The 60948-nt window shown below is 44.6% G+C and overlaps 1 protein-coding gene across 1 annotated transcript; it reads left to right on the top strand.

The window, feature by feature from the left end:
- The first annotated feature begins 1039 nt into the window (after positions 1-1039).
- fam83c (family with sequence similarity 83 member C) lies at positions 1040-57710 on the top strand. Its single transcript, XM_063074035.1, has 4 exons — positions 1040-1659; positions 13181-13348; positions 33376-33500; positions 53736-57710. Exons 1-4 carry the CDS (start codon positions 1129-1131, stop codon positions 54517-54519), a joined length of 1608 nt encoding a protein of 535 aa, XP_062930105.1. The 5' UTR covers positions 1040-1128; the 3' UTR covers positions 54520-57710.
- Positions 57711-60948: the final 3238 nt, after the last annotated feature.

Genomic DNA, 60948 nt, shown 5'->3' with positions numbered 1-60948 from the left:
ACAGAAGAATGGACCATAGGAGAAAGGGGAGGAGAAGGACCCAGAGGGAGATGATAGGCAGTCTGATCTACCTCTTGTAGATGCTGTCCGTAGTGGAGAGGCCTGTGCCTGGGAAGTGTCTACTATTCTCTCCGACCTCTTGTGTCCCTGTGCATTGGAACTGCACCCTCTCCAACTTATTCTCATCTGGAGCTGGGCAAGCCACTGTCAAGACACAGGAGCCACCATCAAGGTCACCATCCAGAGGCTACCAAGAATGGTAGGTGCCGGAAGAAATAGATCACCACAGCTCAGTACAGGCCCCTTGGCCCACAATGTTGTGCCGACCTTTGAACTTATACTAAAATCGATCTAATCCTTCCCTCCCACGTACAATCCATGTGCTTATCTAGGTGCTTCTTAAATGCCTCTACCACCACCCCTGGCAAAGCATTCCACTCACCCTTCCCTGTGCAAGGACGCTGACATCCCCCTATACATTCCACCAATTACCTTAAAATTAGGCCATCCTGTAGTGGCCATTTTCACCCAGAGGACACTGCCTTCGGCTATTCAGTCTGTCTGTGCCTCTGATCATCATGTATGCCTCTTCCATGTCACATTTCATAACCCTTTGCTCTAAAGAGATAAGCCCTAGCTCACTCAACTTATCCTCATAAAACATGTTCTCTAATCCAGCCTCCTGGTCAAGCTCCTCTGCACCCTCTCTAAAGCTTCCACGTCCTTCCCATAATGAGGCGACCAGAGCTGAACACAATACTCCAAGTGTGATCTAAAGGAGTTTTATAGAGCTGCAACATTACCTCGTGGCTCTTGAATTCAATATCCCTAGTATTGAGGGCCTTCTTAACAACCCTGTCAACTTGTGCGGCAGCTTTGGGGTGTATCTCTGGACGTGGGCTTGCATTCACATAGCACCCGATACCTGCCCTGCGGTGGAGCTGTGATTGGCTGCTTGGGTAACAGGTGCAGGTGGGGCTCGGTGCCGCTCACAGCCATTGGTAGAGGAGCGAGTTGCTGGATTCTGGAGACGCTCAGACTGATCACCTGTCGAGGAAGTGACAGGTCTCCCCGGGTGGGAAGTCCTGGATCAGGAGCTGGAGGCATCAGGAGCCGCTGGTTTCCACGATGAACGTTAACGGTAGTTTTGATGCCACCTCGTTGCAGAAGCCCGCGTACCGCAAACCGCTGGGCAAACTGTGTCAGAGGCTAGAGGAAGTGAAATGTTCCTGGAGGCAGAGCTCCGCGCTGGAGCTCAGTCACAGCGAAGCGGCCAGACTGGCCACCGACGCGCTGCTGGAGTCCGGAGTCCCGGGTTACCAGCGAACGCTGGCCGACGAGAGGGAGCTGGGTTTCCTGTCCCAATTGGAGATCGACTACATCAGCCGGAGTGGAGCTGCCAGGCTGCCGAGCCCCTCGGCGGAGCTCCGCGAAAAGGGCAGCCGCCAAAGCTACAGCGAGGGGGACGAGGTGTCGGAGCTCACCTCGGCCACCTACTTCCCCGTGCAGACGGACTCGGAGGCGCCGCTCCTCGACCTGGGCTGGTCCAAACCCCCGAGAGCTGTCTGCCTGCCCTCCGAGTCCCAGATCATCTTCCAGAGGGACAAAAGCCACAGCATCAAGGACACCATCCGGAGCCTGCTGAACAAAGCCAGGACGGTAGGTGCACCATAGAGTGAGCATACTTGCATTCGTGTAGCACGCAGCCAGATCCCGCTGTGGCTTGGGTTCTTGTAGATCATAGGACACAGGAGCAGAATCCAGCCCATCGAGTCTGCTCCGTCATTCCATCAAGGCTAATTTATTATCTTCCTGAACCCCATTCTCCTGCTTCTCCCCGTAACCTTTGAGGCCCTGACTAATCAAGAACCTATCGACCTCCGGATTAAATACAGTATAATAAAACCACGAAGCTCTTTGGGCCATCGGGTGCATGTTGACTCTCACACCTGTCCCATTCCCGCCCTCCCGAATCAAAATCAGATATTTTATCACTGACTTCTAGAAGGCTTTACAGAAAATACGTTCATTACAAAATACATTCTATAACAATCACAGAGACACCCATCTCCCAGGACATGTCCTCTTCTCATTGCTGCCAGCAGGGAAGAGTTACAGGAGACTGAAGGCACACACTCAACGTTTTAGGTACAGCTTCATCCCCTCTGCCTTCAGATTTCTGAACGGACAATGAACCCACTGCTTCTTTAAATCTTTGCACTATTAATTTAATTTTATTTTATTTACATATGTTATTGTAATTTATAGTTTTTTATTATTATGTATTACATTGTACTGCTGCTGCAAAACAACAAATTTCACAACATATGCTGGTGATGTTAAACCTATTCTGAATAGCACAATCACTAATGCAAAACTAAATTAAATGTTCCCAACCCTGTTAAGGATGGCATTTATCCCCTGTGGGTGCCCAACAGTCCCAGAATACCTCCATGGTACCCATGGACACCATGTGTTCCCTCTTCCACGATTACCCGGCCACGTACATACCCCTAGAACATCGCCAGTCGGTCTGATAGGCAGAACTCTCTGCTGCCCGCTTCTAGGACCCACAGGTTTCTATCTTTGCCAGTTCTGGGAGCACCCCTCCTCGCTAGCTGAAAAAATAATTGCTGTTTTGATGCAGCAGTATTTGTTTGTCTATTTTAAGATAATAATTAAATAAATGGAACAAATGAAAAGAAATGGTGAGGTAGTGTTGATGGGTTCATGGACCATTCAGAAATCTGATGGCAGAGGGGAAGAAGCTGTTCCTGAATCACTGAGTGTGTGTCTTCGGGCTCCTGTACCCCCTCCCTGATGGTAGCAATGAGAAGCGGGACGACCCAGATGGTGAGGGCCCTTTGCGATGGATGGCGTTTTCTTCAGTCACCACACCTTGAATGTATCCTCAGTGGTGGGGAGGAGCTGGCTAAGTCTCCAATCCTCTGAACCTTCTGCAGTCTTGCTGTTGAAGAAGCTGTTACTGAAATGTTGAGTGCGTGTCTCCAAGCTCCTGTCCCTCTTCGTCGATGGTAACAATGCAAAGAGGGCATGTTCTGGTGATGGGGGTTCCTAATGATAGATACTGCCTTTCTGAGAATCACTTTTTGGAGGTATCCTCATTGCTGGGGAAGACTATTGCCCATGATTGACCTGGCAGAGTTTATAACTTTCTGTAGCTTTTTTCCAACACTGTGCATGGCCTGTCCATACCAGACGGTGATACAACTAGTTAGATTGCTCGCCACAGGACATCTGTAGAAATTTGCGAGAGTCTTCAGTGACATACCAAGTCTTCTCAAACTCCTAATGAGACATAGACACTGATATAGAGATATAGCCTTCTTTGTAAGTGCATCAATATATTAGCCCCAGGGTAGATCATCAGAGATGTTGACATCCAGGAATTTGAAACTGCTCACCTTTTCCATTTCTGATCCCTTGGTGTGTGTGTTCCCTCGACTTCTCCTTTCTGGTCCACGATCAATTCCTTGGTCTTACTGACACTGAGTGTGTCGTTGGCAAATTTATAGACGGTATTTGATCCGTGCCTGGCCACAGAGTCATGAGTGTATAGAGAGCTCTACAAAGCGGATAAAAGCTCTTCGCTCAGTTAGCATGACAATAATAAGCACTTGACAGTGACTAGTTAACCATTCACCTTTGGGATGTGTGAGGAAACGAGAGCACCCAGAGAAAAAACACAGGGTTGCAGGGAGAGCGTGCAACCTTCACACAGACTGCAGCCAAGATAGGGGTTGAACCCGGGAATGCTGGCGATGAGAGATCACAAATTTAACCGCATGTGTCACCATGTCACTCCGGTGCAGTTCTTCCCACAAATGAGCCCATTCTGGACACTTTTTGAAAGGGTTTTAAAGTTCAAGGTAAATTTTATTATCAAAGTACATGTATGTCACCCTGAGATTAATTTTCCTGTGGGCACATTCAATAAATCTATAGAATAGTAACTATAACCGATCAATGAAAGATCAACCAGAGTGCAGAAGACAGCAAACTGTGTAAATACAAATATAAACAGACAGTGATAAGTAACGAGAACATGAGATAATGAGATAAAGAGTCCTTAAAGTGAGATCATTGGTTGTGGGAACATTTCAATGAAGGGGTAAATGAGTGTAGTTATCCCCCTTTGTTTAAGAGACTGATGGTTGTGGGGTAGCAACTGTTCTTGAACCTGGTGGTGTGAGTCCTGAGGCTGTTGTACTTTCAACTTGATGGCAGCAGCGAGAAGAGAGCATGACTGGTGGGTGGGGACCTCTGATGATGGATGCTGCTTTCCTATGACAGCATTTTTAATGTAGATGTGCTCAATGGTCAGGAGAGCTTTACCCGTGACGTACTGGACTGAATCCACTATCTTTTGTACGATTTTCCATTCAAAGGCATTGGTGTTCCCATACCAGACCATGATACAGCCAGTGGGCATAATCACACTATAACATCAAGCCTCTTGCTCGGTAAGCTTTCCCAGTCTAAATCTGCAACTCCATAACAACAGATCTCTGGGAGCATCTTCTCTATGACTGTGGTGGATATTGTGAAATCTGTGTACTGTCAGGTCAGCATAAAAGGTCTTTGTCTGCAGTCTACAATCACTGCAGGACTTGTATGTGTCCAGGACAAAGAAGGGGGCAGGAAAAATCATTGCAGATATTACCCACCCTATGAAATGTCTTTTCCAAAAGCTCCCTCCTGAAAAGTGCTACAGGGCTCTTAAAACAAAAACTTTACACCATCTTAAAAGTTTTTTCTCCCAGGCAGTCAGTCTGATCAACCATTCTAGTTAACCCCCTCTATTACCCCAGTCACTGCACTGTAAACACTTCAAATCCCTTCTTATAATACTGTTTACACTGCAAATAGATGCGGGTATTTAGGCACATTTTATTCCATAGCTATACTTTAACTTCTAACTTTATCTTTCATGTGAAACTTTAATCTTTCGAATTGCTGAATGTTGCTTTTTGCTGTATATCGCAGCAACACACCACAGCAAATTCCTGACATGTGTAAAATGTACACGATGAATAATGATGATCCTTCATCCTCGATTCGCTTTCATTGCTCAATCGGTGGACACATTCCACATCATCATTTCACACCTTTGATAAATCGAGTTGCAAATTCTGCGCCTGCATTGAACTGTAGACCAACTATTCCAGAAATTCAACATAATAGGAAACTCCACCATACGTTGACGTTGGCGAAAGTATGTGACATACTGTATTCAAAAATCTCCCCAATGCATACTTCTCTTTGATTGGATTTGACTGTGACATTAACAAATTCTATCAACTCGTGGGATGAAAGAAGTAAGGTAATCCACACCTCCACCCACCACCACTACTTTATCACTTCCTGTCAGACGATCTTTGTACAGTGCCTATGAGAAGTATTCACCCCCCTTCGAAGTTTTCATGTTTTATTGTTTTACAAAAGTGATTCACAGTGGATTTAATTTGGCTCTTTTGACATTGATCAACAGAAAAGACTCTTTCATGTCAAAGTGAAAACAAATTTCTGCAGATTTATATAAATTTATTATAATTATTAAGCACAAAATAATTGATTGCATAATTACTCAGCCCTGTCAAGTCAGTATTTAGTAGATGCACCTTTAGCAGCAATTACAGCCTTGAGTGTGTGTGGAGTCTTTGCACATCTGGACACTGCAGTTTTTCCTCCATTCTTCTTTAGAAAACTTCTCAAACTCTGTCAGAATGCATGGGGTTCGTGAGTGAACAGCCCTTTTCAAGTCCAGCCACAAATTCTCAATTGGATTGAGGTCTGGCCACTATAGGATATTAATTTGGTTGTTTTTAAGCCATTCCTGTGTAACTTTGGCTTTATTCTTAAGGTCATTGTCTTGCTGGAAAACAAATCTTCTCCCAAGTTGCATTTCTCTTGCAGACTGCATCAGGTTTTCCTCCAGGATTTCCCTGTATTTTGCTGCGTTCATTTTACCCTCTACCTTCACAAGCCTTCCGGGGCCTGCTGTAGTGAAGCATCCTCACAGCATGATTCATGGTAGGGATGGTCTGTTTTTGATGATGTGCAGTGTTTGGCATACACCAAACATAGTGCTAGTTTGATGACCAAAAAGCTCAGTTCTGGTTTCATCCCTCTTCCAACTAATCTCAGAGTCTCCCACATGCCTTCTGGCCAAGATTTCATGTGAGTTTTTTTCAACAGTGGCTTCCTCTTTGCCACTCTCCCACAAAGCTGTGACTGCTGAAGCACCCGGGGGACAGTTGTTGTCTGTACAGTCTCTCCCATCTCAGCCACTGAAGCTTGTAACTCCTCCAGAGCTGTCATTGGTCTCTTGGTGGCCTCATTCACTTCTTGCACAGACACTCAGTTTTTGAGCACGGACTGCTCTAGGCAGATTTACAGCTGTGCCATATTCTTTCCATTTCTTGATGATTGACTTAACTGTACTCCAAGGGATATTCAGTGACTTGGAAGTTTTCTTGTATTCATCTCCTGACTTGTGCTTTTCAATAACCTGAGTTGTTTGGAATGTTCTTTTGTCTTTATGGTGTAGTTTTTGCCAGGATACTGACTCACAAGCAGTTGGACCTTCCAGATACAGTACAGGTGTATTTTTACTACAATCAATTGAAACACCTTGACTGCACATGGGTCTCCAAAACCAGATCTCCATTTAAATAATTACGTGACTTCTAACATCAATTGGCTGCACCAGTGATATTTGGTGTGTCATATTAAAGGGGGGGTGAATACATATGCAATCAATTATTTTGTGTTTTATATTTGTAATTAATTTATATCACCTTGTAGAGATCTGATTTCACTTTGGCACAAAAGAGTCTTTCCGTTGATCAGTGTCAAAAAAAGACAAATTAAATCCGTGGTGATTCAATGTTGTAGAACAATAAAAGATGAAAACTTCCAAGGTGAATACTTTTATGGCACTGTATATAAAGCTATCACATGTAATTATATTTTTTCATTATTGTGTTTTTTATCTTTTATTATGCTGCATTGGATCTTGAGTAACAATTATTTTGTTCTTTACACTTGTGTACAGGAAATAACCTAAAAAAATCTTGAATCTCGAACCTTGAATTTCTTAGCAACTTCCTCAAGCAATGGGGTTCCCAACCTTTTCTAAGCCTACCATTACTTATTGAATGTTGAAAGGCCTCCATAGAGTGGATGTGGAGGGGATGTTTCCTATGGTGGGGGAGTCTACGACTAGAGGACACAGCCTCAGAATCGAGGCGCATCCTTTTAGAATGGAGATGGGGAGGAATCTTGGTAGCCAGAGAGTGGCGGATTTGTAGAATATGTTGCCCAGGTGGGTGTGGAGGCCAAGTCATTGGGTATATTTAAGGCAGGAATTGATATATTCTTGATTAGTCAGGATGTGAACAGATACGGGGAGAAGGCAGGAGATTGGGGGCTGAGAGGGAAATTGGATCAGCCATGATGAAATGGCAGAGCAGACTCGATGGGGCAAATGGCCTAATTCTGCTCCTATATCTTATAGTTTTATTAACCATGCCGTGCATGGACCTCAGGTTGGGAAGGGAACCCCTGCTCTAACATTTCAAAGTCATATGTTAGTTTCAGACATCCCACCCTGCAAAAACTCATTTCAGGGAGGTAGTGCCATCAGTTTGCGGGAGACTCCCGGAACTTCCGGGAGAGGTGGGATGTCTGCAATAGAGTAGCTCCTTAGCAGCTAGCCAGCTAGTTTAAATAACGTTAGCTATGCTAATAAATGAATGACACCTGTTAAACTCACCTCAACATGTCTTTTACAGTCTTAACCCACCATGGGCAATAGAAAAGTCGCTGCTTCAAACAGTGCAGTGAGCAACACTGTCAATATTTTTGACCCCTATTAGGCAGAGGTACACTTTAATGTAGTCTGGGGTGACGTACATTTTATATTTTCTTTTTTTGGAACACTCTGCCATGGTGTGTGCTCTCTCTCTCTCTCTGTCTCTCTCTCTCTCTCAAAAAAATCAATTTACGGGATGTTGTATATAATTTGCGGGCATCAGGGAGCCACTATCAATATGCGGGAGACTCCCAGAACTTCTGGGAGAGGTGGGATATCTGTAGTTTGCTCACCATTAATCATGTTACATTAACCTAGGAGAGAGCCTGTGAAATTAAAGTACAATGGATGTTTATTTTGAAGGGCAGGTTGCTGGGTAGTGTACAGAAACATTCAGGAACAATGACTTCCCTTCAACCGTTCGGCTCTTGACTAACTGGCTAAACCCTAATCAACCATTTCTTTCCTCTCCATAGACACTGCCTACCTTTTAGAGTTCCTCCAGCGTTATGTATCTGTTAAACCCTAAACATTACGGTTCAGCAACACCGTGATCACTTTGGACAAAATGGGCTTTTTATGTACTCATTGTGTGTTCCGTAAAAATTGTGTATAATTTATGATCTTCTTGTGAATGCGGTTTAAATAATGTTGTGTGCCTGTGATGCTGTGGCAAGTAAGTGTTTCATTGCACCTGTAATTGTACATACAGTAAAACGGTCATAGAGTCATCGATCACTACAGCACAGAAACAGGCTCTTCAGCCCATCTAGTCCGTGCCAAACTATTCACCTTCCTAGTTCCATCGATCTGCATCCGGACCAAAGCCTTCCCTACCCCTCCTATCCATGTACCTATTCAACTTTCTCCTGAGAGTTGAAATCGAGCCCCCATCCACCACTTCTGTTGGCAGTTTGTTCCACACTCTCACCACTCCCTGAGGGAAGAAGTTCCCCCTCATCTTTCCCTTAAACATTTCACCTTTCTCCCCTAACCCATGACCTCTATTTCTAGTCTCACCCAACCTCAGTGGAAAAGGCCTGCTTGCAGTTATCCTATTTATGTCCCTCATGATTGTATATATCTTATCAGATCTCCCCTCATTCTCCTACGCTCTGTGGAATGAAACCCTAACCTATTCAGTCTTTCCCTCTAACTCAGGTCCTCAAGTCCTGGCACGATCCTTGTGAATTTTCTCTGCACTCTTTCAATCTTTTTTACATCTTCCTTGTAGGTAGGTGACCATTGCACTGGGCACTGTACAAAAACACACAAAGTGCTGGAGGAACTCAGCAGATTAGGCAGCATCTATGGAGGGAGATGGGCCATCGACGTTGCAGGTCGAGACCCTTCCTCTGGAACCCTTCATCCGTTCAGGTGAAGAGTCTTGACCGGTACATTGTCTGTCTGCTTCTTTCCACAGATGCTGCCTGACCTGCCGTGGTTTGTGTGTTATACCGAAGAGTGACAGAGCAGTACAGCATGGATACAGGCCCTACAGCCTAACACAGTGCCCTCCCACTCCTGTACTCGGCCCATAACCCTCTGAGCCCTGTGCCTCCATGAGTCTGTCCAGGTGCTCCTTAACTCTTACTGTTGTATCTGCTTGAACCACTTCCTCTTTAAGCTCAACCCATATGTTAACCAAAGTTCAAAATATATTTATTGTCAAAGTATATATAAATTATACAACCTTGAGATTCTTCTCCTTGCAGGCAGCCACAAGACAAAGAAACCAAAAAGAACCCTTTAAAAAAGACTAACAAACACCCGATGAGAAATAAACACAAAACGCGCAGCCTATCAAAGCAGGCAACAGCATTCAGAGCGAAAGTGAGTCCATAGACACGAAGGCCAGAGCAGCTGGAGCAGGCCTCAACCTCCCCTCAGGCCTCATCCTCCCCTCAGCCTCACCCTCCCCTCAGCCTCACCGTCCCCTCAGCATCCTCTCAGCCTCAGCCTCCCCTCATCCTCCCTTCAGACTCAGCCTGCCCTCAACCTCTCCCTCCCCTCAGCCTCCCCTCAGCCTCAGCCTCATCCCTCAGACTCAGCCTCCCCTCAAACAGCCTCCCCTCAGCCTCACCCTCCCCTCATCCACCCCTCAGCCTCATCCTCATCCTCCCCTCAGCCTTAGCATCAGCCTCAGTGCTGTGAGAGTGCTCGCCTGACTCTCCATGGAAAATTTGCCTCTTGGTCCTTTTTAAATCATTGCCTTCTCACCCTAAATCTATGCTCCCCCCCAGTTTTGGTCTCCCCTACCCTTTGTTTACTCCCCTCGTGATTCTATAAGCCTCTGTAAGGTCACCCTTTGTTCTCCTGCTTCCCAGGGAATAAGACCTAGCCTCTCCCTTTAACTCAGGACTTCTAGTCTGGGTAGCATCCTCCTAAATCTTTTCTGCACTCTTTCCATTTTAACCACATCTTTCGTATAACAGGTGCATAGTGTGGCCCCACCAACAACTTAAATAACTGCAATGTAATGTCCCTACCCTGAACTCGATGCCCTGACTGATGAAGGTCAGCATGCTAACTGACTATTTCAAAGGTTTCAAAGGTACATTTAATGTCAGAGAAATGTACACAGTATACATCCTGAAATGCTTTTGCTTCACAACCATTCATGAAAACAGAGGAGTGCCCCAAAGAATGAACGACAATTAAATGTTAGAACCCCAAAGTCGCCCCCCCAGCTCTCCCCTCCCACGTGTAAGCAGCAGCAAGCAACGATCCCCCTCTCCCCACCAGCAAAAGAAAAGCATTGGCACCCCCCACCGAACACTCAAGCGTGCAGCAAAGCAACAGCAAAGACACAGACTTGCAGTACCCCAAAGACTACTTGTTCACCCAGTATTTGACATACCACAGGCTCTCTCTCTCCCTAATAAGGGAGAAAGAGGCGTCTCCATTTCACAGCGAGAGGGGAGACATAACAAACAATTCGCTGGTTTACGATGTTAAAAGTCCATTGCATCGCTTTTTCCAAGCTCTGTGCCCAAAGATCTTGAGTCTTTGGGCACACAGCCTTAGATCTTCCATCTCCCACAACACACCAGTCTCCTGCCCGGACACCGACCTTCGATCCGCCCGTCTCCAGAGGCATGAAATCTTGGCCCTCCGAAGGCGTGCTGAGCTCTCAGGCCGAGCCCTTGGCGTACCGAGTAACAGCCAGTCGTGAAACCCCGAGAGTGGGTCCCATTCTCGCAAAGAGCCGTAGTCAGCGTGTAACTCCAGGTCAGGGTCTTCAAAAGAACCCTGAAAGGGAAAAATAGAGATATTAAAGATGGAAATAGAGCTGTTTCTGAAGACGCAAGCAAAAGAGTCGCCGTTCACCACTCTGTTTAACTGTGGTGCCCGTTCAATGAACTATGCACTTGCACTCCTAGGTTCCTCTAACCTATAATACTCCCTATACCCTGCCATTTATGGTGCAAGTCCTGCATCGGTTTCACTTCCCAAAATCCAACACCTCACAGTTACCTGTATTGAAACCCATTAGCCTGTCCTCAGCCCATCTCCCTAACTGATCAGACCACAATCTCCTCGTCATCTATGATAACCCTGTTCACTATCAACGATACACAGAGAGTAATGAGTGGGAGAACTCCCTGCCAGGGGTGGTAGTAGAGGCAGATAAGTTAGGGACACTTAAGAAAATCTTAGATTGGCAGATGGATGGTAGAAAAATGGAGGGCTATGTAGGAAGGAAGGATTCGATTGATTTTAGCGTAGGTTAAAAGGTTGTCACAACATCGTGGTCTGAAGGACCTGTACTGTGTTGTACTGTTCTATGACCTATGGTCTAATGTGTCATGTCACAATTTATCAAGGCTTGTGCATTTGCATCTAAATCATTTGTATAAATAATGAATAACAAGGGTCCTTGCCAAACACTTACATTCCATTGCATTCTTATGAAAGGCCACAAGGAGAGGAAGAAGAGGACAAGGCAGGGGCGGGGACAAGGGGAGACGGTGGCAGAAACTTGGTGTGGTTCAAAGACCGTGTTCTGAGACCGTTCTCTGATTCAAAGAGAATAAAATCCATCAAGAGTTCTGAGGATGTTTTCTCTGTGTTGCTGCAATTGTCTTATCGTTGCTCCCTTGTATTGTTTTCAAACGGACAGAGCCCATTTTGTTCCAGATACATAGTTGGAAACTATTCAGAAACATAGAACGTAGGACATTGCAGCACAGTACAAGCCCTTCAGCCCACAATGTTGTGCTGACCCTTTTAACCTACTCTTTAAGATCAACCCAACCCTCCCCTCCGACATAGTCCTTCATTTTTCTATCATCTATGCGCCTTACTAAGAGTGTCTTAAATGTTACGAATGTATCTGCCTCCATCACCACCCCGGCAGAGAGTCCATGCACACACCACTCTCTGTGTAAAAAAACCTACATTTGACAACTACCCCCCCCCCCATACTTTCCTCCAATCACCTTAAAATTATAGCCCCTCATATTAGCCATTTCCACCCTGGGGAAAAGTCTCTGGGTGTGCACTCAATAAACGTTTATTTAAGGGCCCTTATGAAGGGTCTTGGCCCGAAACATCAGCTGTTTATTTCACTCCATTGATGCTGCCTGACCTGCTGAGTTCCTCCAGCATTTTGTGTGTCTTACTAAAAATTTCATTGCTGGATACACTGCAGAAGACGCCTCTACTTTCAGTAATAATATTTTTCTTTCACCAGAAGAACATGCAAATATTAAAAGGATGCAATACTGAGGCTTTGTAAAGCCTTGGTCAGGCCACAGATGGAGTATTGTGAGCAGTTTTGAGCCTGTTACCTGAGAAACAATGTGCTGGCATTGGAGAGGGTTCAGAGGAGGTTCGTAAGCATGATCCTGGGAATGGAAGGGTTAGCATTTGAGAAGCATTTGATGGCTCTGGGTCTGTACCTACTGGAATTCAGAAGAATGAGGGAGATCCCATTGAAATCTATCGGACATTGAATGGATGGAATGGATATGGAGAGGACGTTCCTACACTGGGAAAGTCTAGGACCACAGGGCAGAGCCTCGGAATGGAGGGACATCCCTTTAGAATAGAGATGAGGAGGCATTCCTTTGGCCAGAGGGTAGTGAATCTGTGGAATGCATTGCCACAGACAGCTGTGGATGCCAAGTCTTTGGGTATATTTAAAGCAGAGAGTGATAGGTTCTCGGTTAGTCAGGTTGTCAAAAGTTGGAGGGAGAAGGCAGGAAAATAGGGTTGAGAGGGAGAATAAATCAGCCTTGACCAAATAGTGGAGCAGAGTTGATGGGCCGAATGGCCTAATTCTGTTCCCATGTCTTATCACTTTAATATAACAACGACTTCCCTTTCTATCGTCCTCAGCTGATTGCGATTGTGATGGATCTATTCACTGACATAGACATACTCTGTGATTTGCTGGAAGCTTCCAACAAACGAACAATCCCTGTCTACCTACTGCTGGATGAAAGTAACCTGGAGCATTTTATATCAATGTGCGATCAGCTCGACATACGAAAGGAACACATTAAGGTAAGTCCTGCTGAGTTGGCTGCTGTATGCAAGTGAGCAATTCAAAGGTCAAAGGAAATTTACTATCAATGTACATATAGGTCACCATATACTACTTTGAGATTAGTCTTTTCCATGTATTCACAGTGGAACAAATAAATACAATAGAATCAATGAAAAAACTGACAAAGAACCAACAAACTGAGCAAATAAGATAATAATAATAATAAATATCACCGAAATGGCAGAAGAGATTAAAAAACAAAATTGGAACTTTAAAAATAGCTTGCCTAGGTGAGTATAAAAGTATAACCAGAGCAAGAAAGTTAAGAAAAAATCTAAGGAAATATAAGGTCCATGCAAGATATGATCAGCCTAACCAAAGCATGATCGAGTTTATAGATATCAGCGAAATAAAAGCTTGGTGCATACAAAGCCAGACTAAGTGGATACATGAAATGTACCAGACAGAAAAACAGAATTATCAGTTCAGAAAGAATGAAAATGGTTTATATAGGATATTGAAACTATGGCTATGTCCACACTACACCGGATAATTTTGAAAACACCGGTTTCGAGTAAAAACGACAGGCGTCCACACTAAGCATTTTTCAAAATATCTCCGTCCACATTAGGCGGATATTTGGGCGAATCTCCTCCTACTGGGCATGCGCAGGACACACAGAAAACAAGCGAAGAGGAAACGGTATACTTGGTGCGCGTTTGTCCAGTTACAGAGTAGAAAAACTTTAAAGGAATTGCTCTTGGCTCTCTCGCAGGAGGACTTAAAACTTAAAAAAAAACAAATACTGGAGCGTATGGAGGCAACCAACAGGGAGTTCACGGACAGTATGACCCAGCTGACGACGAACATTGAAAAACTGACTAACTCTGTTGCATTAATAAAGCACCTTGTTAAATGTATAAAATGTCTGCATCAGTGTTATCTTGTATTTCCATACAATGTTACATTAGGCTGTTACAGAACTATTGTCAGAGAAGTACTTGCATAAATAGGTAAACCACCATACAAGCAAGGACAGAAAACAGGACGAAGTGAGTATACTTATTTATTCAGTAAGCTATGGGTCAAAGTACTTGGTGAGTACATTTCTAACCCTTCTGGTTTCAGTCTCGTCCGTCTGTTCTGAAATTGTTAAGTGGTGGCGTTCAAGAAAACAACAAACATCTGTTCCAGCACGTCATGACAGCGTTTTTAAATAGTCAAAAAAACTCACTTTACAATTTAACTCTCACGCCGCTCACACCGACTGCGCGTTATAACAGCTTGCGCAGTACCGAGCAGAAGCAGAAAAAGCATTGTTGTTGTGGTGTTGTCATGACAGCGTTTTTAAATCTCTCCGGTTACCCCGTACACACTACGCCGGATATTAAGTGTTTTCAGATTTATTCACTCTGGAGAGCATTTTCGAAAATCTCCATTTTCGGGGGCTGAAAACGCCGGCTCAGTGTGGACGGGAGGGCAAAACGAAGAGAAAAAGCTTCGTTTTCAAAATTATCCGGCGTAGTGTGGACGTACCCTAAATTCAATGCACAAAAGCCTCACCAACCCGAGCACAGAATTACCAGCAAACACAGAGATAAGTGCTTTTGATCTAACATCCGGTCAAACAGGTTACACACAATCAACAAGCCAGTTGGATTGGGGAGGAAAAAGAACACACTCACACAATTGAAGAAATGCAAACACTTGAAATTACAATGGATACACTGAAAGACGTTACAAAAAATACCCACAACTGGAAAAGTACCAGTAGTGATAATATTGATAATCATTGGCATAAAAATTATTTGCCTTCATCTGTACCTATTAATATATATCAATAATTTTCTTGAAAAAGTGCCTGAACTTTGAGAGAAGGTAAAACATATCTCTTACCTAAAGGAGGAATCACAAAAGATCCATCAAAATGTCATCCTATCACTTATTTAAAAACTATATATAAAATTGTAACATCGTGTCCTAGTCATAGTCATAGTCATAGTCATAGTCATCATAATCATAGTCATAGTCGTAGTCGTAGTCATGGTCATGGTTGTAGTTGTAGTCGTAGTCGTAGTCATAGTCGTGGTGGTGGTGGTGGTGGTGGTCGTAGTCGTAGTCATAGTCATGGTCGTAGTCGTAGTCGTAGTCATAGTCGTGGTCGTGGTGGTGGTGGTGGTCGTAGTCATAGTCGTAGTCATAGTCATAGTCATAGTCATACTTTATTGATCCTGGGGAAAATTGGTTTTTGTTACAGTTGCACCATAAATAATTAAATAGTAATAAAACCATAAATAATTAAATAGTAATATGTAAATTATGCCAGGAAATAAGTCCAGGACCAACCTAGTGGCTCAGGGTGTCTGACCCTCCAAGGGAGGAGTTGTAAAGTTTGATGGCCACAGGCAGGAATGACTTCCTATGACGCTCTGTGCTGCATCTCGGTAGAATGAGTCTCTGGCTGAATGTACTCCTGTGCCCACCCAGTACATTATGTAGTGGATGGGAGACATTGACCAAGATGGCATGCAACTTGGACAGCATCTAATATCTTGTAATTAATCACAACTCACTTAGATAATCACAATATAGACCATAAGACCATAAGACAAAGGAGCAGAAGTAGGCCATTCGGCCCATCGAGACTGCTCCGCCATTTTATCATGAGCTGATCCATTCTCCTATTTAGTCCCACTCCCCCGTCTTCTCACCATAACCTTTGATGCCCTGGCTACTCAGATACCTATCAATCTCTGCCTTAAATACATCCAATGACTTGGCCTCCACTGCTGCCCGTGGCAACAAATTCCACAGATTCACCACCCTCTGACTAAAAAAATTTCTTCACATTCCTGTTCTGAAAGGGCGCCCTTCAATCCTTAAGTCATGCCCTCTCGTAATAGACTCCCCCATCAAGGGAAACAACTTTGCCACATCCACTCTGTCCATGCCTTTTAACATTCAAAATGTTTCTATGAGGTCTCCCCTCATTCTTCTAAACTCTAAGGAATACAGTCCAAGAGCGGACAAATGTTCCTCATATATTAACCCTCTCATTTCCGGAATCATTCTAGTGAATCTTCTCTGTACCCTCTCCAACGTCAGCACATCCTTTCTTAAATAAGGAGACCAAAACTGCCCACAGTACTCCAAGTGAGGTCTCACCAGCGCCTTATAGAGCCTCAACATCACATCCCTGCTCCTATACTCTATTCCTCTAAAAATGAATGCCAACATTGCATTCACCTTCTTCACTACTGACTCAACCTGGAGGTTAACTTTAAGGGTATCCTGTACGAGGACTCCCAAGTCCCATTGCATCTCAGAACTTTGAATTCTTTCCCCATTTAAATAATAGTCTGCCTATTTATTTTTTCTGCCAAAGTGCAAACCATACACTTTCCAACATTGTACTTCATTTGCCACTTCTCTGCCCATTCTTCCAATCTATCCAAGTCTCTCTGCAGACTCTCCGTTTCCTCAGCACTACCGGCCCCTCCACCTATCTTCGTATCGTCAGCAAACTTAGCCACAAAGCCATCTATTCCATAATCCAAATCGTTGACGTACAATGTAAAAAGAAGCGGCCCCAACACTGATCCCTGTGGAACACCACTGGTAACCGGTAGCCAACCAGAATAGGATCCCTTTATTCCCACTCTCATCTTGTTAAGTAGCCTCATTTGTGGCACCTTATCAAAGGCCTTCTGAAAATCCAAATATACAACATCCACTACATCTCCCTTGTCTAACCTACTGGTAATTTCCTCAAAAATTTGTAATAGGTTTGTTCGGCAGGATTTTCCTTTAAGGAATCCATGCTGAGTTCTGCCTATCTTGTCATATGCCTCCAGGTACTCTGTAACCTCATCCTTGACAATCAACTCCAACAACTTCCCAACCACTGATGTCAAGCTAACAGGTCTATAATTTCCTTTTTGCTTCCTTGCCCCCTTCTTAAATAGCCGAGTGACATTTGCAATCTTCCAGTCCTCCGGAACCATGCCAGAATCTATCAACTTTTGAAAGATCATCGCTAATGCCTCCGCAATCTCCACAGCTACTTCCTTCAGACCACGAGGGTGCATTCCATCTGGTCCAGGAGATTTATCGACCTTTAGCCTATTCAGCTTCCTGAGTACTTTCTCTGTCGTAATTGTGACTGCTCACACTTCTCTTCCCTGCCACCCTTGAGTGTCCGGTATACTGCTGATGTCTTCCTCAGTGAAGACTGATGCAAAATACTCGTTCAGTTCCTCTGCCATCTCCTTATCTCCCATTACAATTTCTCCAGCATCATTTTCTATCGGTCCTATATCTACTCTCACCTGTCTTTTACTCTTTATATACTTGAAAAAGCTTTTAGTATCCTCGTTGATATTATTTGCTAGCTTCCTTTCAAAGTTAATCTTTTCTCTCTTAATGACCTTCTTGGTTTCCTTTTGTAAGGTTTTAAAAACTTCCCAATCCTTTGTCTTCCCACTAATTTTTGCTTCCTTGTATGCCCTCTCCTTTGCTTTAACTTTGACTTTGACTTCTCGTCAACCATGGTTGCATCCTTTTTCCACTCAAAAATTTCTTCTTTTTTGGAATATACCTGTCTTGCACATTCCTCATTTCTCGCATAAACTCCAGCCACTGCTGCTCTGCTGTCTTTCCCGCCAGTGTCCCTTTCCAGTCAACTTTGGCCAGTTCCTCTCTCATGCCACTGTAATTTCCTCTACTCCACTGAAATACCGACACATCAGATTTCGGCTTCTCTTTTTCAAATTTCACAGTGAACTCAATCATGTTATGTTACATACCTGTTTTTCAAGAGTTAATTATAAAACCAGGACCTAGCCATTATCATTAATGCCCAATATGATGAGCCTATTTATTCCTTTCACCTTCCTCAGCAATGTCACGTTGCAGGTGCCACTTGTGGTTACCATTGCTTTGGCACACTCAGTTTGAGGTTTATAGTATGAGAAATCACAGACCCCTATGTTAGTCATGTGAGTTTCTTAACTCAACCCACAAGCATTCAATATCTTCCGATCCTATGTCACATCCTTCTACTGATTTGATACAGAAGAGCAGAAAGGATGCTGTAAGGGTATGAAAGGATGTAAAGAACAACTGTTAATAGATTCTGTAATTCTAAGTCAAGCCCAGCGGAAAAGTAAAAATCTTTCAAGTTGTTATATTGACTACTAAAAGACATTTGACTGTCCCAGTTTCATGGTTAGTAGAAGTGGTGGCATCCGTTAGTCTCGCAAGACCGTGAAGGCAGTCCGACGTTGCCTTCAACCTCGTTAATAGAAGTTGTTAAGATATATAAACTACACCCAATATTGTGAAATTTCTACAACATCTAATGAAGCATTGGTGTACTGTACTCATCCTATCTATTATCGACCAAAAAGAACTTTTATCAAAATAAGCCGAGCATTTTCCAGGGCCACACCCTACGCCATATATGGTTTGTCTCGCTTTAAACCTGCTCTCTAATTTACTGAATCGGGACAAAAATAGGATATCAATCACAGACAACCAAACAAATTATACCTTGGCACACCACCTGTACATGAACCATTTGAAATTATACGCTCCCTTCATCAGTAAAGCTAAAGCAATTAATTCAAGTAAAACTGGTTTCTAAAGATATAAACACGAACTTTGAACTAGATAAATGTGGAACATTAAACATAAAGGAAAGTGTAATTGTGCTAGTAGAGCATAAATCAGAGCAGCAAGATACAATACAACCCATGGATGAATATGAAACATATAAGTATCTGGGATATCAACAAGCAAAGAAAATAGATCATAGTGCAATAAAGGGAAAACTCAACAGAATTTACTTCAAAGCTCAAGAAAATCTGCCAAACAGAGCTCAATAGTAAAGATATAACAAAGGCAATAAACACTTTTGCTATACCTATATTAATGTAACATTTTGGCATAATATCTTGGTCCAAAACTGATCTGGAAAATTTACCATACTTTACTATAAATACAAGCCTGATCAAGTTTTTGGAGTCAGAGTACTACATATTACATTACAACAGATCCATTATTACAGATAGGACAATACATAATAACCACCAGGATGTAATATTACAGGATAAACAAGCAAGAACAACTTAGTTAATAGATCTAGCCATTCTGAACACATATAACTTGCAGAAATCAATAAGCAAAAACATTAGAAATATGCTGAATTAAAAGAGGAATTTGAAAGACTATGGAACATGAACAGGGTACAGGATACATTGTTCCGATAGTAATATCGGCCACTGGTATCATCCCAATACACAATAGCATTAAACAATTATGCCTGCACAGCAATATTTATGTGAATCTTCAGAAAGCTACTAGAATAGTCCAAACATTCCTAGCAATTGGCAAATGAGTGTGCTTGGCTATGACTGTACCTCAGGTTTTACCAGCTTCAGCTGAGAAAAAATAAATAATAATTAATTGTTACACAGGCCAGCCAATCACAGGCAAATCCCTCCCTACCAGTCAGAACATCTACAAGTAACGCAGCCATGAGAGAACAGCATCCATCATCCAGGACCCGCACTATCCAAGTCATGCTCTCGTATCGTTGCTGTCATTGGGAAGGAGGTACAGGAACCTCAGGTCCCACACCACCAGATTCAGGAACAGTATTACCCTTCAATCATCAGGGTCCGGAACCAGTGTGGATAAATTCTCTCACCTCAACTCTGAACTGATTCCAGAACCTATGGACTGTGGGGTGGGAACCGGAGTGAAGGGATGGGATGGATAGTAAAAAAAGTAAAGATAGCATGCAGTCAGATTGTCAGGAGGGGCAAGCAGGTGATGGGACACAGTCACAGCCAACAGGGTGAGTATCAACTCATTAGGGATGCAGAATCAAAGACGGTACTCAGGGTGTTGTATCTAAATGCACATAGTATAAGAAATAAGGTGATGATCTTGTTGCGATATTATAGATTGTCAGGTATGATATTGTAGCCATCACTGAATCATGGCTGAAGGATAGTTGTAGTTGGGAGTTGAATGTCCAAGGTTACACGTTATATCAGAGGGATAGGAAGGTAGGCAGGGGGGGTGGTGTGGCTCTACTGGTAAAAAATGGCATCAAATCAGTAGAAAGATGTGACATTGGATTGGAAGATATTGAATGCTTGTGGGTTGAGTTAAGAAACTGCAAAGGTAAAAAGACATTGATAGCAGTTATATTCAGACCTCCCAACGGTGGCTGGGAGGTGAACCACAGGTTACAACAGGATATAGAAAAGGCGAGTCAAAAGGGCAATGTTATGGTAGTCATGGGAGATTTTAACATGCAGGTCGATTGGGGAAATCAGGTTGGTAAAGGATCTCAAGAGAGTGAGTTTGTTGAACACCTAAGAGGTAGTTTTTTAGAGCAGTTTGTCATTGAGCCTACTAGTGGATCAACTATACTAAATTGGGTATTATATAATGAATCGGAGACGATTAGGGAGCTTAAGGTAAAAGAAACCTTAGGAACCAGTGATCACAATATGATTGTGTTCAACTTGAAATTTGATAGACAGAAAGTAAAGTCTGATGTAATTTCAGTGGAGTAAGGGAAATTACAGTGGTATGAGAGAGGAGTTGGCCAAAGTAAATTGGAAGGAACTGCTGGCAGGGATGTCAGCAGAGCAGCAATGGCGAGTATTTCTGGAAAAAATGAGGAAGGTGCAGGACATATGTATTCCAAAAATGAAGAAATACTCAAATGGTAAAATAGTACAACCACGGCTGACAAGGGAAGTCAAAGCTATTGTAAAAGCAAAAGAAAGGGCGTACAACAAAGCAAAGATTAGTGGGAAGATAGACAATCTGGAAGTTTTTAAAAACCTACGGAGAGCAACTAAAAATCATTAGATGGGAAAAGATAAAATATGAAAGCAAGCTAGTAAATAATATCAAATTGGATAGTGAAAGTTTTTTCAAGTATATTAAAAATAAAAGAGAAGCAAAAATGGATATAGGACCACTAGAAAATGTGGCAGGAGAAATAATAATGGGGGACAAGGAGATGACTGATGAACTAAATGAGTATTTTGCATCAGTCTTCAATGTGGAAGACATAGCAGTATACCTGATGTTGTGTGTAAAGGAAGAGAAGTGGGTGCAGTTACTGCTACAAGACAGAAGGTGCTCAAAAAGCTGAAAGACCTAAAGGTACAAAAGTCACCTGGACCAGAGGAACTGCACCCCAGGGTTCTGAAAGAGGTAGTGTTCGAGATTGTGCTGGCATTAGAAATGATCTAATTTGTGGTTGCATTAGACAAAGATTATACAAAGTCAGCATAGTTTCCTTCAGGGAAAATCCTGCCTGATGTACCTGTTGGAATTCTTTGAGATTACAGGTAGGATAGATAAAGGGGGAGCAGTGCATGTTGTATATTTGGACTTTCAGAAGGCCTTTGACAAGGTGCCACACATGAGGCTGCTTACCAAGTTAAGAGCCCATGGTATTACAGGAAAGTTACAAACATGGTTAGAGCATTGTCTGATTGGTAGGAGGCAGAGAGTGGGAATAAAAGGATCCTTTTCTGGTTGGCTGCCAGTGACTAGTGGTGTTCCGCAGGGGTTGGTGTTGGGACCACTTATTTTTATGCTGTATATAAATGATTTAGATGATGGAATAAACGGCTTTTTGCCAAGTTTGCAGATGATATGAAGATTGGTGGAGGGGCAGGTAGTGTTGAGGAAACAGGTAGGATGCAGAAGGACTTAGACAGATTAGGAGAATGGGCAAGAAAGTGGCAAATTAAATACAATGTTGGAAAATGCATGGTTATGCATTTTGGCAGTAGAAATAAATGTGTGGACTATTTTCTAAACAGAGAGAAAACCCAGGAATCTGAGATGCAAAGATATTTGGGAGCCCTGGTGCAGAACACCCTGAAGGTTAACTTGCAGGTTGAGTCAGAGGTGTGGAAGGCAAATGCCATGTTAACATTCATTTCAAGAGGTCTAGAATACAAGAGCAAGTATATGATGCTGAGTCATAGTCATAGTCATAGTCATACTTTATTGATCCCGGGGGAAACTGGTTTTCGTTACAGTTGCACCATAAATAATTAAATATTAATAGAACCATAAGTAGTTAAATAGTAATATGTAAATTATGCCAGGAAATAAGTCCAGGACCAGACTATTGGCTCAGGGTGTCTGATCCTCCAAGGGAGGAGTTATAAAGTTTGATGGCCACAGGCAGGAATTACTTCCTATGACGCTCTGTGTTGCATCTCAGTGGAATGAGTCTCTGGCTGAATGTACTCCTGTGCCCAACCAGTACATTATGTAGTGGATGGGAGACATTGTCCAAGATGGAATGCAAATTGGACAGCATCCTCTTTTCAGACACCACCGTCAGAGAGTTCAGTTCCATCCTCACAACATCACTGGCCTTACAAATGAGTTTGTTGATCCTGTTGGTGTCTGCTACCCTCAGTCTGCTACCCCAGCACAGAACAGCAAAGATGATAGCACTGGCCACCACAGACTCGTAGAACATCCTCAGCATTGTCCGGCAGACGATGGAGCTCAGTCTCCTCAGGAAATAGAGATGACGCTGACCCTTCTTGTAGACAGCCTCAGTGTTCTTTGACCAGTCCAGTTTATTGTCAATTTGTATTCCCAGGTATTTGTAATCCTCCACCATGTCCACACTGACCCCCTGGATGGAAACAGGGGTCACCGGTATCTTAGCTCTCCTCAGGTCTACCACCAGCTCCTTAGTCTTTTTCACATTAAGCTGCAGATAATTCTGCTCACACCATGTGACAAAGTTTCCTACCGTAGCCCTGTCCTCAGCCTCATCTCCCTTGCTGATGCATCCAACTATGGCAGAGTCATCCGAAAACTTCTGAAGATGACAAGACTGTGTGCAGTAGTTGAAGTCCGAGGTGTAAATGGTGAAGAGAAAGGGAGACAAGACAGTACCCCGTGGGGCCCCAGTGCTGCTGATCACTCTGTCCGACACACAATGTTGCAAGCACACATACTGTGGTCGGCCAGTCAGGCTTTATAATGCACTGGTGAGGCCTCACCTTGAGTATTGTGAACAGTTTTGAGCTTCTCATCTTAGAAAAGATGTGCTGGCATTGGAGAGGGTTCAGAGGAGGTTCACAAGGATGATTCCAGGAATGGAAGAGTTATCATACGAGGAATGTTTGATGGCTCTGGGGTCTGTACTTGCTGGAATTCAGAAGGTTGAGGGGGGATTTCATTGAAACCTTTCGAATGTTGAAAGGCCTAGACAGAGTAGATGTGGAAAGGATGTTTCCCATGGTGAGAGAGTCAAGACGAGAGGGCACAGGCTGAGGATAGAGGGGCGCCCTTTCTAAACAGTTGCGGAGAAACAAAGGGTGGTGAGTTTGTGGAATTTGTTGCTACATGCAGCTGTGGATGCCAGATTGTTGGGTGTATTTAAGGCAGAGATTGATAGGTTCTAGATTGGACATCAAAGATTATCAAAGGATGTCATCAAAGGTTACGGGGAGAAGGCCTGGAACTGGGGTTGAGAAGGAGATAGAAAAGGATCAGCCATGATTGAATGGCAGAGCAGACTCGATGGACCAGATGGCCTAATTCTGTTCCTATGTCTTATGGTCTTATGGTCTCATGGATTCACTTTCAAGTACTCTACAACTCATGGTCTCAGTATTATCTATCCATTTATCTATCTGTCTATCTATCCATCTATCAATCTATCTATCTATCCATTTATCTCTTTATATTAGTTGCATGATGTGTCTCCTTTTGCACATTGGCTATTTGACGGTTTCTTTATGGTTAGTTCTTTATAAATTTTATTGTATTTCTTTATTTCCTGTGTATGCTCAAAAGAAAATGAATCTTATGGCAGTATATGGTGGCATATTCTGTGATCTTCGATATAGGTCATGCAATTTGTTGTTTTGCAGCAGCGGTCCGGTACAATACATAAAAATTACTACAGATTACAATAAGAAATATTTTTTAAGTAGATAGTACAAAAAGAGGGCAAAGTGGTGGGGTAGTGTACATCAGCTAATGGCCCATTCAGAAATCTGATGGCAGAGGGGAAGAAGCTGTTCCTAAAATGCTGTGTATGGATCTTCAGGCCCCTGCACCTCCTCCTTGATGGTAGCAATGAGACGATGTCATGTCCTGGGTGTTGAGGTTCCTTGGTTATGGGTTCACTAGAGGATTCACAGCCAGGGATATCTGATGGCAGAGGGGAAGAAGCTGTTGCTAAAACATTGAATGTGTGTCTCTAAGCTGCTGTCCTTCCTCTCTGATGGGAGCAGTGAAGGTCTATGGACCTTGGCCATGGCCCACTGGCAAAAACTATATGCATGAGCGGCTTTTCACTGTATCTCAGTACGTGTGGCAATAGTAATCTATGCCTCTGTCAATTCCCGTTCCACTCTTACTCAAGATCCTCTGAACCTCAGTCATATCTTTTGCATGCCATCTTGGTCAATGTCTCCCATCCACTACATAATGTACTGGGTGGGCACAGGAGTACATTCAGCCAGAGACTCATTCCACCGAGATGCAACGCTGAGCGTCATAGGAAGTCATTCCTGCCTGTGGCCATCAAACTTTACAACTCCTCCCTTGGAGGGTCAGACACCCTGAGCCACTAGGCTGGCCCTGGACTTATTTCATAATTTATTGGCATAATTTACATATTACTATTTAACTATTTATGGTTCTAATTATTATTTATGGTGCAACTGTAACGAAAACCAATGTCCCCCGGGATCAATAAAGTATGACAATGACTATGACTATCTTGATTGCAAACACTTAAAGGCAAATCTATCCCCTTTACTGTGTGGTGCCCGGAACTAGGGCAGGGCTGAATTCTTTTCATAGCACCATGGCATTTGTACACCAGTGTGTTTTTAGATGAGCTGAACAAGAAAACCCTGTTATTGTTAACCAATTTGCATATGGTGATCAGTTTGCTACATGTTTAAATATGATGTCAAATAACATGACAGACACACCTTTTTTCCCAAATTCATTTGGATATACAGTATGTAGCCAGTGCCTGCCAAACATGCAGAAATACTCCTTTACAATATGAGGCTCATCAGTGTAGCCTGTGGGACGGGTGTCGAACAAGGCTCATTTTAGTGGAGCTCTCAAACCACAAACAGTTAGCACCAACTGCCATAAGCGTGACTTCCCAGTGGACAAACATTTAATTCCGATTCCCTTCCTTGTTCCAATGTGTCGATCCATGGCCTCTTCTAGTGCCAGGATGAGGCCACCCTCAGGGTGGAGGAGCAACACCTTATATTCTGTCTGAGTAGCCTCCAACCTGATGGCATGAATATCAATTTCTCTTCTGGTGAATTAATTTCACTACCACCTCCTCTGTTCCCCACTCTAACCTTTTACCTCTTCTCACCTACCTATTACTTCCCATTGGCTCCCCTCCTCCTTCCCTTTCTCTGATGGTCCACTCTCCAATCCTATCCGATTTTTTTCTTCTCCAGCTCTTGACCTTTCCCACCCACCTGGCTTCACCTATCACCATCCATATAACCATATAACAATTACAGCATGGAAACAGGCCATCTTGGCCCTTCTAGTCCAGCCAGCCTCTTTCCCAACTCACCACTTTTTTATTCTGGCATCTTCCCCCTTCCTTCTCGGTCCTGAAGAAGGATCGAAACATTGACTGTTTACTCTTTTCCATAAATGCTGCCTAACCTGCTGAGTTCCTCCAGCATCTTGTTTGTGCTACTTTGGATTTCCAGCATCTGCAGACTTTCTCATATTAACGGTTAGGACAGGTCCCATTACAACCATTGAGGAGGAGATACAGGAACCCGAAGGCATATACTCAATGTTTTAAGAGCAACCCCTTCACCCTGTCATCAGATTTTTGAATGCACCATGAACAAACCTCACTTTTTGCTCTTGTTTTGCACTACTATTTATATAATAGACACATATTTCTTATTGTAACTTATAATTGTTTTATGTATAGCACTGTACAGCTGCTGCCCAAGCCAACAAACTTCACGGCATGCATAACCGATAATAACCCTGACACTGGATCTGATTGTTTCTATTTCTGACCTCCTTCCTGAAGCAAGACTTGAAACTAATTAGGAGGTGGCGCTGTCATTTTTTTCCTCCCAGTCTCCTGTTAACTGCAACCAGGTCCTTCCCACATACTCCGCAAAGTTAGACTGATGGAGTGGATGGTGCAGGAGGCTGATACTGTCGCAGATATGCCTTGTATTTATTGAAGTTTTTCGGGTCGGAGGCAGGCATGCATGTGACACCATGCGTTTCTGGGTTAACTTGTCTTCCCGATGCTGCAATGCTCCAAACACTCTTTGATCAGAGTTGTGTTACCTGGGCTGAAACACATTCCCGATGTTTGAGCCCTCCAATCACATGGTGGCTGAAGGTTAGCATTACACTATCCATGGCCAATCTTTTTCTGTATCTCACAACAATGTTTTAGTAATTTTTGTCAATGGCTTTCCTATTCCTAGACTTTCAAGTACTGGTAATTCAAAAGATCTGCAGAAACTTGGCTTTTTTTTTGTTCTAAGTGTGTTCAAAGTTCAAAATTTGAAGTAAATTTATTTCCAAAGTACATAAATATCACCATATACTAACTCTGAGACTCACTTTCTTGCCGGCATTCACAGTAAGTACAAAGAAACACAATAGAATCAATGAAAAACTGCACAGAGCAAGATGGACAAACAGCTGATGTGCAAAAACAACAAACTATGCAAACACAAAAGGGAAAAATAATGAATAATTAAGCAATAAATATTGAGAACATGAGGTAAAGAGTACATACAGTTGAAGTCAGAAGCTTACATACACCTTAGCCAAATAAATTTAAACTCAGTTTTTCACAATTCCTGACATTTAATCCTAGAAAACATTCCCTGTCTTAGGTCAGTTAGGATCACTACTTTATTTTAAGAATGTGAAATGTCAGAGTAATAGTAGAGAGAATTATTTATTTCAGCTTTTATTTCTTTCACACTTTCCCAGTGGGTCAGAAGTTTACGTACACTTTGTTAGTATTTGGTAACATTGCCTTTAAATTGTTTAACTTGGGTCAAGCGCTTTGGATAGCCTACCACAAGCTTCTTACAGTAAGTTGCTGGAATTTTGTTCCTTTCCTCCAGACAGAACTGATGTAACTGAGTCAGGTTTGTAGGCCTCCTTGCTTGTGCATGCTCTTTTAGTTCTGCCCACAAATTTTCTATCAGATTGAGGTCACGGCTTTGTGATGGCCACTCCAATACCTTGACTTTGTTGTCCTTAAGCAATTTTGCCACAACTTTGGAGGTATGCTTGGGGTCATTGTCCATTTCGAAGACCCATATGCGACCAAGCTTTAACCTCCTGGCTGATGTCTTGAGATGTTGCTTCAATATATCCACATACAAGATATACATACATATATATATACATAGATATATATATATATAGATATATCCACATACATTCAATATATCCACACACCAGTCCCTCCTGCAGAAAAGCACCCCCACAACATGATGCTGCCACCCCCATGCTTCACGGTTGGGATGGTGTTCTTCGGCTTGCAAGCCTCACTCTTTTTCCTCCAAACATAACAATGGTCATTATGGCCAAACAGTTCAATTTTTGTTTCATCAGATCAGAGGAAATTTCTCCAAAAAGTAAGATCTTTGTCCCCATTAGCACTTGCAAACCATAGTCTGGCTTTTTTATGGCAGCTTTGGAGCAGTGGCTTCTTCCTTGCTGAGCAGCCTTTCAGGTTATGTCGATATAGGACTCGTTTTACTGTGGATATAGATACTGTCTACCTGTTTCCTCCAGCATCTTCACAAGGTCCTTTGCTGTTGTCCTGGGATTGATTTGCACTTTTCACGCCGAAGTACGTTCATCTCTAGGAGACAGAATGCATCTCCTTCCTGAGCGGTATGACGGCTGCGTGGTCCCATGGTGTTTATACTTGCGTACTATTGTTTGTACAGATGAACGTGTACCTTCAGGCATTTGAAAATTGCTCCCAAGGACAAACCAGACTTGACATCATTTTCTGACCTCAGTCCCATAGAAAATTTGTGGGCAGAACTGAAAAAGCGTGTGCAAGTAAGGAGGCCTACAAACCTAACTCAGTTACACCAGTTCTGTCTGGAGGAATGTAACAAAATTCCAGTTGTGTACATACATCTATCGATGCTTCTGGACACATCTTCAGTGATGTTCCTGGAATCATCGGGTGTTTCAGGTCTTTCAACATCATACAACCTCCTCCAGGTGACCCAGCCGGGGCTGATCAGACCCCAGCTTGTGTCCAGATGGTTAGCTACTTATGACTCCATAGCTCCCCTCTTTTGAGCCACAGCCATCTTGAGGCCCTCTCTGCCGCATCGGTGGTACTGCGGATGGCTCTCCACTTCCTCTCTCCCTCGATGTCCAAAATGCTGAAGGCTCTAACTAAAGAACGGGCTACAAATCCCCTACAACCAACCTCCACTGGGAGACACCTCGCTCTCCATCCAGCCTGCTGACAGTTGCTGATCAGTCCTGCGTACTTGGAGAGCTTCCTTTCAAAGGCCTCTTCCAAGCTATCTTCCCATGGGACTGTCAGCTCCAGCAGCACCACTTGCTTAGTAGACTCAGACACTAGGACAATGTCTGGTCGCAGGGTGGTGGCTGCGATATGGTTGGGGAACTTCAGCTGCCCTTCGAGGTCCACCAACAGCTGCCAGTCCCTTGCAGAGGTCAGAATGCCTGCAGATGTTCTTTTGGCAGGTATTGGCTGCTCCCCAGCTCTGACAAAGGCAATGGTCTGCTTGGAGGGTCGGGACCGCTTCGCCCACTCAACTCCTGCACTGACGACTTCAGCGATGGTCTTCAGGACCTGATCATGCCTCCACTTGTACCGTCCCTCACCAAGTGCCCTTGCACAGCCGCTGAGGATGTGCTCCAGAGTTCCTCGCTTGGAGCACAGTGGGCACGCAGATGACTCTGTCTTGCCCCATGTGTGTAGGTTTGATGGGCTTGGAAGCACATCATCCACTGCCTGGATGAGGAATTGGATGCGGTGTGGTTCGGCTTTCCAAAGATCAGCCCAGGTCACTTTCCTCTCAACCACATTCTCCCATCTTGTCCAAGCTCCCTGTTGCTTCATTCCCACCACCTTGCAGGCTGTTATCTCCTCCACTACTGCTCTCACCTCCTCCTGAACTAGACGACGCCTTTCCTTCCCTCTGGTGTCCATTTGGGGAGTTGGAAAGGATCCTAGCCTGGCTCGGCCTTGTGTGACCACTCCCACCAGCCTCCTGTGACGCAGCCTCGCCTCTGCCTCCTGAACAGCTTCCTCTGCCCTTCACTTCCTGCCAGTACTTACTTGGATCCCTGCTCTAGCCACCTTCAGGTCACTTGAGTCCCTATACTGTAGCACTTCTCTGGCTCTTGTTACCTTGAATTCTTCCTCCAAGGATTTGAAGGGCAGTTGCAGTTTGTTGTGGTGTCCATAGAGTGCGATGCTGCTCAGGCTCTTTGGCAGCCCCAGCCATCTCCTGAGGTGGCTGCTAACCCTCCTCTCTAAGGTTTCGACTGTCGAGATCGGAACTGCATAGACGAGGAGGGGCCACAGGATTCTGGGAAGAATGCCATGCTGATACACCCAGGCTTTAAACGTCCCAGGGAGGCCAGACTTGTCCACAGACTTCAGCCAGCCATCCAACTCGGTGCAGGTTGCCTGAATGGATGTTGTGTCCCTTAAAGAGCTGTCAAAAACTTTGCCTAAGCTCTTGACTGGCTTTTCTGTGATGGTTGGGATGGCTGTGCCTGCAATGCTGAACCGGAACTTGTCCTCCACCTTCCCTTTCCTCAGCACCATCGATCTTGATTTGGCAGGTTTGAAACGCATCCGGGCCCACTCCACCAGCTTTTCGAGCCCTTGCAGAATCCTCCGGCAGCCTGGGACTGATTCTGTGGTGACTGTGAGGTCATCCATGAATGCCCTGATAGGTGGTTGCCGTTGAGTGGAATTCATTCTGGGCCCTCTGCACTCTGGTTCAGCAGACTTAGTGAGCATGTTCATGGCTAGGGAGAACAGTGTCACTGAGATAGTGCACCCTGTGATGATGCCGATCTCCACCTTGTGCCAGGTTGGTGTAATTGCTCCTGAAGAGACCCTCATCCTGAAGTTGCTGTAATAATCAGCGAAAAGGTCTCGGATTCTGCTGGGGACGTGATATTTGGTCAGTGTGAGCTGCACCAGTTTGTGCGGAATGGAGCCATGTGCATTTGCCAGGTCGAGCCACCACACTGACAGGTTGCCCTTGTTCTCTCTGACCTCCCTGATGAGCTGTTTCACCACGCCGATGTGCTCCAGACAGCCCGGCATCCCTGAAATGCCACCCTTCTGGACTGATGTATCAATATAGGTGTTCTTTGCTAGGTAGGTGCACAACCGGTTGGAAACTGCACTGAAGAAGATCTTTGCCTCGACACACAGCAGGGAGATGATGCGAAACTGATCTATCTGGGTGGCATTTTCCTCCTTCGGGATCCACACCCCTTCAGCCACTCTCCACTGTTCTGGGATCTTCCCCTTTTCCAGAAGATTCTCAGGATCTTCCACAGACGCAGCAGGAGTTTGGGGCAGTTCTTGTACACTTTGTATGAGGTGTTGCTTGGTCCTGGAGCCGAGCTTGCCCTTGCTTTGCGGACGACCTCTCTGACTTCCTTTAGTTGCAGCTCTGACATGTCGAACTGCACATCCTGTTCAGGTGGGTCTATTAGGATGTCGCACTCTCTCAACTCCTGCTCTCTTTCAGGATCATTATATATCTTCTTCAGATGTTGGTCTATGTCTTCCTGCGAACAGGCCAGTTTCCCACTGCGCTTCTCCCCCAGCAACTCCTTGATGAACTTGAAGGGGTTGGCGATAAAGGCAGCACGTTTTCAGGCCCTTTCACGACGCCGCCTTCAATGCCACTCTGCCCGGCGGAGGACCCTGATCTTCTTTCGTAGTATGCACATCAGCTGGGCCAAACCAATGCGCTCCTCTTCTCCTGCCTCCTTGTATTGGGACTTCAGCGCTTTCATCTTCTGCCTGATATTGTGGATCCTCAATACTCTTTGGTTCTTCGAGTAAGATGTTTTGGAGTCTTCCTTCTCCTCTTCTCCAGACCGTTCAGCTGCGATACTGACAATAATTGTTGTCATGGCTTGCAGCTTCCTATCAACCCCTCCCTTCGCCGTTGCCTCCAGAATTTGGTTAACATCGTCATCAAGCTGCTTCCACAGTGAAGTCATGTTAGCTGCAGGCCATTTGATCCACCTCCTGTTAGACTTCATGTTCGAGGGATTAGTTTGCAACACTTGGAGGTTCTGGGCACTATGGGGTGACTCCGGGCCTGGCCCCTCCTTCGTCTCATCAGGTTGGACACCTGCGCGTTGTGCTGCTCCTGCTCCCGCCAAACACATCATCCTCGCTTGGTGGATCTTCAAGCCGTGATCGTTCTTGCAGATTTTGCCACGTGCACACTGCTTCCTCATCGTCGTTCGTTCATTGCCTGGGTCTGATGTCATTGTGTCCATCCGAATGGGGTGCTCTTCCTCCCCCGCCCCCCCCCGGGCACCCTTGGGGGTATCTTTTCCTTAGATTCTTTAACTTACTGTGAGAAGTTTGTGGAAGGCTACCCAAAGAGTTTGACCCAAGTTAAACAATTTAAAGGCAATGCTACCAAATACTAACAAAGTGTATGTAAACTTCTGACCCAATGGGAAAGTGACGAAAGAAATAAAAGCTGAAATAAATCATTCTCTCTACTATTCTGACATTTCACATTCTTAAAATAAACTAGTGATCCTAACTGACCTAAGACAGGAAATGTTTTCTAGGATTAAATGTCAGGAACTGTGAAAAACTGAGTTTAAATGTATTTGGCTAAGGTGTAAGTAAACTTCTGACTTCAGCTGTAGATTGTGGAACAGATGGGGCAATGAAGTTGAGTGAAGTTACCCCTCTGGTTCAAGAGCCTGATAGTTGAGGGGTAATAACTGTTCCTGATCCTGGTGGTGCGAGTACCGAGCCTCTTGTATCTTCTTCCTGATGGCAGCAGTGAGAAGAGAGCATCTCCTGGGGGGTGGGGGTCCCTGATGATCTGTTTTCTAATTGTGTAAAAGTTGTGTTGAATTTATGATTTCTTGTGAACACTGCTCACCTGACCCTTTGCACCTACTGCAAGCTCGTTGTTCATCACACCTGACCAGACATGTCAGATTCAGATCTATTGATCACATGTACATCCAACCATTGAGTGAGATGTGTAGTTTGCGTTAACAACCGATGATGCAGGTATTGCCATGCATTCCAGCGTCAACACGGCATGCCCACAACATTCAGCAGAACAACACAAGCAACCACAGCAAGGTAACACCCACCCACTCCCACACACATTCAGGCCTCAAACCTCAGGACTGGCCACCTTCGGCTCTCTGACTATCGGTTCTTGGCCCCAGACTCTCAGACGCGCTGACATGTAAAACATGTAACATGCTCTGTTGCCGCAGGCAGCCGCAGAGGCCAAGTCTTTGGGTGTATTTAAAGCAGAGGTTGATGATTCTTGATTGGACAGGGCATGAAGGGTTACAGGGAGAAGGCAGGAGATTGGGGCTGAGAACAAAATCGATCACCCATGACAAAATGGCGGAGCAGGCTGGATGGGTCAAATGGCGTAATGGTCTTATGGTAAAAAGGTCAAAGTCTTGGTACATTTTTACCACCCTTATGGTCATTGTTTTAATGCACGTTTTTATGATACTAGCTCATTCCTTATAAATGCTTAATTGGCATTGGTTAGTCTAATGGACAGAGCTAGCAAGTGTTTTCACTCGGAGACTGACTGGTTCTGAACCCATTCAACATTCACCACCCTAGATAATAGCAAATCTAACTGACAGTGTGTGGTACTGGCTCAGTCACCTCTCTGCTCTCAGCCCAGGTAAACGTACTGTTGTTTTCTTTCTCCCTCTCTAGAACATGCGGATCCGGAGTGTGGTGGGAGACACCTACTGTACAAAGTCCGGGAAGAAATTTAGTGGTCAGGTCCTGGAAAAGTTCCTGATAATTGACCTGGAGAAGGTGGTGGCTGGTTCATACAGGTAAATATTTAAAGTGATTTAAACTGAACCCTTGAGCAATGCAAACAAAATGCTGGGGGAGCTCATTGCCAGAGTTTCATGGCTGTCCTCCCCCAGTGACTCCCATTTTAATATACATTCAATGGCCCTTATTTGATACACCTAATTAATCCAAATATCTAATCAGCCAATCATGTGGCAGCAACTCAATGTATAAAAGCATGCAGACATGGTCAAAAGGTTCAGTTGTTGTTCAGAACAAACATCAGAATGGGGAAGAAATGTGATCGAAGTGACTCTGACCGTGGAATGATTGTTGGTAGGCAGGCAGTGTGGTTTGTGTATCTCTGCTGATCTCCTGGGATTTTCATGCACACCAGTCTCTAGAGTTTACAGAGAATGATGCGATAAACAAAAAGCATCCAGTGAGCGGCAGTTCTGTGGGCGAAAACATCTTGTAAATGAGAGAGGTCAGAGGAGAATGGCCAGACTGGTTCAAGCTGACAGGAAGGCAACAGTAACTCAAATAACCAACAGTGGTGTGCAGAAGAGCACCTCTGAATGCACAGCATGTTGAATCTTGAAATGGATAGGCTCGAGCCACAGGAAACCATGAACATACACTCACTTACTTACTAAAGCCTATCACCACTACAGGGGTACAGGCTGCTGACACCCTGCCTGAGTCCTGTACCCTGGGCCAGTCTTTCAGTTTGTCCCGGATGTAGCCAATCTTCAATGATCATTCCTCTCCATGGAGCTTCTGTTGGTGTTTCTGTAGCCCTGGGTTTTTACAGGGATCGCTCCCTACATGACTCCCTTGGGTCCATTCGTCCCCCCCATCCCTCCCCACTGATCTCCGTCCTGGCACTTATCCTTGCAAGTGGAACAACTGCTACACCTGCCCCTACACCTCCTCCCTCACCAGCATTCAGTGCCCCAAACTGTCCTTCCAGGTGAGGCGACACTTCACCAGTGAGTCTGTTGGGGTCATTTACTGTGTCTGGTGCTCCCGGTGTGGCCTCCTGAATATCAGTGAGACCCGACATAGAATGGGAGACCACTTTACTGAGCACCTATGCTCCATCCGCCAGAAAAAGCGAGATCTCTCAGTGACCATCCATTTTAATTCCACTTTCCATTCCTATTCCAATATATCAATCCATGGCCTCCTCTACTGTCGTGATGAGGTCACACTCGGGTTGGAGGAACAACACCTTATGTTCCGTTTGGGTAGCCTCCAACTTGATGGCATGAACATCGATTTCTTAAACTTCTGGCAATGCACCCCACCACTTCAGCTTTCCCCACCCCCTTTTTCCTCTCTCACCTTATCCCCTTGTATGCCCATTGCCTCCCTCTGGTCTTCCTCCCCCCTTTTCTTTCTTCCATGGCCTTCTGTCCTCTCCTATCGGATTCCCCCTTCTCCAGCCCTGTATCTCTTTAACCAATCAGCTTCCCAACTCTTTACTTCATCCCTCTCTTTCCCAGTTTCACCTTTCACCTTGTGTTCCTCCCTCCCCTCCCCCACTTTATAAATCTACTCCTCATCTTTTTATCTCCAGTCCTGCCAAAGGGTAATGGCCCGAATCGTTGACTGTACTTTTTTTCCATGCGGCTTGGCCTGTTGAGTTCCTCCAGCTTCTTGTGTGTGTTGCTTTTTATGGGATGGGGTTGCTAACCCCATGCCTAACCTTCCCCCTTTCGTGGCCGGGCTTGGGACGGTCCGTGATGGAGTTGAACATACGCGAGGTGCCAAATAAAGTGGCCACTGAGTGTATGCTTCCTCTGCGTCAACCTCACATTCCAAGCATCCAACATTCCCAGGACTTCCTTGTCCCTCCTACTCTTTCCCTGTCCTCCATGCTTCTGAGCATTGAGAATGACATTGGTCAGACCACATGGAGTATTATGAGCAGTTTTGGGCCACTTATCTAAGAAAAGAGATGCTGCTGTTGCAAAGAGTCCAGAGGAATTTGATGAGATTGATCCTGAGAAGGAGAGGGTTAATGTATGAGGAGTGTTGGATGGCTCTGAGCCGGTGCTTGCTGGAGTTTAGAAGAATGAGGGGGATCTAATTGAAACCTAGGGAGACGACAAGAGAATGGGGTTGAGAGGGTTAATAAATCAGCCATGATGGAATGGCAGAGCAAACTGGATGGACCGAATGGCCTAATTCTGTTCCTATGTGTTATAGTGGCTATCAGGAGATTCATACTTCATTGTGTCTTGTGTTTATTCAAGACATGAGAACAACACAAGAAATAGGAGCTGGAGTAGGCCATCCGGCCCATCTAACCTACCCCACCATTCATAAGATCATGGCTGATCTGTCCGTAAACTCAGCTCCATCTACCTGCCTTTTCCTCATAACCCTTAATTCTGTTACTATGTAAAAACCTATCTAACTGTTTCTTAAATATATTTAGTAAAGAAGCCTCAACTGCTTCCCTGGGCAGAGAATTCCACAGATTCACCACTCTCTGGGTAAAACAGTTTCTCCTCATCTTCATCCTAAATCTTCTCCCCTGAATCTTGAGGCAATGTCCCCTAGTTCTAATCTCACCTACCAATGGAAACAACTTTCCTACTTCTATCTTATCTATCCCTTTCAAAATTTTGTATGTTTCTATAAGATTCCCTCTCATTCTTCTGAATTCCAGAGAGTATAGTCCCAGGCGATTCAATCCCTCCTCATAGGTTAACCCTTTCATCCCTGGAATCAATCTGGTGAACCTCCTCTGCACGGCCTCCAAAGCCAGTATATCCTTCCTCAAGTATGGAGACCAGAAATGCACACAGTACTCCAGGTATGGCCTCACCAGTACCCTGTATAGTTGCAACATAACCTCCCTGCTCCTGAATTCAATCCCTCGACCAATGAAGGGCAACATTCTGTTTGCCTTCTTAATAACCTGTTGTACCTGTAAGCCAACTTTTTGCGATTCATGCACAAGCACTCCCAAGTCCCTCTGCACAACAGCATGCTGCAGTCTTTCACCATTTAAATAATAATCTGCTCTTCTATTATTCCTTCCAAAGTGGATGATCTCACATTTACCAACGTTGTACTCCATCTGCCAGACCTTGGCCCACTAACTTAACCTATCTATATCCCTCTGCAGACTCTCCACATTCTCTGTACAATTTGCTTTGCCACTCAGTTGAGAGTCATCAGCAAATTTTGCTACACTACACTCAGTTCCCTCTTCCAAATCATCAATGTAAATGGTAAACAGCTGCGGGCCCAGCACCGACCCCTGCAGCACCCCACTCACCACTGACTGCCAACCGGAGAAACACCCATTTATACCAACTCTCTGCATTCTATCGGTTAAGCAACCCATTATCCATGCTAATACACTTCCTCCGACTCCATGCATCCTTATCTTATTTATAAGTCTCTTGTGCAGCACTTTATCGAATGCCTTCTGGAAATCCAAGTATACGACATCCACCTGTTCTCCTCTATCCACTGCACTCATTATGTCCTCAAAGAACTCCAGTAAGTTTGTCAAACAGGACCTGTCCTTTCTGAATCCATGCTGCGTCTGTCTAATGGAACCACTCCTTTCTAAATGTTTCACCATTCCTTCCTTAATGACAGCTTCAAGCATTTTCCCGACTACAGATGTTAAGCTAACTGGCCTATAGTTGCCTGTCTTTTGCCTACATCCCTTTTAAAAAATTGGTGTGACATTTGCTGTCTTCCAATCCACCGGGACCTGCCCAGAGTCTAGAGAGTTTTGATAAATGATTACCAATGCGGCTACTATAACCTCCGCCAATTCCTTCAGCACCCTGAGATGCATCCTATCAGGACCAGGGGACTTATCTACCTTCAGGCCCTCTAGTTTGCTCATTGCTATCTCTTTAGTGACAGTGATTTTATCGAGGTCCTCACCTCCCATTTTGTCCATAACGTCCTTCTTTGGCATATTAGACATATCCTCTACCGTGAAGACCGACACAAAATAGTTGTTCAATGCCTCAGCCATTTCCTTATCACCCAATATCAATTTCCCCTTCTCGTCTTCCAACGGACCTACGATGACTTTAGCTGCCCTCTTCCGCTTTATATATTTATGAAAACTTTTGCTGTCTGTTTTTATATTTTGTGCTAATTTACTTTCATACTCTATCTTCCCTTTCCTTATTTCTTGTTTAGTTGTTCTCTGTTGCTTTTTAAAGTTCTCCCAATCCTCCAGTCTCCCACTACTCTTTGCGACTTTGTACACATGAGCTTGTAATTTGATACTATCTTTTATTTCCTTAGTTATCCAAGGCTGGCTCTCCAAACACTTACTGTCCTTAATTTTGACTGGAATATACTTTTGTTGAGCACTGTGAAAAATCTCTTTGAAAGTATTCCACAATTCCTCAACTGTCCTACCAAGGATGAGCAACTGTGCTCCCAATCCACATTAGCCAACTCCTCCCTCATCCTGTTGTAGTCTCCCTTGTTCAAACATAATACACTAGTTTTAGATCTAATTATTTCATCCTCCATCTGAATGCACAATTCAATCATACTACGATAATTCTTTCCAAGAGGATACCTGACTACAAGATTGTTAATCTTACCTGTCTCATTGCACAGGACTAGATCTAAGATAGTATTTTCCCACGTAGGTTCACTAACATGCTGCTCAAGAAAGCCATCACAGATGCATTCTATGAAGTCCTGCTCAAGACTTCCTTGACCAACCTGATTCACCCAATCTATGTGGAAGTTGAAATCCCCCACGACCACTGTTCTTACAAGCCTCAGTTATTTCTCGGTTAATCGCCTCTGCCACTGCAATATTTTTATTAGCTGGCCTATAGACAACTCCCACAGTGATTTTTTCCCTTTATTATTCTTAATCTCTACCCAGATGGACTCAACATTCTGCTCCGTAGATCTTATATCATCTCTCACAATCGCCCTGATCTCATCCCTAATCAAGAATGCCACCCCACCTCCTCTGCCTTCCTGTCTATCTTTCCGTATTACCTGATACCCTTGGATATTTAATTCCCAGTCATCTCCACCTTGCAACCCAGTTTCTGTAATGGCCACTAAATCATACGCCTTGGTACTGATCTGTGCCACAAATCCACTAACCTTGTTTCTAATACTGCGGGCATTTAGATAAAGTGCCCTTATACTTATTGTCCTTTTAGAATCTTGTGACCGATGCGATTTTTGCTTTTTACTTTTCTGCACTCTACTCTTACTTTTTTCTTCACTAGCTCTAGCTTTGGTCTCTGCATCACTTCCCTCTTCTTTTCTGTGTGGGTTCCCATCCCCCTGCCATATTAGTTTAAAACCTCCCTAACAGCACTATCAAACTATCTCCCTAGGACATTGATCCCGGCCCTGCCCAGATGTAAACCATCTGGACTACATCTCCCCCAGAAGTGGTTCCAATGCCCCAAGAATCTGAAACCCTCCCTCCTGCACCACCGCTCAAGCTACATATTCAGTCTAGCTTTCCTGCTATTCCAACTCTGGCTAGCACGTGGCACTGGTAATAATCCTGAAATGACTACCGTTGAGGTTCTACTCTTTAATTTATCTCCTAGCTCCCTAAATTCAGCTTGTAGAACCTCATCCCACTTTCTTTCTATATTGTTAGTACCTACATGCATCACAACAGCTGGCTACTCACCCTCCCCTTTCAGAATGACCCGCAGCCTCTCCGAGACAACTCTGACCCTTGCACCCGGGAGGCAACACACCATACGGGAGTCCCACTTGCGGCCACAGAAGCTCCTCTCTACTCCCCTTACCATGGAATCCCCTACCACAACAGCTCTGCCACTCTGTAGCAGTTTTGTTTGATCAGTCAGGGTTGTTAGCCCTAGGCTGAACCTCCGAACCTGGAGGACTGGTAGATCACTCATAGTCTGCCCTCTACCCTTTGACCTGTTTAGGTGGCCCTACCAGGAGCCAAAGCATAAATGCCTGACTCCAGCCATCATGGCTCTCTGGGTCATTGAGGTATACAAACCTCCAAACCACAACGTGGTTGTGGTCCTCTTGGAGAGTCTGTGGAGAGTAGACCAGAGTTAATATTCCAGCTTCAGTAACAGGGGAGAAAAATACAGAATGGAAATGATTGCAAGGGTAATGGTGCAGACTAAGAGATTGTGATGGGGCAAGTAAAGAAGTAGTTTGAGTGTGAATGGTGTTAAAGTGGAACTCCTCAGTGAGCTGCTTCTGGATTAATTGTGGATTGAGAGAGGAATGCTATGATTTATAGAGTAATATAGCACAGATACAGGTTCTCTGGCCCAACCTGTGCATGACAACCACAGTGCCTGCAGTCAGCTCATTTCACTCCAAGCCCCACCCTTCCACGTACCTATCCGAGTGTTTCTTAAATACACCTACTGTACTTGCCTCAACCACTTCCTCTGCCAGCTTCTTTCATATACTCCCTATCCTCCCCATTAAAAAAGTTGCCCCTCAAGTTCCTTTCTGGTCTTTCTCCTCTCACCCTAGCTCTATGCCCCCTAGTTTTAGACTCTCCTGCGCTGGAGAAAAGATTGTTACCATCCACTTTATTTGTGTTCTGATGAAGTGGCTTTGCCTGAAATGTCGACTGTTTATTCCTCTCCATAGATGCTGCCTGGCCTGCTGAGTTCCTCCAGCATTTTGTGTGTGTTGCTCTGGATTTCCAGCATCTGCAGAATTTCTTGTGCTTACGGTTTGCTGATCTCATTCATTTCAAAGACTGAAGACCAGCCTGGCCAATCTCTCCTTATAACTTAGGCCCTCTAGTCCTGGCAACGTCCCCATAAATTTTTTCTGATTTCTCTCCTGTTCATAGGTGGCAGGGTGGATAGAGTTGACTCCATCATTGTACTGTGTCTGTTGGGCACACCCATCCTCTTCAAGAATGTTGAGAGTTCAAAGTAAATTATTAAACTTCGAAGTAAATTTATCAAAGTACATATGTGTCACCATGTACAGCCCTGAGATTTATTTTCTTGTGGGCATGCACACTAAATCCAAGAAATACAAGAGAATCTCACCCAACAGGACAGACAAACAACCAAAGTGCAAAACCAACAAACTGCAAATCTGAAAGAGGAAAAAAACATATTAATAATAAATAAGCAATAAATACTGACAACATGAAATGAAGAGTCATTGAAAGTGAGGCCATTGGTTGTGGGGACTGTTCCGTGACGGAGTGAGTGAAGTTGAGTGGTTATCCCCTCTGGTTCAAGAATCTGATGGTTGAGGGGGTAATAGTCATTCCTGAACCTGGTGATGTGAGTCCTGAGGTTCCCGTACCTCCTTCCTGATGGCAGCAGTGAGAAGAGAGCTTGACCTGAGTAGTGGAGAGCCTTTGATGATAGAAGCTGCTTTCCTACGGTAGCACTTCATGTAGATGTGCTCAATGGTGGGGAAGGATTTACCCGTGATGGACTGGGCTATATACACTACCTTATGAGGTATCTATGATCCAGGGCATTGGTGTTTCCATAACAGGTGGTGATGCAACCAGTCAATAAACTCTCCACCACACATTTACAGGTGTTTTTTAGATAAAATTTTGGATATGCTGAATCTTAGCAAACTTCTAAGGAAGTAGAGACACTGCTATGCTTCCTTCATCATTGCACTTACGTGCTGGGCCAAGGGAAGATCCTCTGAAATGATCACAATGAGCAATTTAAAGTTGCTGACTCTCTCCACCTCTGATCCTCAGTGAGGACTGGCTCATGGATTTCCGGTTTCCTCCTCCTGATCTCAATAATCAGCTCTTTGATCTTGCTGACACTCAGCCAGATTTTCAGTCTCCCTCCTATATGCTGATTCATCACCACCTTTGATTCGGCCTACAACAGTGGTATTGTCAGTGAACTTAAATATGGCACTAGAGCTGTGCTTAGCCTCACAGTCATAAATAGAAAGTGAGTAGAGCAGTGGGCTATGCACACAGCCTTGTGGTGTACATATGCTGATGGAGACCGTGGAAGAGAGGTTGCTGCCAATGCAAACTGACTGGCGTCTGCAAGTGCAGAAGTTGGAGATCCAGTTGCACATGGAAGTATTGAGGCCAATGTCTTGAAACTTATTGGTTAGTTCTGAAGGGATGATGGTATTGAATGCTGAGCAGTAGTTGATAAAGAGCACCCTGATGAATGCACCTTTGCTGTCCAGATGCTCCAGGGTTGAAGAGCCATTGAGACGGTATCTGCAGTGGACGTGTTGCTCCAGTAGGCAAATTGGAGTGCATCCAAGTTGCTTCTCAGGCAGGAGGTGACATGTTTCATAGCAGTCATAGAGCCATAGGAAAGTACAGTTCAGAAGCATGTCCTTCGGCCCATCTAGTCTGTGCTGAAACCATTTAAACTGCCTAACTCCGATCAACCTGCACTGGGGCCATAGCCCTCCATACCCCTACCGTCCATTAACTTATCTAATCTTCACTTAAACATTGAAATTGAGCTTGCATGCACCACTTGTGCTGGTATCACATTCCACACTCTCACAACCCTCTGAGTGAAGAAGTTTCCCCTCATATTCCCCTTAAACCTTTCACCTCTAACCCATGACCTTTTGGTGTAGTCACCTAACCTCAGTGGAAAAAGCCTGCTTGCTTTAACTCTATCTATAACCCTCATAATTTTGTATGCCTCAATCAAATCTCCTCTCAGTCTTCTAGGTTGTAAGGAATAGAGTCATAACCTATTCAATCTTTCCTTATAACTCAGGTCCTCTGGACCCTGCGATATCCTTGTAAGTTTTCTCTGTACTCTTTCAAACTTATTTACATCTTTCCTGTAGGGAGATGACCAAAACTGCGCACAGTACTCCAAATTAGGCCTCACCAATGTCTTATACAACTTCAACATAACAGCCCATCTCCTGTACTCAATACTTTGAGTTATATAGGACAATGTGCCAGTGAGGCAGGTTACCATGTTCTCCTCAGGCACGGGTATAAGTGAAGCAGGTGGGTAACTCAGACTGCTGAAGCAAGGAGTTAGAGGTGTCAGTGAGCACTCCAGCCAGTTGACCAGCACAGGACTTCAGTGCTCAGGTGCCAGACTCCTTTCAGTTCAGGCCTGTTCTGAAACTGGCTTAGAGACAGTTTTATATCAACTGGGAGAGCAGGTTTCTCAGCTTTCTTTCTGAATTGGTTTATCGTCATCACCTATCAACTTTGTTTTGCACGCCATGCATTCGGATCATTTCATTACAACAGTGCTTTGAGGAAAAGCAATAACACGATACAGAATAAATCGTTACATTGCCAGAGGAAGTGAGGTGCAGGCAGACGATAAGGTCTGGATGAGGAAGACTTTCAAGATTCAGATTTGTTTCATGTCATTTCCAGTCCACAAGTGTAAAGGAGAACAAAATCATTGTTCCTCTGGGTCCGATACAGTACAAAAATACACAATAAGATAAAGAACACACTAATAATAAAAAGCATAATGAATATAAATATAAACAATATTGTGCAAAAGTCTAAGGCACATAAATATGGCCAGGGTGCCTGAGACTTTTACACAGTACTGAAGTGATTTTATGTATTGCACTGTATTGCTGCCGCAAAACAAGAACAGATTTCATAGCATACCTGATTCTGATATGGTGCTCTATTGTGGACTGAGAGTGGGAAGGGGGCAGAGAGAGGGGAATCATGGCTGGGAGAAGGGAGGGGATAGGGGAGGGAGCAGGGAGCACCAGAGAGACATTCTGAAATGATCAATAAACTAATTGTTTGGAATCAAATGACCTTGCCTGGTGTCTCAGGGCTGTGTGAGTCTGAACCCACGCTACACCCTTGCCTTATCACTCCTCTGCCATCTGTCCCACACCACTCCAGCGACACTCCACCCTTGCCATTCTTAACATTCTTTGCTCCTGTCAGGTTTACAAACTCGCTCTCCGCTCCACGTTGACAAATACAGTACTGTGCAGAAGTCTTGGGCACCCTAGTTATATAAATGTGCCTAAGACTTTTGCACAGGACCATAAGGTACCTTACATACATAAATGGATTTTATGTCCATGAAGTGACGCTAGGCTCAGGAGTGTCTGTACATAAGGTGACGGAAAAGAAATGATAAATTTGTGGTGGTTGGGAGTGTGGAGGGGTGGGAGAGTGAGTGGAGGGGTTGATTCGCCTTACAACTTGGGTAAGGAAACTGTTTTTGAGTCTGGTGGATTGACGTGGATGTGATGTAGCCTCCTCTCTGATGGGAATGGGACAAACAGCCCATGAGCAGGGTTATTTTTACCTAATGAGGTCCATTCCAAAATCTTATAGCAGTGGGATAGAATCTGTCCTTGGGCCTGAAGGGTTGAGTTTTCATGCCTTTCTATCTCTTCCTGATGGTAGGTGGGGAGAAGAGATGTGAGGGGTCTTTGATTAGGTTGGCTTCTTTCCTGAGGCAGTGAGAGGTGGAGGGGTGGTTGCTTTCTGTAATGTGCTGAGCTGTGTCCACAACTCTGCAGAGTCTTGGGGTCATGGGAGAGCAGCTTCTGCCCCTTCTCCTGATGGTAGTAGCAAGAAGAGAGCATGGCCTGGATGGTGGAGGTCTTTGATAATGGATGCTGCTTTCTTGTGGCTGAGCTCCTTGTAGATGTGCTCAGTGGTGTGGAGGGCTTTTCCTGTGACGGACTGGGCTGTGTCCACCACACTCTGTAGACTTTTCTGTAGAGGAACTGGTGAGCTTTCTTGGGTCTTGCATCTACATGGTTGGACCAGGCCATGCTGTTGGTTACATTCATACCTAGGAACTTAAAGCTCTCAGACATTACCAAGACTAAGGCAGGTGATTTTTGGTTGAATGAAACAACGTGAATGGAGTTCATAAAATGGCAGCACACAAGACGTCCGATGCAGGTTCAGGAGCAATGAACAATCTGTTAGAGGATCCTCAGCAGCATCTGTTGAGGGAGAGGAACTGTCAACATAGTACAGCACAGAAAGAGGTCCTGGTCCCCAATGTTGTGCCAAGCTGATTAAATCAGTAATCAAATGGCAAACTAAAGCAATCCTTTCTGCCTGCACAATATCGATATTCTTCCGTTTTCCTCACATCCATGTCCATATCTAAACTTCACTTAAAAATGCCTAATGTACTTGCCTTTACCACTACCCTAGGCAGTGAATTCCAGGCACCCACCACTCTCTGTACAAAAAAATTACCTCTCCTTTGAAATTACCCCCTCTCACCTTAAATGCATGCCCTCTGGTATTAGACATTCCAACCCTGGGAGAAAGATACCATCCGTCTACTCTATCTATCCCTGTCATAATCTTATAAACCTCTATCATATCTCCCGTCAGCCTTCGCCACTCCACAGAAAACAACGCAAGTTTGTCCATCACATACCCTCTAATCCAGGCAGCATTCTGGTAAGCCTCTTCTGCACCCTCTCCAAAACCTCGACATTCTTCCTATAGTGGGATGACCAGAACTGTACACAATACTCCAGATGCTTCGGGTTGAAACCCTGAGCAGGACTGAGATAGGAGGCTTGGGGTCCAGAGAAAATCATGTTAAGATAAGATAAGATAAATAATACTTTATTTATCTCGAAGGAAATTATTCTTACAAGGTTGTTCAGTCAGAAATATATACTTTAAAATACAAAATGTAAGCATTGTGGTACGGGAAAAATACAAAATGTGCATTAAAAAGTAATAGTGCAAAATACTGATGTGCAGTGAAACCACATACATATATACTTAAGGAGGAGGAGTTGTAGAGTCTTATAGCCATGGAGAAGGGATCTCCTGTGGCATTCAGTGGTGCATCTCGGTGTACAGAGCCTCTGCATTTTTAGTCTAGTCCAGTTTCTTGTCTAGGTGAGTTCCCAGGTATTTGTAGTCCCGGATGACTTCCACATTGATGGAGATGGGAATGCAGGGTGTTTTCACCTTCCTGAAGTCCACCACCCACTCCCTTGTCTTAGTGATGATGAGCTGCGGGTGATTCAGCCCACCACTCGACAAAGTTGTCCACCTCTCTTCTGTACTCAGCCTCTTGGCCCCAGCTGATACAACCCACAACTGCCGAATCGTCGGAAAACTTCTGCAGGTGGCAGGACTCTGAGATGTTTCTGAAGTCCGAGGTGTAGATGGTGAACAGGATGGGGGACAGGACAGTCCCCTGAGGTGCCTCTGTGCTGCTAATTACTATATCTGATACACAGCTCTGCAATCTCACATACTGTGGCCGTCTGAACAGGTAGTCTGTAATCCAGGACACCAGTGGAGCGTCCACCTGCATCCCCGTGAACTCACTCCCTGGTAAAGCAGGTCGTATGGTGTTAAAAGCTCTGGAGAAATCAAAGAACATGATTCTCACAGTGCTGCCTGGCTCATTCAAATGGTGTCAGCCCATTGAAGCAGGAAGATAATGACGGGTCCAGTGATTTTCGATGGTCAGGACCAGTCTTTCTAATGATTTCAAACATGTGAGGTCAGTGCCACTGGTCTGTAGTCACTGGTCGTGGTGGGACATGTCTTCTTGGGTACTGGAATGAGGCAGAATGTTTTCCACAGCACGGGGACCCTCTCCAGGCTGAGGCTGAGGCTCAGATTAAAGATGTATCGAAAGACTGCACCCAGCTCAGTAGCACACACCTTGAGTGCCCTTAGGCAGATGCCATCTAATCCACAACCTGGCCTGGGTGAAGTCCGCTGAGCTCTCCCCTTACCTGCTCAGCAGTGACAGGCCGTGTGTCTGTGGTCGTTGGCTCTCCGGTGTCCTGGGAGAGAGACGGGAGAGACAGAGGGTGAGGGGAGAGAGGGGAGGAGCTGGGGGGGGGGCAGACGGGTTGTAGAGGGATAAACAGAAGCCTCCTCATCAAACCTGTTGAAAAACCTGGGGGGGGGGGTGTTATGAGATGGAGATTGAGGGATTAGTGGACTGAGGAGGGATGAAGATTGAGGTAGGGGAGGGGTGGATTGAGAGGTAGGGGCAGGTAGGAGATAGATGGAGGTAAACAAAAAAAAGCTTGGAGTGAGGTGGGGAAGGCACTTACTGCTGCCCCTGAAAAGTAACAACTTGTCCCACCCCAGACAATCTTACTTCTTCCCTCTTCCATCGGGCAGAGCACACAAGAGCTTGGAGTCACAGAGCACTCACCATCATCATCGTGATGTGCACGTTGTATGACATAGGAAATCATGGACCCATCACCATGACTGTTCTTGGCAAACTTTTCTACAGAAGTGGTTTGCCATTGTCTTCCTCTGGGCAGTGTCTTTACAAGACGGGTGACCCCAGCCATTATCAATACTCCCCAGAGATTGTCTGCCTTGTGTCAGTGGTCAAATAACCAGGACTTGTGATATGCACCAGCTGCTCATATGACCATCCACCACCTGCTCCCATGGGTTCACGTGACCCTGATCAGCGGGCTAAGCAGGTGCTACACCTTGCCCAAGGGTGACCTGCAGGCTAGCGGAGGGAAGGAGCAAGTTACACCTCCTTTGGTAGAGATGTACCTCCACCCCACCAGCCAACTCTGTACCTGTGGCAATGAAGGAACAGAAAGGACTATTGAGGAACAAACTGAGAGGAGAGGCTGTCTACTAGATGGGTCAGAGCCGTCTCTATTTCCTGAGGAGACTAAGGTCCTTTAACATCTGCCAGACAATGCTGAGGATGTTCTACGATCTGTGGTGGCCAGTGCTATCGTGTTTGCTGTTGTGTGCTGGGGCAACAGGCTGAGGGTGGCAGACACCAACAGAATCAACAAACTCATTCGTAAGGCCAGTGATGTTGTGGGGATGGAACTGGACTCTCTCACGGTGGTGTCTGAAAAGAGGATGCTGTCTAAGTTGCATGCCATCTTGGTCAATGTCTCCCATCCACTACGTAATGGACTGGGTGGGCACAGGAGTACATTCAGCCAGAGACTCATTCCACCGAGATGCAACGCTGAGCATCATAGGAAGTCATTCCTGCCTGTGGCCATCAAACTTTACAACTCCTCCCTTGGAGGGTCAGACACCCTGAGCCAATAGGCTGGTCCTGGACTTATTTCCTGGCATAATTTACATATTACTATTTAATTATTTATGGTTTTATATTGCTATATTTATACTCTATTCTTGGTTGGTGCAACTGTAACGAAACCCAATTTCCCTCAGGATCAATAAAGTAAGACTATGACTACGACTATGACTAATAATGGGAGCGATTAGGAGGGAACTGATTGGCATACAGCACCAACTCAGAGGGGAGAAAGAAGGAGGAACCCGTATGAGAGGCAGAACATGTCCTTGCTACATTTCAGTTTCTTTACTGGAAGGAGTCGCTGTCCCGAGCACTGCGCTCATCTTCGGTTAGTGTTCAGTGTCCTGTAGATGCAGTGATACATGCTCGCTTTCCTGCCTACTCCCATCACACACCTTAATCAAAGTTCAAAGTAATTTCTTTTAATCAAAGTACATATATGTTGCCATATACATTCCTGGCAAACTGATTAAATCTAAGAATCGTAATGCAATCAATGAAAGACCTCACCCAACAGGGCGGACAAACAACCCATGTGCAAAAGACAACAAACTGTGCAAATACAAAATTCAAAAAATAATCAATATGGAGAACATGAGATGCAAGGTCCTTGAAAGTGAGTTAATTGGTTATGGGAACATTTCAGTGATGGGGCAAGTGAAGTCAAGTAAAGTCATCCCCTTTGGTTCAAGAGCCTGATGGTTGTGGGGTAATAACTGTTCCTGAACTTGTAGTGTGAGTCCTGAGGCTCTTGTACCTTCTTCCTGATGGCAGTAATGAGAAAACAGCTTGGCCTGATGATGGGGGTCCTTGTTGATGGATGCTACTTTCCTGTAGATATGTTCAATGGGGAGGGCTTTACTCATGTTCAAGGGAATTAGTGTTTACATGCCAGGCTGTGATGCAGCCAGTCAATATACTCTCCACTATACATCTATAGAAGTTCGTCAAAATTTTAGATGTCGTACCAAACCTTAACAACCTTCTAAGGAAGTAGAGGCCTGCCATGCTTTCTTTGTAATTGCATTTACAAGCTGGGCCCAGGACAGATTCTCTGAAATGATGACACCAAGGAAATTAAGGCTGCTGACTCTCTCCACCTCCAATCCCTCCGATGCACATTGGGTGTTGGTCTTTATTTTAATGGATTCTTTCGAGTTTCTTCTTTTGTGGCTGCCTTAAGCAGATGAATCTCAAGGCTGTACGATTTATACATGCTTTGATAATAAATGTACTTCGAACTTTGGTGAGGTCTGGTTCATAGACCTCCAGTTTCCTCCTCCCAAAGTCAATCATCAGCTCCTTGGACTTGCTGACATTGAGTAAGAGGGTGTTGCTGCCCCTCTCCATCGATGAGGATCCTTCCAAGCCTTCAAATACATCCATATCTTTAAGAAACAGACAGCAAAAGACTTGCACATGACGTAGAGGTTAGCATGTCACTATTACAGCTGGGAGCATCAACCTTCAGAGTTCAATTCTGACACCGTCTGTACGATCTCCCCGTGACCACCTGGGTTTCCTCCAGGTGCTCCAGTTTTCTCCCACAGTGGAAAAATGTACTGGTTGGTCATTGCAAATTGTCCTGTGATTAGGCTGGGGTTAGATTGGTGAATTGCTGAGCAGCACAGCTTGTTGGCCCAGAAGAGCTTGTTCTGTGGTGTAACTCTAAATAAAATAAAATTAAACTAAATCCTAAACATTAAAAAAGGTGCTAGAATACCCAATAGTACACTATATTTCACCTCCATAGATGCTGCCCGACCTGTTGAGTTCCTCCAGCATTTTTTGTGTTGCTCTCGATTTCCAGCATCTGCAGAATCTCCTGTGTTTAAAAAATATCCAAAAAATCTTCTAGTGGCAAACAGTGAAGTGTTTTTCAAAATTCTGGAGGAACTCAGGAGGTCAGACAGCATCGAAGGAGAGGAGTTGATGTTTTGGCCGAGACCCTTCATCAGGACTGGAAAGAAAGCGGGAAGATGCCAGAATAAGAAGGTGGGGGAGGGATATGGGAGGAGAAGGAGCACAAATTGAAAGGTGACAGGTGAAACCTGTGAGGGGAAAGGTGGGTGGGTGGGGCAAGGGGGGAATGAAGTGAGAAGCTGGGAGGTGATAGGTGGAAAAGATGAAGGGCTGAATAAGAAGGAATATGATAGGAGACGAGAGTGAACCATGGGAGAAAAGGAAGGACAACTGTGGGAGACGATAGGCAGGTGAGGAGAAGAGAAGAGGTGAGAGGATGCCAGAATGGGGAATGGAAGAAGACAGAAGTGGGGGCGGGGTGTGGAAAGAAATTACGGGAAGTTAGAGAAATCAATGTTCATGCTGTCAGATTGGAGGCTACCCAGTCTGAATGTGAGGGTATAATTGATTGGTTGATCTTTAATTTTATTTAAGTTAATTGCTCTTGCATCATTACGGAAACATCAAAGGAGAGCCACTTCAACCCCAGATCCCCATGCCAACTCTCTGAAAAGAAGTCCAATTAGTTCCACTTGACCTTAGCTCCAAAATATTCAAATCTCTTTTCGAACGTTGCGACTGATTCTGCTTCTAAGCAATATATTCTTGATCACAGCAAATCACTGCAATCAGAAGTTAAACAAAAATGTCCTCCTGTGCTTTTCCCAAACACTTTGGCCCTCCTGGGAAGATGGCAGCTGGAATTTAACTCAGACAAGTGTGAGGTGTTGTGCTTTAGGAGGTGAAACCAGGGTAGGACTGAGGAGTGCCCCAGAACAAAGAGATCTGGGAATACAGATCCACAATTCTTTTAAAGAGGTATCACAGGTAAATGAGGGTTCTAACGACAGCTTTTGGCACATTGGCCTCATACATCAAATCATTGAGAACAAGAGTTGGGATGTTATGCTGAAATTGTTTAATTCATTGGTAAGGGTGAATTTGGAGTTGTATGTAGTTCTGATGAACTACCTACAGGAAAGACGTCAATAAGATTGAAAGAGTACAGAGAAATTTTTCAAGGATGTTGCTGGAACTTGAGGGCTTGAGTTATAGGGAAAGATTGAATAGGTTAGGACTTTGTTTGCTGCAGTGTAGGAGAATGAGGGGAGATTTAGCAGAGGTATACAAAATAATGAGGGATATTGAGAGAGTAAATGCAAGCAGGCCTTTTCCCCTGAGGTTGGATGAGACTAGAACTAGAGGTCATGGGTTAAGGGTGAAAGGTGAAATATTTAAAGGGAACCTGAGAAGGAACTTCTTCACTCAGAGGGTGGTGAGAGTGTGGAACGAGCTGCCAGCGCAAGTGGTGGATGTGGGTTTGACTCCAACATTTCAGTAAGACAAGTTGGGATAAGTATATGGAGGGCTAGGTGTAGGTGTAGGTGCAGGTTGGTGGGACTATGTAGACTAACAGTTTGGCATAGACTAGACAGGCCAAAAGGCCTACTTCTGTGCTGTAGTGCCCTATGACTCAAGCCCCATCTGCACCTCCCGCCCAGGTTATATCTAATCGATCTGCAGTTCCAATAAAAATTGATGTTGGCAATCAAGCACAGAAGATAAGAAAAGCAGTGTGGTGATAAGGACTGGAGGGATAGTGAGTGTCTGTCAGTTAAGGATATGCAGATCAAGAACGTTAATTAATGTGATTGGAACTATCTGTCCAGGAGTTTGTGCTGACTCGTGGCTGTGTCTTTATGTATATTTAAAGCAGAGTTTGATAGATTCTTGTTTGGGCAGGGCGTGAAGGAATATGGGAGAAGACAGGAGATTGGAGCTGAGAGGGAAATGGATCAGCCATGATGAAATGGGCCAAATGGCCTAATCCTGTTCCTATATCTTCTGGTCTTATGGATGATGTTTCTTCTTCTTCTTCTGAAGCCCGTCACCCCTACTGGGGCATAGGCTGCCGACAGCAGCTCACCAGAGTTCTCTGTCCTGGCCCGATAGGAGGTTGATCGACCCAGTGGCTTTCATTCACCACACAACTTCACACGCCTTCTAGGTGAAGATCCTTCTTGGAGCTCTAGTTGGCATTTCTGGCCCCATGCCCAGCCCTCCTCCTTTTACATCCGGGCTTGGGACCGTGCATGGCGGAGTTACTGGATGGAATCATCTGGGGAGAGATTTCAGCTGCTTGCCACTTATACATCAGGCTCATGTCTGTATTTACAAGAAATGGATGGGTCATTCAAAATAAGTCATGCTGCAACTATACAGGGTACTGGTGAGGCCGCACCTGGAGTACTGTGTGTGGTTCTAGTCTCCATACTTGAGGAAGGATATACTGGCTTTGGAGGCAGTGCAGAGGAGGTTCACCAGGTTGATTCCAGGGATGAAGGGGTTAACCTATGAGGAGAGATTGAATCACCTGGGACTATACTCTCTGGAGTTCAGAATGAGAGGGGATCTTATAGAAAATACAAATTTTGAAAGGGATAGATAAGATAGAAGTAGGAAAGTTGTTTCCATTGGTAGCTGAGATTAGAACTGGGGGACATTGCCTCAAGATTCAGGGGAGAAGATTTAGGACGGAGATGAGGAGAAACTGTTTTACCCAGAGAGTGGTGAATCTGTGGAATTCTCTGCCCAGGGAAGCAGTTGAAGCTTCCTCACTAAATATATTTAAGAAACAGTTAGATAGGTTTTTACATAGTAAGGGAATTAAAGATTATGGGAAAAAGGCAGGTAGATGGAGCTGAGTTTACGGACAGATCAGCCATGATCTTATTGAATGGTGGGGCAGGCTCGGTGGGTCAGATGGCCGACTCCTGCTCCTATTTCTTATGTTCTTATGACTCATAGAGCGTGACCGCACAGATACAGATTTTTGGCCTACCAGTCCATGCTAATAACAGTGCCCACCAGCTAGTCCTGCCTTCCTGCCTTCAGCCCACATCCCTCCAAGTGCCTCTTAAATGAACACACACAAAATGCTGGAGGAACGCAGCAGGTCAGGCAGCACCTATGGAGGAAAGTAAACAGTCAACATCTCAGGCTGTGACTCTTCATCAGGACCTCGGCCTGAAAAGTCGACTGTTTACTCTTTTCCATAGGTGCTACCTGGCCTGCTGCGTTCCTCCAGCATTTTGTGTGTGCTGCTCTGGATTCCCTGCATCTGCAGATTTTCTTGTGTTTGTGCCTCTTAAATGATATTATTGTACCTGTCTCAGCCATTTCCTCAGGCAGCTTGTTCCATATACTCACCACCTTCTGTGTTAAAACAATATAAGGTCTCTTATAAATTGTTCCCCTCTCACCCTCAGTCTATGTCCCTGGAAGCTAGCCTCCCCTCTGTAGACTCTATCCACCCTTCTTACTGCCTCAGTAAAGCAGGCAGCCCTGGCTTTTCTCTCCACTCCCGTTGGGCAGTAGATACAGAGGCCTGGAATCAAGGACAGCTTCTAACCAACTGTTGTCAAACTAATGAATGGCTGCTAGTACGGTAAGATGGACTCTTGACCTCAGAATCGACCTCTTCATGTCCTTGCACCTTGCCAACCTGCACTGCACTTTCTCCTGAACTGTAGCATCTCATTCTGCATTCTGTTATTGTTTTCCCTTCTACTGTCTCGATGCGCTGTGATGAAATGATCTGCTGTATATAGAGGGCATGCAAAGCTAAACGTTTCACTGTATGCACTCAGTCTCCACTTTAGGAGTGGAATTCTGGTGTGGTCTTCTGCTGCTGTAGCCCATCCACTTTAAGCTTTAATGTGTTGTGTGCTCAGAGGTCCTCTCCTGCACACCACTGTTGTAACACGTGGTTATTCGAGGAGTTACTGTCAGATTGAACCAGCCTGGCCATTCTCCCCTGACCTTTCTCATTAGTAAGGCATTTTCACCCACAGAACTGCCGCTCACTGGATGTTTTTTACTTTTCACACCATTCTCTGTAAACTCCAGAGACTGCTGTGAGTGAAAATCCCAGGAGATCAGCACCCTGATATTCAAACCACCCTGTCAGGCAACAACAATCATTCCATGATCAAAGTCACATTTCTTTCTCATTCTGATGTTTAGTCAGAGCAACAGCTGAACCTCAACGGTATCTGATTGTTTTATGCATTGAGTTGGCTGGTTAGGTATTTGAATCAATGAGCAGGTGTACAGGTGTACCTAATAAAGTGGCCACTGAGTGTATGTATATATAGTGAACTGAGTTACTAATTTAAATAGTGTGGAGCGACCACAGAGCTGGTTACCCATCTGTTACCATATGTGCAGGTCTGACGAGAAAATCCAGAATATCTGAAGATGTAGTTATGCAAGGAAACTGACTCTCTGTGTTCTCTCTTGCAGTTTTACCTGGCTGTCAGGACAGGTGCACTCCAACTTTGTCATGTTACTGACGGGAGAGCTAACCCAAGAATTCGATGAGGAATTTCGGAGCCTTTATGCTATGTCAAAACCAATCGATCGATTCTCCTCCTCTGCAGACGATGACCTTTCTTGTTACACGTCCAAGCTGAGGATTGCCGCGAACCACCATTTTGCGAAGGAAAGGCTGTCAGACGTGGTCCACTCCAACCCGTCAAGCAGCTTATCTGGGAGCAGTCCTCTCAGTAGCACCCAGGCAGCCACACCTGCGGCTCTGGTGCTGAGGGAACGCAAGCGCACCAGCCCGTGCACTTCCAACAACTGGAAATTCAGAGAGAGTGAGAGACTGGGCAATGGCTGGACTCCTGACACACTGACCAGGGCAAGTCCACTGGGCCCCAAACCAAACCACATACCAGGTTTCCCCTTTGTACTCAATGCCCACCTTGCAGACCCAGCATTTGGGAACACACTGCAAGATCCTGGAGTCCCATCCAGAAACAAAATATCAAAAGATGATTCGGAGGACGAAAGCACCATCTCTCTGCCATCACCTCCCATTATACTCAATCGTGGGGAATTACTCTATCAAACAGAGGAGGATGAAGGCTGCAAAGGTTTGTATGACCCTCCGAAGGAGTTTATGAGAACAGGAGCGCGAATGACCCTCGGGCATAGTAAGCTAGAAATGATGAAGGAATACAATGATAAGATGAGGGCCAGGAACACTTTCAGCCGCTTTCAGTTGGTGAAGCACGACTCCTGAGGGTGGCTTTGTCGAACTGGCAGTGAGTCTGCGGAGTATGGCATGGTCGGCGGGCAATCCAATCATCAAAGTCACCGTGAAGAGCCATTTCTGACATGGAGCCGCTGCCCGGAGTCTGCCAGGATTCTGCCTCACGGCAGAGTGGGGTCCCTCTGTGCTGAAATGCCTCAGAGCCCCGTGTGAAGATCTGAGATGCATGTGTTGGACCTTGGGTGGGAGGGTGCCAAGAGAGACTCCAAAACGCAGTGTACTGAGAACTACTTTTGAGAGCTAGATTAGTGATTGTTCAGTGGCAGGTGAGGACAAAAGCATCTTACACTTGCTGTTTGCTGACAGAGATGAAGAATTACTGTTCATTTTTATTTCCTCCCCTAAGTCTGCTTTGCAGTGTCAGCCATGGCTGAGCAAAATTTACACATTTTGTAGACATCCTAGCCGAGAAAGACACTCAGTTGCCACTTTATTAGATACCTCTTGTACCGAATGTGTGGTTATTTGACTTACTGTGTCCTTCCTGGCAGCTTGAACCAGTCTGGCCATTCTTCCCTGACCTCTCTCATTAACAAGTTACTTTCACCCACAGAACTGCTGCTCACTGGATGTTTTTTGTTTTTCACGCCGTTCTCTGGAGACCGCTGTACATGAAAATACCAGGAGATCGGTACTGTCTGAGATATTCAAGCCAACAATTATTCTACGGTCAAAGTCACTTAGATGACATTTCTTCCCCATTCTGATGATTGCTGTAAACAGCAACTGAACCTCTTGACCATGTTTGCACGCTTTTATACATGGTATTATTGCCACGTGATTGGCTGATTAGAGATTTTGCATCAATGATCAGGTGTACAGGTAACATAGAAAAGCTACAGCACAATACAGACCTTGCAGCCCGCAAAGCTGTGCCGAACATGTCCTTACCTTAGAACTACCTAGGTTTACCCATAGCCCTCTATTTTTCTAAGCTCCATGTATCCATCCAGGAGTCTCTTAAAAGACCCTATCGTTTCCGCCTCCACCATCGCTGGCAGCCCATTCCACGCACTCACCACTCTCTGCGTAAAAAACTTACCCCTGACATCTCCTCTGTACCTACTTCCAAGCACCTTAAAACTGTGTCCTCTCATGTTAGCCATTTCAGCCCTAGGAAAAAGCCTCTGACTATCCACATGATCAATGCCTCTCATCATCTTATCCACCTCATTAGATCACCTCTCAGCCTCCATCACTCCAAGGAGAAAAGGTCAAATACACTCAACCTATTCTGATAAGGCATGCTCCCCCAATCCAGGCAACATCCTTGCAAATTAGGTGTACTAATAAAGTGGCCACTGTGTGTACATTTTGTTGGAATACACACAAAATGCTAGGGGAACTCAGCAGGTCAGGCAGCATCTACTGAGGAGAATAGTCAACGTTTCAGGACAAGATTCTTCATCAGGGCTGGAAAGGAGAGGGGAAGAAGGCAAAATAAGAAGGTGGGGGGAGGGGAGGAGCATAAACTGGCAAATTCTCTTTGTCAAACATTCGGTTGGACTGTGTACTGGCCTCACTTAAATAGGAAATATTGTGTTCCATTAAGAGATCTCAAACGTTCAAACAAAATGCAAAATTACTTACCATATTAAACCAGGCTAATATTATCAGAAATATTTTATAAGTTATTCTTGGGAAGTGGGAGATGGCTCAGTACCTATTGTAGAGAGAGTTATTATACGTATATTGTGTAGAAGACGATGAGAGGCACAGAGAGAGAGAGGATAACCAGAGACTGTTTCCCACGGTGGAAATGGCTAATATGAGGCAGCATACTATTAAGGTGATTGGAGGAAAGTATCAGGGGATGTCAGATGAAAGGTCTTTATGCTAGAGGGTGGTGGGTGCATGAAACGCCCTGCCAGGGGTAGTGGCAGAGGCAGATACATTAGGGACATTTATCAGACTCTTACAAAGGCACATGGATGATAGAAAAATGGAGGGCTATGTGGGAAGGAAGGGTTAGATGGATCTTAGAGAAGGACAAAGGATAGGCACAAAGGGTGTGTACTGTGCTGTACTGTTCTGTGATGTTTTTTGGGAGCTTTATATTTGCATACTGGTTACTCTAAACACTGGTAAAGTTTGACTGAGGAAATGAAATGTGCATATAGAAATACCATGTCTTGTATTTCTAACTTTTATCAGCCTAATCCTGTATATAGTGTCAAATCTGTAATTTTACAGCAGATCTAGTTGACGTTAAAATCTTCCACAGTTCACAAACATGATATAATTCTGTTCTGAATTTCAAGCTGTAATCCAATATTCTTTTGCACACTAGTTCTTTGTCACTCTTGTAGTTTTTTTTTAACTCTATCGCATTTCTTTATTTTTTTAAATGCAAACAGGAAAATGAATCTCAAGGTAACATATACGTACCTTGATAATAAATTTGAACTTTGAATTTTGAATGAAGTCAAGGTCACTGCTATGTGTACAAGTATGTTAGCAGAGACTATATTGACTGGCTGCATCACAGCCTGGTAGGGAAACACCAATGAGCTTGAACAGAAAATCCTACAAAAAGTAGTGGATACGGCCCAGTCCATCACAGGTAAAACCCTTCCCACCATTGAGCACATCTACATGATATGCTGTTGCAGGAAAGCAGCATCCATCATCAGGGACCCCCAACGCCCAGGACATGCTCTCTTCTCACTGCTGTCATCAGGAGGAAGATACAGGAGCTTCAGGACTGACACAACCAGGGTCAAGAACAGTTATTACTCCTCAACCATCAGGCCCTTGAACCGAAAGAGGTAACTTCACTCAACTTCACTTGGCCCGTCATTGAAATGTTCCCACAGCCAATGAAATCACCTTCAAGGACTCTTCATCTCATGCTCTCTATACTTATTGCTTATTTATTTATTAATTATTATTATTTCTTCTTTTTGTATTTGCTCAGTTTTTGTCTTCTGCACTCTGGTGGAATGCACTAATTCGGTGGTCTTTCATTGATTCTGTTATGGTTATTATTCCATAGATTTATGAGTGTACCCACAAGAAAATCAATCGCGGGGCTCTATATGGTGACAAATATGTAATTCAATAATAAAATTTTCTTTGAACTTTGAGGTACAGGGAGAACAAAATACTTGCCTGCAGCAGCATCACAGGCATGTAGACACAGACAACACTCAGAACATAAATTATACGAGACTGAAGTGAGGGGGGGAGGGGGTGGAAGCAAAAAACACGATGAGAGAAAAAAAGAAGATAATAAATTTACTTTGAACTTTAAAAGGCAGCCTGACCGGAGGCAAAACTTCCTCTGAAAGTAGAAACTGTGAGCTTTTTCTGCGACGGAACCTCCAACTGAGATTAAATCTTAACTTGTGATCAGAAATGAATTGGCATTTTTAAGTAAAACTTGTCAAAAGAACGAGGCAAAATATTTTAATTTTTTTCTTAGAGATACAGCACGGTTACAGGCCCTTCTGCCCAAAGATCCAGCGTGTCACCCAATTGCACCTATGGTTTGGTGCAGACTAGATGGGCTGAAGGACAAACACAAGGAAATCTGCAGATGCTGGAATTTCAAGCAACACACATCAAAGTTGCTGGTGAACGCAGCAGGCCAGGCAGCATCTCTAGGAAGAGGTGCAGTCGACATTTCGGGCCGAGACCCTTCGTCAGGACTAACTGAAAGAAGAGCTAGTAAGAGATTTGAAAGTGGGAGGGGGAGGGGGAGATCCAAAATGATAGGAAAAGACAGGAGGGGGAGGGATGGAGCCAAGAGCTGGACAGATGATTGACAAAAGGGATATGAGAGGATCATGGGACAGGAGGTCTAGGGAGAAAGAAAAGGGGGAGGGGGGAAAAACAGAGGATGGGCAAGGGGTATAGTGAGGGGGACAGAGAGAGAAAAAGGAGAGTGAGAGAAAGAATGTGTGTATAAAAATAAGTAACAGATGGGGTACGAGGGAGAGCTGAGGGCATTAGCGGAAGTTAGAGAAGTCAATGTTCATGCCATCAGGTTGGAGGCTACCCAGACGGAACATAAGGTGGTGTTCGTCCTACCTGAGTGTGGTTTCACCTTTACAGTCGAGGAGGCCGTGAATAGACATATCAGAATGGGAATGGGACATGGAATTAAAATGTGAGGTCACTGGGAGATCCTGCTTTCTCTGGCTGAAGGGCCTGTTTCTGTGCTGCATTTTTTCTATGACTGACACCCAGGGTAATCCCGTGGAGTTATGGGGAAAACATGCAAGCTCCTTACAGTCAGCAACGGGGAGTCACTGGCTCACAGGCATTGTAACAGCGTTAGGCTAACCACTGCACTACTGTGCCGCCCTGAATGCTTCCAGGCAACGGAATAAAAACTTAAGAGATGACAGTAGAGCCACACAACATGAGCCCTTGAAACTGTATATACCATTCATTAAGTATGAATGGTAAAGCTGTATCAATTGGGGAGCCAAGGTACATAGCAATTACCATGAACGCTATCATGCCTCAGGGAGTTCAGAGTTCATTTCCGGCATCCTCTGTAAGCAAATCTGTGCATGCTCCACATGACTGTGTGGGTTTCCTCCAGGTGCTCTGGGTTCCGTCACAGTCCAAAGAAGAACCGGTTCGTAGGTTAATTGGTCGTTGCAGATTGTTCTGTGATTAGCCTCGGGTTAAATATGTGGGTTAAATAGGTGGTGAGGCTCAAAGTGCCAGAAGGGCCTGTTCCACACTGTCTCTCCAAATGAGTAAAGTAGAATGTGGTCAGCCTGTACCTCAGATCTATGTTCCTGCTCACTGCCCCCCCACCATTCTGATCCACCTGAGATGCAGTCTCAACAAGTGAGGGGATTCACCCTCATTCGGAGTAGAGAGTTCCAAGGATTTACAGTGAAGCTCCCAGCCAAGGAATATTTCCTGGTTTCAGTACATGATAGAGTCTGTCCTGGACCCCTGTCAGACCAAACAAAATGCATTGTCTGAAACGGACAGTGGAAGATATTCGGTAGTAACTTGCAATGGGAAGAGGAAAAACCTGGGAAACGTCAGGGAGTGGGGTTATATGGTTAACTGCACCAAAGCTGGGCATATGCAAAATACACGGAGTGACTGCAGGCAGCATCTATGGAGAAAAGTAAACAGCGAATGTCGTCTGGGCCAGAAACATCGGCTGTTTTTGTTTTACTCCATAGATGCTGCACGACCTGATTAAAGTTCACAATAAATGTATATGTGTCATCATATATATATAATCCATAATAGAATAACATAGAATCAACGAAAAGCCGCACCCACTAGGCGTTCGATCAGAGTGCAAAAGACAACAAAATGTGCAAATACAAAAAGAAATAATAATGATAATAAATAAATAGCCAATAAATATCGAGAACATGAGATGAAGAGTGTTTGAAAGTGAGCCCTCCTGATGAGTTCCTGCAGCATTTTGTGTATTTCACATAAACCAAGGGGTTCACCCTTTGTGCTGTGTCGTCGATGCCACACAGGCAAGGATTCATAATGGTCATGTTCAGAGACAGGGAGCATGGCAGTGAGAAACTTAAGTGATTTTTTTCAAATAAAGTAAGTTAAATTTGTAAAACATGGGGAAATAGTAAAAGTTGAGGAATGCATTTTTTCAATGTTTCTGCAGAATGCAATTGGAAAATCCGTTCCTTGCGATGGGGGAGTGCAAACCAATCTGTGTGTTAAATGTTTTGCTGAAGGCGTTCCATTTTCAGAACAGAATCAGTTTTAAAATGCAATAAATAAGAGCAGGGGAGCACAGTAGCATAGGGGTCAGCATGACACTATTGCAGCTCAGAGCATTCTGGAGTTCCGAGTTCAATTCCAGCATCTCTCTGTACGTCCTCCTCTTGAAATGAATAGGTTTCCTCCAGGTGCTCCGGTTTCCTCCCACAGTCCAAGGACTTACCATGATTAGGTTAGGGCTAATAGGGGTTGTGGGGTAGCTGGGGTGGCATGTCTCGTAGGGCTGGAAGGGCCAACTCCACATTTGTTGCTAAATAAATGAAACTAAAAAAAATTAAACCTCATTCAAAACTTAACTTTGAACTTCAAAAAGACACAAGAGACTGCAGGTGCTGGACTCTGGAGCTATAGGCAAAAGTATCAGCGGGTCAGGCAGCATCTGTGGAGAGAAATGGACAGTCGGTGTTTCAGGCAGGACTCTATCCTGAAAGTTAAGAGCAGACAGCCGGTACAAATTCCCTGCTATGAGTCATGGTTCTGGTTCATCAGGGTATTTGAGGGCCAGTTTAGATGTGAAGAAAATGAAAATAAAACAGTGATTTGGCATGGGTCAATATTTATTTCTGCTTTGCACTGCAACATGAGACTAAAGTGAACACCAACATTTGACACCTTGGAGCAGGTCCCCCTGAATAATTCAGGAGAGTAATGAACTGAAATGAAAGG

The sequence above is a fragment of the Mobula hypostoma genome, chromosome 2 (assembly GCF_963921235.1).
Source record: "Mobula hypostoma chromosome 2, sMobHyp1.1, whole genome shotgun sequence".
Taxonomy (NCBI): domain Eukaryota; kingdom Metazoa; phylum Chordata; class Chondrichthyes; order Myliobatiformes; family Myliobatidae; genus Mobula; species Mobula hypostoma.
Note: the sequence above shows the minus strand (reverse complement) of the source record. Positions and strands in the feature narration are given on the sequence as shown.

Coding starts and splice junctions, on each gene's coding strand:
- fam83c (XM_063074035.1), top strand. CDS start 1,129: ATGAACGTTAACGGTAGTTTTGATGCCACCTCGTTGCAGAAGCCCGCG. Junction 1,660..13,180: donor TGCTGAACAAAGCCAGGACG/GTAGGTGCACCA, acceptor TATCGTCCTCAG/CTGATTGCGATTGTGATGGA. Junction 33,501..53,735: donor GTGGTGGCTGGTTCATACAG/GTAAATATTTAA, acceptor TCTCTCTTGCAG/TTTTACCTGGCTGTCAGGAC.